The sequence below is a fragment of the Manihot esculenta genome, chromosome 16 (genome assembly GCF_001659605.2).
Source record: "Manihot esculenta cultivar AM560-2 chromosome 16, M.esculenta_v8, whole genome shotgun sequence".
NCBI classification, from domain to species: Eukaryota; Viridiplantae; Streptophyta; class Magnoliopsida; order Malpighiales; family Euphorbiaceae; genus Manihot; species Manihot esculenta.
The window spans coordinates 17,720,213-17,792,301 of NC_035176.2; the positions used below are offsets into that span (position 1 = coordinate 17,720,213).

The 72,089-nt window shown below is 32.9% G+C and overlaps 2 long non-coding RNA genes across 4 annotated transcripts in view; one reads left to right on the plus strand and one right to left on the minus strand.

Annotated features, from left to right (window-relative positions):
- Window positions 1–7,428, plus strand: part of LOC110607505 — a 7,875-nt gene extending 447 nt beyond the window's left edge. The window contains exon 2 of the long non-coding RNA XR_002486728.2: window positions 1,135–7,428. This is a non-coding gene — a long non-coding RNA (uncharacterized LOC110607505). The remainder of the gene's footprint in view (window positions 1–1,134) is intronic.
- A 15,145-nt stretch (window positions 7,429–22,573) lies between these two features.
- Window positions 22,574–45,573, minus strand: LOC110607507. Of its 3 annotated transcripts, none has more exons than XR_002486730.2 (3): window positions 45,274–45,573; window positions 44,700–44,816; window positions 22,574–22,737 (listed from the first exon to the last, which is right to left on the minus strand). It is a non-coding gene; the product is annotated as an uncharacterized LOC110607507 (long non-coding RNA). The 3 variants fall into 3 exon arrangements; XR_002486731.2 differs by lacking the exon at window positions 22,574–22,737 and adding an exon at window positions 23,234–23,293; XR_002486729.2 differs by lacking the exon at window positions 22,574–22,737 and having other exon boundaries at window positions 44,463–44,816.
- Between the last annotated feature and the right edge of the window lie 26,516 nt (window positions 45,574–72,089).

The following is a 72,089-nucleotide window of genomic DNA, read 5'->3' on the forward strand; positions in this document are numbered from 1 at the left end:
ACCATCCAGTCCATATTCAACTTTATCATCCATTTTTCCATGCTGTATTTTTGTGCAATGTTGTTGCTTTCCTAAACATTGGATTTGCTGGTTTCTTTGCTGAAAAAGAGAAATTTGTTGTTTCACTTCATTTTTATGTGGTCTCAGTTTGCACTATTTCATTTAGGTTTTTTTTCATTATGTTGATGACAAGGGAGGCATGATTTACATTGTCATCTACTATATTTTCTTTTTCTTTTTCTTTTTTTTTTTGCTATTTCTCATCTGTGGATAACCTTTGTCCGAAAACTCTCAAAATATGTTGGTACTGTGATTTACAATGTCTTGCTGTTAATAACAAAAATTGCACAGTTGTGGGGATTTAACCTCAATCGTTTGTAGGTACCTTACCGAGTTTTACATTGAATTTGTTGGTGAGGTAAAGTTTCGCTTTGTGAGGAAATTGATGTCTATTTGTCTATTGATATCAATGTTACTTATTGCATTTATCATTTCATTGATATGCAAAACCATTTTGGAGCTTTACAAATAGTTTGAGATGCCAACCGTAGAAAGTAACAAACTCAAGTTTAGACTGTACTTTGATTTATTTTGTGGACCTGACCTTGTTCATATAATAATTCCCCTGTGCTTACTATGAATGTTTTATGTTTTTCTTGTATTTTTTTTCTCAAATGTCTTGTCCATTTATAATTGATTTTCATGGTTAAAATTTTGTCCAACTGAACCAAGTAGTTGGAGTTTTTGGCATTGTCTTCTTCCTTGGACAGCTAGTTATGAAGTTGTGAGTTATCTCGAACACAGACACACACACACATGCACAAATAGCAATAGAAATAGAAAAAGGGTGGAGAAGAACAGGGCTGATTGGTGATATTAGATCATACAGCAACAACCACCACCAAGCCTTACTCCCAAATTAGTTGAGGTTGATTATTTGAATCCTTTTTCGCCATTCACCGCTATTTAGACCAGTTCCTGATTAATTTTCGAATGACGTTAGATTACAACACACACAAATTTATAGGTTTTTTTATCATATATTATGAATTCTTTTTTCACATATATTATGAAGTAGCTATTTAAGTGTGATGCTCGAAGCTGATTATGAAACATGTATCCTCTTATCCACAGAGAATGCAAGACCTTCCCTTTCTGCTAAAAAGGTTGTTAAGGGAAATTATGGATCCTCAAAGGTCACTTCCTCTTGTCATCAGGGCACGTGTCTACATTGCAGTTAAGTAATTGGCAACTTTACTGTAAGAATTATGTTTTCCCTTGCATTGTAGTCTTTTAGATCTCACATAATGTTAAGGGCTATAGAAAGGCTTCATTCCTGAAAGCTTGTAGAAAGCATAAGCAGCTGCAATTTTTCTAAAAAGAATTACATGAGCATAAGTATTGATGTTAAGCATAATGGGTAGGAATTTTTGTTCAAGCTCGTGCTAAGAAAATAAGGATGTCAAGCAGCTCAAGTCTTGATTTCGATCAATTGTAGCCTAGTGATTTTCTATATAGCATGCTGCCATCCTGTTGGATAGCTTACATCTCCCTCTATGAATAAGTAATTAGGGTTGTGGGGCAAGTCCCTGTGGTATGGTGCAATAAAATAGAGCCATTAGGCCAAGTGGAGACAGTGTGGATTTATGTGAACAATTGTCATTAAGGAATATATATATATATCTTACTAATGTAGTATGGTGGGTTGAGTGTGGATTAGTGTGAACAGATGTCATTAAGGAACCTCTATATATATATCTTACCAATGTAGTATGGTGGGTTGATATGTTATGGTGGGTTGAGAGTGGATTAGTGTAAACAGATGTATTAAGGAATGGGTTGATATAGTATGGTGGGTTGAGAGTGGATTAGCGTAAACAGATGTATTAAGGAATCTCTATGTATATATATATCTTACCAATACAGTGGTGGGTTGAGTGTGAATTAGTAAGAACGGATGTCATTATTTTTATATACATATATATCTTATCAATGTAGTATGGTGGGTTGAGTGTGGATTAATGTGAACATATGTCGTTAAGGAATATATATATATATATATATATATATATATTAATGTGAACAGATGACATATATATATATATATCTTACCAATATCTTATGATGAGTTGAGTGTGAATTAGTCTGATTGCAACCCAGAATAGATGTAGTTAAGGAATCTATATATATATATATATATCACCAATGTAGTAAATGAAGCTTCTTCTTTTCTCTTATTCTCTTTTCATTTCCTATTTCATCCTCATATTTTATTCTCCTCAATTCTAATTCAATTGTGGTTTGTATAAAACATTTTCATTTGCTCTGGTACTTTATTTTTTATTTGTGTTACTTCTCTGTATTGATTGTTTACTATTATGTTTGTGCTGATATTTTTTAAAGAGTTTTTCTTATAATTTTTTTTTGTACTAATTTATCTTGGTTGAACTTGCTCTATAGTTGAGTGTATGATTTTCATCATTTGCTTCCATCTTTTCATTAAAATTCTCTTTGCTTATTTTTCTTTTAAAAAAAGCTATTGCATTACCTTTTGATTTACTAAAAGAGATCTCATTTGTTTACTCCAAATTAAGTTTATCAACTTTCTTAATTGGTGAAGTTAATTAATTAAAACTATTGTTAAGCTAAAGATTAATTTATTATGCTAAAAATTTTAACATGACAAGATTTTTTTTTTGGTAAAATCCTTCCATATTTTCTTTTCTGTAAATATTTTTCTTAACAAAACCCAGATTTCATTCACGCTTGCCTTTACATGATTTTACATTGTCATTTCATGAAAAACATAATTCAAGACTAATTTTACAATTATTTTTATAAAATAATGGGTAGTGATTGTGACATTAATTTTTTTACAATAATTGTTTTAAATTAAAAATAAATCATTTAGTTAATGTCGCATCGACGTAAGTATGATAATAATAATAATAACATAGGTTATAGAAAAAATTTTATTTAATGATTAATAAAATATTAATTAATTAATTAATTTTTTTAAACTATACAGATCTCATCAAAACAAAATGGATTTAGAATAATTGTGCTCATAGTACTTGAATTATTTGGTGAGTGATTAAGATGAAGCTTTTGTATTTTATTTATTTAATTATATATGAGTATAATATAATTTTTATTTATTTTTTTATAACAGGAACTATAATATAATATATTAGCATTTTTGCTTTTATACATGTACATCTATTTATTTTTAAATATTCATACTCTAAATATCTACTAATAATTATTTATTATTTACAATTATTTATATTCTAAACTTATACATTAATAAAATCAAAAGAGAGAAGACTATAAGAAACATGGAAGGAACTCAGATATATGACACTTCCCTATAATTTCTTTGTGTATTGAATATTAGCTTATTGTTTGCATGATATGTATTTTTTATTTTTTCACTTTTTAAGAATTATTTTCTTTATTGATGTATTTATATTTTGGAAATTTTTATTCTTTTAATAATTGTTATAATTTTGTTTACATTTTATAGATATGGATTACTTTTTATAATTAAACATAACATATTGATAACGATGACCAGTGGTATTGAAGTATTGATTTATGCCATTTATACTCATATTTTTATTATATTATCAGGCAAATGCAGAAAAGTATAAAGTTTTTGTACTCCTCTTTTTATTACACATTCCATATATTTTCATAGCAATTTGATCTATTCTTGTTAGAGAGAATTAAACAAGAATTTTGTAATTACATTATCTCACCATCATTGCATACAACATTACATTTTCTACTACAGTAAGTATAATTTTCACTATTTTTTCACCTTAGTGTCACTTTTAATTTTATTAAATTCTTGAACTAATTTTAATTAGTATACGAGAGTGTATGTACATGCAAGAATATCATGTTATATGGCATAAATTATTATAATAATATATTTATGTGTTTATATTTAATAATTCAATAGATGGTTCTTCAAATAAAAAATGCACAATCCATTTCACTTGCATAGACTTTAATCAACTTCTTGAGCGTCTGTAGCTGGCTTATTTTTGGTTTGTTATTCTTTGATCTTGATATTACGATAAATTTTTTTTGAATCATTACTTTTTTATTTTAATTTAATAGTGTATATTTGTGGTAATTTTTTTAAAAAAATTATTTACTAAACTTACGGAACAATGTCAGTTTTCTATTTATTATTTTAGTCAATTAAAAAATATATTGTAATCGGATTTTATTTATTTACAGATTCCATACGGTGTTGGAGCAAGTTTTTAGTTAATAAAATTAATATTATATTTTATATATCGTACTTAAAGACAAACAAATAATATTGATGAATTTATTAGAGAGGAAAATCAGTTAGAAACATAAAATAATATTGTCCCTAATTATATCATTGATATCAGTACCATTTACTAAGATATTGAAGATGAATTGGAGGAGAAAGAGGAGAGAGATGTAGCTTGCATTGATGCATCTCTCATCCTCTTCTTCGTTTTCAATATATTGATAAATGATATTAATATCAATGACATAATTAGAGACGATATTGTTTTCTATTTTTGGCTGATTTTCCTAACAAATTCATCAATATTATTTTCTTGTTTTTGAGTATTATATATAAAGTATAATACTAATTTTGCTAATAAAAACATGCTCCAACACTAGATGATGAAATCTGTAAATAAATAAAATTTGATTACAATATATTTTTTTATTGACTAAAATAATAAAGAGAAAAATGACATTATCTCGCAGGTTTGGTAAATAATTAAAAAAAAAAGCTACCACAAATATACACTACTAAATTAAAATAAAAAAACAATAATTCAAAAAAAAAAACTTATCGTAATATATAGATCAGAGTGTAAAAAAATAAAAAATAAGCCAGCTACAAACACTCAAGAAGTTCATTGAAGTCCATACAAGCGAAATGGATTGTGCATTTTTTATTTAAAGAACCACCCACTGAATTATTAAATATAAACATATAAATATATTATTATAATAATTTATGCCATATAACATGATAGTTTTGTATGTACATACACTCTCATATACTATTAATAAAAATTAGTTCAAGAATTTAATAAAATTAAAAGGGACACTAAAGAGAAAAAAATGAAAATTATACTTACGACAATAGAAAAGGTAATGCCGTATGCAATAATGGTGACTGTCGAAATAACGTATTTATAAAATTCTTGTTTAACTCTCTCTAAAAAGATATCAAATTACCATAAAGATATACAGAATGAGTAATAAAAAGAGGAATATAAAGACTTTACGTCTTTTTGCATTTACCGAAGAATATAATAAAAATACGAATATATAAAAAGCATAAATCAATGCTCCAATGCTACTAGTTATCATTGCCAATGTGTTATTTTTAATTATAAAAGGTAATCCATACTAATAAAATTATAATAATTATTAAAAGAGTAAAGATTTCCAAAATATAAATGGATTAATAAAGAAAGTAATTCTTAAAAGTGAAACAGTACTAATAGAAAATACATACCATACAAACAATAAGTTAGTATTCAATGCACAAAGAAATTGTAGGGCAAGTGTCATATATTGAGTTTCTTCCATATTTTTTATAGTATTCTCTCTTCTGATTTTATTAATTTGACATTTATCAATGTATAACTTTAGAGTATAAATAATTGTAAATAATAAATAATTATTAGTAGATATGTATGTGAATATTTAAAAATAAATAGTTGTACATACATAAAAGTAAAAATGCTAACAAATTGTGTTATAGTTCTATTACAAAAGAATAAATAAAAATTATTTATACTCCTATATAATTAAATAAATAAAATCACAAAAATTTTATTTTAATTACTCTCCAAATATCATGGGTATAATTGTCAATTCTAAATCCATCAAAAGATTTGTATAGTTAAAAAAATAAATTAATTAATATTTTATTAATCATTAAAGAAAATTTTTTTATGAGCATAATTTGCATTGATGCGACATTAATTAAATAATTTATTTTTAATTTAAAATAAGTATTGCAAGAAAAATTAATGTCATAACCACTACTATTATTTTATAAAAGTAATAGTAAAATTAGTTTTGTAATAAAATGTTTATGGGAATATATTCTCCATGAAATGATAATATAAAATCATGTAAAGGTAAAGCCTGAATGAAATTTTAGTTTTGTTAAGAAGAATATTTATAGAGAAAAAAATATAAAAGGATTTTACCAAAAAGAAAATAAAAAAAAGAAAAGTCTCATCATGTTAAAGGTTTTGGCATAATAAATTAATTTTTAGCTTAACAATAATTTTAATTAATTAATATTATCAATTAAGAAATTTATAAATTTAAATTGAAGTAAGCAAAGGAGATCCCCTAAGAAATCTCAAAAGATAATGTAATAAAAGCAAAAGAGAATTTTAATGAAAAGATGAAAGCAGGGGATGAAAATCATACACTCAATTATAGAGTAATTCCAACTAAGATAAATCGGTACAAAAAAAGTTATAAGAAAAACTCTTTAAAAAATATCAGCACACAAATAACAATAAACAATCAATACAAAGAAATAACACAAACAAAAAATGAAGCATTAGAGCAAAAGAAAATATTTTATAGTTGAGTTAGAGTTAGAATTGAGTAGAATAAAATATATGGATGAAATAGGGAATGAAAAGAGAATAAGAGAAAGGAGAATGCTTGTTTTACTACATTGGTGAGATATATATATATATATATATATATATAGATTCCTTAATGACATCTGTTCACATTAAGCCACACTCAACCTACTATATTACATTGGTAAGATATATATATATATATATATATATATATATATAGATTCCTCAATGACATCATTCAACCCACCACTATATTTGTAAGATATATATTCCTTAATGACATTTGTTCACACTTAACCCACCATACTATATCAACCCATCATACATACATTAGTAAGATATATATATATATATACACATATATTCCTTAATGACATTTATTCACACTAATCCACATTCAACCCACCATTCCTTAGTGACATCTGTTCACACTAATTCACACTGTCTCCACTTGGCCTGATGGCTCCATCTTATTGAACCATACCACAGGACTTGCCCCACAACCCTTTTTACTTGTTCATGGTGGAAGACGTAAGCCTAGAGAGTCTGTTCAGCTCACCAACTTGCACAACGTTTCTTTTGTAAGGCCTTTAGGTGTAGCGTATCTCCAATATGATTCTCTCTAACTTAGCATTCCATATTGTAATTTATTTAAGTTTTTGTTGTGAAGTGAGCCGATTGGATTGTTAGCTTGTCTATTCGCATGCTTGTTAGTTGGTATTGTAAAACAGACTTGAGATAACACCTGTAATCATTTTTTTTTATTATATTAATTGAATACTTTGAATGTTTTGCTCTTAAAACTAATATAGATAATTTTATTGATTTTGTTCATATTATCAGAACCCAAGAAATCTTGAAGATGTAATTATTGATTATCTTAATTGAAATTTTCATTCTCAAAATCTTTTTTCTAAGTGTAATTGTGTGATGGCTCGTAACATGTTAGAAGGAGATTCAAAAATGGATCATAAAGCTAGTTTTCAATGGAATTCAAGATGTTAGAATTTAGAGTAACTATGGCTATTTGATGATCTTGCAGAGCTTAGATCATCCTGGTATGTTGTTGATATGACTCTCTAATCTCTCACTGGAATCATGGAAAGTGTTATTGATTTATATAATATTTATTTTCTACTTTAAATAATTTATATATTTTTTACTCCATATTTTATATATAATTATTTTTAATTAACATTAATAAATATATAAATATTCATGAGGAAGCAACCTCATTTATAGGTAATCTTATATATAGATATGTATAATTCATTTTTTTAAACTTATTAAGTCTATCCAAAAATATATATATATATATATATATATATATCTTCTTCATAAATAGTCATCTAAATTCCAAACAGAAAATACAAATAGAGCAAGTGATGCAGAATAACAACTATATTTAAGAAGATATGCAGCATATAGTAGAGAAGATATTCAATTAATGAAAAAGAAAAAGAAAACAAAAATAAAAATTTAGATTAAATTATAAAATTAGAATTATTTTTACTATTTTACTACTAATAAAAAAATATATGTTCCACAAATTTTACATTTTAGTAGATTGGTTTTACATGATAAAATCAAACAGCCAAAAAATAAATTGATCAATTATTTAGGGAATGGATTCTCTTAATATATATATATATATATATATATATAGTATGACTTTAGTTTGTGGAGAAACTAATATATTGAAAAAAATGATATTTTCAGTTGATAAGGTAGGTTTTCACACCTTCTACATGATTTACTTGTAAATTTAGAAATAATTGACACATTAAACCATGTCTACATGAAATTCATTATATATATGAGGCCTTGTTAAAGTTGTGGAGAGCAACCACAATCACTCATTTGCTTATGCTTTATTTTTTAATATCCACAACCGAAGAGTTTATAATATTTTACTGTGGTTAGAGATACTGTTATATCAAAATTTCGTTGAATTTATATACTTTCCCTACTATTTATGTTTTATCTTCTCCTTTATATTGGTTGATTTAACTTCTCCTTTATATTGGTTGATTTAATACTTAATATAGATATTTACATGCTCCAGAATTTCTCTTCCACATTGTATATTTGTAATCTTTGACATTAATTTTGTTTGTCCTCCACACCTAATTCTATAATAATTTATATATATATAACTCATTTTTTAAATTAAATATTACAGATTTTATTGAAATATAATTGTATTAATACAAATTGTATACGGTTTCATAAGATATTTGGGTGAGTGCATAAAATTTAAGTTTATGATTTTTATTTTATTTTGCATTAAATTTGATATAATTTTTATTTATTTTTCTTGTGACCGATTATCTTTTATAAGTGATAATTTTATTTAGTTCGTTGTATGTAATACATATTTATTTTTATATTTTTGTCTTTAATTTGTTATTTACTTTTTAATTATTTATTTATTAATATTTTATATTTTAATAAATTATTGATAGATTTTAATTATTTATTTAGCTAAATTATTAATAGATCTCACTGAAAAATATAAAATAAATGGAATAATAGGAGATATATTTGTAGTGCAATATATTACTTGTATATTAAAATACATTGAGAATGTTCTCAACTCTATTTTGTAAGCTTAGTATGTTTCTTTTAATTTTTCATATTTTCTAATTTAACATATATAAAATAATTTACGCTTGAAGTCACCAACTTTGATTTTAACTTTTTTATTCTAATTTATTCGCATATTATAAAATTGTTTAATATAAAAATTAATTAATTTATTAAAGATTTTAAGTCAACAAAAAAGGAAAAATTAATTTATTTTATAAATTTTTAACTTTTTATTATTTTATTTTTTAATTCAATTATACATTAATATAATTTATGTAAAATTTTTATTATGTATTACATGATAAGTTTTGAGTTTTTATTTAACTCCTTTGCAAAGAAAGTAATACAATACACAATCGAGAAGTCATAAATTTATAAAAAAATTTATCTAACCTCCCCATATATATAGAATGTTTCTTTAACTAAGAAAAATAAGATAGAAGGAATTGTCAAAAGAAAATATTTGATTTTACGTCTATATGCTATAGAAGAATAATACATAAATATGCACAATATGTGCCATGTACTATGTACTAGTACTCCTGCAACAGTGGTCATTGATAATGAAAGTTAATCTTTTAATATAAAAGGCAACTTACACTTGTAAAAAGATTAAATACAAATTTTATAATTTTACACGAATGACATTAATGTATATTTGAATTAAGAAGCAAAATGATAAAAAGTTAAAATTTTGTCAAATAAATTATTTTTTTTCATTTTTGCATTGAGTTAAATCTTTAATAAATTAATTAATTTTTATAGAAAATAAGCATTTATAAATATTTCTATACATAGGAATATATTTTTTTCCAATTAGTTTTTTTTTTTTTTTTTTTTTTAAATTTTGAAAGCTTTGCCCCTCTTTTTTATCTGAATAATATTTGTGCTTATTAAAGAAAATGTAAAAAATACAGAGATTGAAAATTTGGGCACCTAACAATTCATAATCCTGATTCTAAATACCGAGAAGAATATACTATGAGAATATTATTTTTTTTCTAAGAAAAAAAATTCTAGCATTTAAGTTAAATTATTCCAAAGATAATATATATTGCTAGGGAATAGTATTAGTTGATGATCGCTGGGTTTCATCACCTTGGTCTGGGACTAGGTCCACGACACCAGCCCATTATCTAGAGGTTCTCAAACCTCATCACATGCATCAAGTCCGGTTCACCCAGTCTGGAGATCGGACTCCCATCAATCTCCCCAACCTTTGGGCCCGATGAATAAAATCCTCTATAGGTTCAGCCCATATCATATCGTCCAGTCCGGCTCAGAATCGGGAAGAAGACCTACCCATTCTTCACTTGGGACCACCCGTACGAGCGTCTGGAAGAATCAGGGGCCGTTACGCATGGGGCAGCGATCTGATTTCCTCGTACGTCCATATCAACGTGACAGGAACAGATGGCCCAATGACACACGTTCTGCTACACGTCACTAGCTGACAAAAGAAAACATATAAAAGAGGAGAAATGTTCTCCTCTAGGCTTAAACTTTTTCCAGTTTTACAGAACCCTTGTAAAATCCTATTTTCTGGATCTCAGCTCATCAATTGGCGCCATCTATGGGAACGAAGGAGATCTTTTCATCTCCGGAGTTCCACTCTGATAATACCCACTGAGATCCACGATGGCTAACCACAACGAAAACAATCTTGTCAATACCCCTAATGACCTGAGCTCCGCTTAGGAGGGACAACAGTTCTCTTTTTCCAGTCCCACAACACCAAACAACCAAACACCAATCCCCTTCAACCCCCCGCCAAGCTTGGCAGGGAACGAGCCTGGAGCTGCTCTATCCAACCAGGACCCTTCAAACCATGGCCCTCCAACTACAAAATACCGCCCACTGGTTGGGGCAGATAATGTAACAAAGAGGCCTTAACACCCTGGTAAATGTGTTGCCAGTGGTAGAAGAACCCAGAACCGATGAACCTCGCCAACCTACCCTCAATCCTCCTCAAGCAACCAGCCGAGAAACGGAAGAGAGAAGTAGGAGAGTGGGCGGAGAAGTAGAATCAGAAGCAAGGGTTCACGGAAGGAGAGCGAGGGAGTTGATTGAGAATGATGAAGTAGACAGTTATTCCGCCGGAACAACTGGGAGAATGGGGAGCGAGGCATGGGAGGAGTACCGACAGGAGAAGAAACCCAGGCAGGAGGAGGAGAGCGTAGACCAAAAGCTGCAAAAGATGAAAGAGCAGCTCTTGGCCGAGCTGGCAGTGAAGGATCAGAACCAAACTCTCTTGCCCACCTCTTCGCCCTTCTCAAAGTGGGTGCAGCAGGAGACCGTTCCCAAGAAGTTCATGATGTCGCCTATGGCCGCGTACGACGAAGCTGGGAGTCCCCGTGAACACGTCTTGAACTATAAGACTTTCATGGAGCTACAAACTCTTTCAAATGCCTTGATGTGCAAGGTATTCCCAACAATGCTCTCAGGGCCAGCACGGGCGTGGTTCAATAGCCTCGAGGTTGGAAGTATCAGCAGCTTTGGAGATCTGGCCACTCGCTTCATCAGCTGGTTTATTGCCGGGGTGCCCGCAGATAGGAAGACGAGTTACCTGGAGACGATCAGGCAGAGGAGAGACGAATCGCTCAGGGAATACGTCGCTCGTTTCAATACGGAGGCCCTGCAAATTCCCGAGCTCGATGAGGGAAGGGCAGTAGAAGCCATGCAGAAGGGGACGGCCTCGGCCGAGTTCTTTGGCTCATTGAGCAAGAAGCCTCCGACCTCACTGGCCCAGCTGATGAAGCGGGCTGAAAAATACATAAGGCAGGATGATGCCTTGGTGACAAGCAGGTTCGCCAGGGGAGCGATAGATAAGGGGAAAGCACCAGAGGAAGGAAGGCCGGAGAGGCACGAGAAAAAGCATGGAAAGAGGCCTGAGCCGCACAGACAACCCTGGGAGCGAAGGGACCAAAGACATCTCCTTCCTCAGGTCTCAGAACAGAGGCCACTCCCTCCGTGGGTTCCAGAGAAGCCGACCCCACTCAGTGCCTCTAGAGCCAAAGTGCTCATGGCCGTCCAGGACAAGGAGTTCCTCCAATGGCCCAGGCCTATGAAAACAGACGCAAACCAGCGAGATCCTGACAAATATTGTCAGTACCATCGCACGCACGGCCACGACACCAATAACTGCTTCCAGTTGATTACAGAGATCGAGGGGCTGATAAAAAGAGGATACCTCAAGAACTTCGTAAAAAAACCGGAGGGACAGAGGCCTCAGCCCAATCTGGCAGTCCAAGTGCCAAGGAGAATGGGAGCTGGACCAGTGAATGATGGGTCCAGTGGGACCATCAACATGATTGTTGAGGGAACGAGAGGTCGGATGAGCCGTAGGGGGAAGAAGAGGAGTTGGGAAGGGGAAAGCAACATCGCCGAGGTCATGCAGGTCGTCGAGCATTCACCGGTGGCCATCACTTTCTCTCTGAAGGATGCTCAAGGCGTTCAGATGCCCCATGATGACGCCCTTGTCATTGAAACCGTCATTCACAATTACCGAGTCAAGAAGATCTTAGTGGATGATGGGAGCAAGGTGAACCTATTGCCATTCCGGGTTTTCCAGCAGATGGGAATCCCCGAGGAACAGCTAGTCCTGGATCAGGCACCGGTCAAGGGGATCGGGGGAGTACCAGTGCCTGTAGAGGGGAAGGTAAAGCTGGCTCTCACTTTAGGCGAAGTGCTAAGAACTCGCATCCACTATACGGTGTTCTTGGTGGTCAAGCTTGCATTGAGTTACAACGCAATCCTGGGGAGACCTGCGCTGTTTGACTTTGAAGCCGTCACCAGTATTAGATATCTGGCGTTGAAGTTCCCAACAGAGGCAGGAGTGGGAGTAGTCCGGGGAAGCCAGGAAGAGGCGAGAGCAGTGTACTTAGCCACAGTGGCAGAGCCGAGTTCGACAGCAGAGAGACTTGACTCAGAAGTGCTAGAGGTCAGGGATGAGGAGAAAGAAACCAGAACAGAGCCGGTGGGGGAACTAGAGACTTTTCCTTTGTCAGAAGCAGAGACAAATAAGATCTTCAGTTTCAATGCCTGCCTCACTGAAGAATAAAAAACTGAAGTCATGGCCCTGATCCGAAGTCACGCATCGAGCTTCGCCTGGAAGCCTTCCGACATGCCCGGGATTGACCCTGAAGTGATAACCCATAAGCTAAACGTCCTCCCCGACGCCAGACCGGTGAAGCAGAAGAAGAGGGTGGTAGGAAGGGAGAAGCAACAGGCCACCAGGGAGGAGGTGCGTAAGTTAGAAGAGGCAGACTTTATTAGGGAAGTCATGTACCCGCAGTGGTTAGCAAATCCTGTATTAGTCAAAAAGGCCAATGGCAAATATAGGATGTGCATAGATTTTACTAACCTGAATCAGGTCTGTCCTAAAGATTGTTATCCCCTCCCTGATATTAATAAAATGGTCAACTCTACGGCCGGTTTCGATTACATGTCTTCTTTGGATGCTATGTCTGGCTATCACCAAATCCCAATGGATAGGTCGGATGAAGAAAAGACCTCGTTCATAACAGAAGATGGGACCTATTGCTATCAAGCCATGCCCTTTGGACTGAAAAACGCTGGGGCAACATACCAAAGACTGATGAACAAGATTTTCAAAGATTAGATCTGCAGAAATGTAGAGGTATATGTAAATGATATGGTGGTCAAAAGCCCAACTTTCCAGCAACATCTCGTAGATCTGAAGGAGGTATTTGAGGTGCTAGAACAGTACCATATGAAGTTAAACCCGGTGAAGTGCGCTTTCTGCATCAGGGGAGGAAAGTTCCTAGGATACATGGTGAATGGAAAACGCATCGAGCCTAATCCGGAGAAAGTAGAAGTTATACTGAATATGCCTGAGCCAACCTGCGTGAGAGACGTCCAGAGACTTACTGGAAGAGTAGTGGCACTCAATCGATTCATGTCAAGATCGGCAGAAAAATGCTTACCGTTCTTTATAAAATTGAGGAAAGTGCCGAACTTCGAATGGACCGAAGATTGCCGAGAGGCTTTCAAAAAGCTCAAAGGCTATCTCAGCTCGTCCCATGTACTCAGTAGCCCCTTGGAAGGAGAAGAACTTCTGATATACTTGGTAGCCTCTGAGCAAGCAATCAGCGCAGTATTGGTAAGGGTAGATGAAGGAGAACAAAAGCCAATGTTTTACGTCAGTAAGGTGCTCAAGGATGCCGAGATCAGATATCTGAACATTGAAAAGATGACGTATGCTCTGTTGCTAGCAGTCCGAAAGTTTAGAGTCTATTTGGAAAGCCATCAGGGTGTAGTGATGACAAACCAACCTCTGAAGAAGATTCTGCACAGACCGGAAACCTCAGGTCGGATGCTTGCTTGGTCCGTTGAGATTAGTCCTTACTGCCTGAAGTATCGACCCCGGACTGCTATAAAATCTCAGGCCCTGGCTGATTTCATAGCAGAGTGCTCATTCAACGAAGAGCGGGGAGAGCCATCTTCCGAAGCGTCGGGGAATGGGAGAGAAGGGGAGCCTTTCCAAGAATTTAACTGGAAGTTGTATGTAGACGGGGCATCAGGCGCTGGGGGCAGTGGCGCCGGAATAATGCTCAAGGGACCTGGAGAATTTAAGGTCTGCTACGCCCTACGCCTGGAGTTCAAGGCCTCCAATAACGTGGCAGAGTATGAAGCCTTAATAAATGGGATGCTGGTGGCAATGGAGGTAGGGGCGACCGACCTCGAAGTGAATAGTGACTCCCAACTGGTGATCAATCAAGTAACTGGGGCGTATCAGGCCAGAGACCCAACCATGCAGAATTACCTAGCAAAGGTAAAAGCCATAGAAGCCGAGCTCAAGGGTCGGGGAGCCATCATCAAATACCAGAGAATACCTCGAGAAGAAAACGAAGAAGCATATCTGCTTAGTCGGTTATCTCAGGAAGAACTAGAGCAGCTCCCTGATGAAGTGTACATACAACATGTCAGCACTCCTGCTTTTAATAAAACAGCATCTGTGTTGCAGGTAGAACAAAGCTAGACCTGGATGACCCCGTACCTGGAATATCTGGAAAAAGGAAAGCTTCCTGAAGACAAGGATGAAGCAAGAAAGATAGCAGCTCGCGCGGCTAATTACCAAGCAGTAAAGGGGACCTTGTACAGAAGGGGGAAGTCTAGCTCATGGCTCTGGTGTGTGAGCCCGGATGAGGCAATAAAGGTGATGGAAGAGATACACATGGGCATATGCGGAGCTCACGAAGGAGCAAGAACACTGGCCAATAAAATATTCAGGCAAGGGTACTACTGGCCCACTGTTAAAAAAGAGGCAGAAGAGTTTGTCCGGAAATGCGATGTATGCCAGAGGTTTGCCAACGCCATCAATATCCCAACCCCTCCTCAGTCCAGCATATCCAGCCCGTGGCCGTTCTCACAATGGGGAATAGACATTCTGGGACCCTTTCCCAAAACCACAGGGCAGAAAAAGTTTGTAGTAGTGGCTGTGGAGTACTTCTCTAAATAGCCAGAGGCGGAGGCAATTCCCACGATCACAGCCCGCCAGATGATAGATTTTGTATGGGGACACATCATCTGTAGATTTGGCATACCCAGGGTGCTCATCTCAGACAATGGCAGACAATTTGACTGCAGCGCCTTCAAAGCGTTCACGGCAAACATGGGCATATGGCACAAGTTCTCCTCAGTGGCCCATCCTCAGACCAACGGTCAAACAGAGGTCACCAACAGAGCTATCCTCCAAGGATTTAAGAAACGGCTGGATGGGGTCAAGGCGAACTGGGCGGAAGAGCTCAACAGCATCCTGTGGGCACTCCGAACTACCCCTAGAACGTCCACTAAAGAAACGCCCTTCTCACTTGCTTTTGGCATAGAGGCCGTAGTCCCAGTCGAGCTACAAATCCCCACTCATCGAGTCTAATTTGCCAACGAGAGCGCTAGCGATGACAAGTTAAGGAGCAACCTGGATGCTCTCGAAGAGGTTAGGGAGGAAGCTCAAGTCCGAACTGCCGCTTATCAACAGCGGGCAGCCCGTTATTACAACCAAAGGGTTAGGGAAAGAAGCCTAAAGGTGGGAGACCTAGCCCTAAGAAACCTCGAGGCTACGGGAAAAAGAGCGGCAGTAGGCAAGTTGGCACCAACCTGGGAGGGCCCCTTCAGAATAGCAAAAGTGGTCAAGTCAGGAGTATACCGAATTGAAGATATGCAGGGAAACCCTGAGCCCCATGCCTGGAATATCCAGCACTTGAAAAGGTACTTCCCCTGAGGTATCGTCAAATGTAAAAGACCTATTGTATCTTAAAGCATGATAATAAAATAGACGGTGATTATCGTCCCTATTCATTATTTGTTTCTACTCACATTGCTTTCATGAAAGAAACAAAAAAAAAAAAAAAAGGAAAGAGGCATAGATGTCCAAGACCTCAGTTAGGTAGGTGGCCGGGCTCCTAAAAGGCCCCCGGCACCACAAAACCGGCTGAGATGATGAAGCGACAGTAAGGCCAATGAGCCCGAACCTTGCGCAAGATCTCAAAATGGCCAGCGGGATCACCAAGGTCTCCCTGGAGCAAAAACGGCCGGCAGAATCACCAAGATCTCCCCGGAGCAAAAACGACCAGGATCCCGTAAGATCTCCTGGAGCAAAAACGGCCGGCGGGATCACCAAGATCTCCTCGGAGCAAAAACGGCCAGGATCTCGTAAGATCTCCTGGAGCAAAAACGGTCGGCAGGACCTCTAAGATCCTCCCCGAACAAAAACGGCCAGGATTCCTGAAACGCAACCCGTATAAGGCTCGTCAAAGAAAGCAAGAAATTAAGTATTGACTTCACAGTGAGGAAGCCGAAATTCTGAACTCCTGAGCTCGACACACATATAGCAAAAAGCTTATGCAAAGAATAAAAATCCGAGCTCCTTAATCCGTTGAATGAACGGACTCACGACAAAAGCAAGAAACCCTGCCCACAGCTCGGATTAACTCACAGTAAACAAACACTTAGCAAAAATGACCCTGGGAGAGAAAAATGATAAAGAAAGCTGGACTCCCCACCCCAGTGGAGCATACATCCCAGACCGCACCGACTGACAAAGGGTCACTTCCAGAGGGACCAGATATCCGAGCTCATAACCAGAAAGAAAGGTAACATCGTCTAAAATGAAGCCGCACAGTTACAAATAAAAGCCTGAGGATTTACCCCCTCACCACTCATGTAATAAATGCTGAGGAGGTAAAGGGGCAATCCGAGGAGAAATCCAATGGCGTGAACAGATGAGACCCCAACTTCAATCTAGCAAATCAGAACTAAAAGCAAAAAGGCCAGCCCTGCTCATCATCTCTAAAGGTACATGATCTAACTTATTGTTATTAAGCAAAGGTCGTATGCCCGAGCTCATAGTAATGAAGTAATAAGAGAAAAATGATGATGTCCTTACAAGAATCATAAAAGCTCATAGGTCGAAAGTTCAGCCTACTGTTAAAAACAGAGCTCACGGGTACGGCTAGTCCAGCTCGGAAAGAGCTTGTGGATAAGAATGCCTTAGCGAAATAGATAAAGTTATAAGCCAAAAGTTCAGTCAATTTATAGAATTTTAGTTCTGGTGAGCTTGAAGGCAAAAAGAGAAAAACAAGCAAAATAAATGAAAATGAAATTTCATTCAAAGAAAAAGAAGATTTGCAGTCTAATCACCCACTCTATTGAAGGAAAAACTGTCCTCAAAGGACTTACATGCCTAGGTACATTATCATCTACATTTACATCACTATCACCTACACTATTTTCTTAGCTTTCAATTCAGGAAGAATCCTTACAGTTCGGAAGATGAGCTTCGCGAGTCTGTTGGATCCCCCCTTTTTGTAGCTCGGCAGACTCCCTATACTCCCTTAGACGCTCCTTACATTCCAGCTGAACTCTATCTCGATATTATAGGAGAACTGAACAAGTTGATACCCATAAGCATCTCTTACTGTTCCATCATATGTTGTGTGTATATCACGCATGAAAAACATAAGTCTTCAAGTTAAAGTCCCGGGAAGGTCAGCATTGTCACTGAAAAAATTATCTCGATTGGCTACTGAATGAACAAAACATTCCACGGGATTCATGCGGGTTAAAAAAGAACCTTCAACGACAGTAGAGGGGATATAACACTTGGCAAGTTCAGTTGCATCATCCCCTTTTTGCTTATTCAAAGCAGCACAAAGAAATTGGCGAGGCATTCTGAAGGGCAATGGAACAACTAAACTCTAGATATCACGAAACACATGTTTGAAAGCATCAATAGAAGCTCGATTGAGTGCAGCAAATCTCTGTTTCTCATAGCACAAGCGCTCTATATCAAAATTCTGACACGAACCCACCATGAGCTGCTTTATGTTACATGTGTGAACTGCATCTTGTATTCCATAATAAATCTCAGAAATTATGTTATTCCGTGAGTTTGAGTCCGGAGTAGACATCAGGGGCACCACGAGAACCTTCTCGTCCCTCCCGAGAGGAAGAAAGGCAGGAACCGATCTTCTAGAAGCCTAAGACTTATTTGGAATGCGAACTAGGACAGGCACTTCGGGGAGAACGGGACGCTTGTCCCCGACTTTCTCCGCTACACCCCATCATCTACAAAAATGAGTTCCCTCTCCTCGGTAGCTGAGCTGACCTCGGGAAAGGCCCCATGAACATTCCCCGCAGAGGCAAGCTCAGTCCTACTTGCAAGGACCCCCTCCTCAGCTATGGAGGCCTCAAGCCTCTCTCCAGAAGTATCGCCAGATGGCGGGGCAGGCTTCGCCCCCATCAACTCGGAGTCCTCGCGCGGCCTTGAAGTTTGAGGAGACCTGAGAGCTTGAACAACTAGAGCGACTGAGACCGACCTGCCGCCGCTTGGCGGCCTTGAAGATTTGGCACCTCGAGAGCTCGACATCGGAGCTTGGGCAAGAGCAAGAGAAGGAGGTCGGCCGGACGACCTGGACAATATGACTTCGGCCACTTGTTAGGTAACCCCCCTCACCGATCGCCCTACTAGGAGGGCGTCCGAGGCAACATTCAGGCTCCCCCTGAGTAGCGTAAGAATCTTAGGGGACTTAAGCTGATCCATCTTCATCTCAGAAACTGCAAAAAATCCAAAATCGGGGCAATTCAGAACGATTCTCAGTAAAAATCACAAAAGCAAGACTAAAACAGACCTCCATGAGAGACAAAGTAATAAAATGTTCGGCTCGCCTTGACCAGTCCGGACATCGAACAAGCGCCCTGTGGACGTAAAACGCCCGCTCAGACAGATAGATTCGAAAGAAAATATGAAAAGAATGAAATTAGGGATCAACACTCGAGAAGCAATCTCGAAATATTAGAAAACCCCGTGAAAGAAAGGAGATAAGGGAAAGGGTATACCATACACTTTCTGTTTAACAGAGAAAACTGAGCGCACGTCTTTCTGAGGATCGATTATACTGGAGGTATGTGGATCGGGAAGGGAGATCCTCTCATTCCGGTGAGGGTCCCGAAGGTGAAAAGGGAGGTGATATCAAGATACACCCTGAGAATGAGGTTTTTATACCGAATGGAGTGATGCTAGACTCTAGGATAGCGGTACCAGGATCCTTAAAAGCTATTCATGGAAAAGGAAGAAAAGCGTACCTTGAAGATAAAAGCAGGGAAATGAAGATGGCAGAGTGCACAAAGAATAGAGGAAAGCCGGAAGTAGAAAAAGACAGAGAGGATTCGAAAGTCAAAACGACAATTAGGTGAAAGGGCGTTATGAGGCAAGCTGTATATCAACAGGCGCGGTCATAATGATTTTCGGTATTTACCCCCTCATCAGTTGGGCAATAACTGACGAGAAGGTAAAGGGGCAATTGATGACCGCTGGGTTTCATCACCCTGGTCTGGGACTAGGCCCACGACACCAGCCCATCATCTAGAGGTCCTCAAGTTTCATCACATGCATCAAGTCCGGTCCACCCAGTCTGGAGATCGGACTCCCATCAATCTCTCCAATCAGGCCGGCCTAGACCTTTGGGCCCGATGAATAAAATCCTCTATAGGTTCAGCCCATATCATATCGTCCGGTCCGGCTCAGAATCGGGAAGAAGACCTACCCATTCTTCACTTGGGACCACCCGTACGCGCGTCTGGAAGAATCAGGGGCCGTTACGCATGGGGCAGCGATTTGATTTCCTCGTACGTCCATATCAACGTGACAGGAACAGATGGCCCACTGACACACGTTCTGTTACACGTCATTAGCTAACAAAAGAAAACATATAAAAGAGGAGAAATGTTCTCCTCCAGGCCTAAGCTTTTTCCAGTTTTATAGAACCCTTGTAAAACCCTATTTTCTGGATCTCAGCTCATCATTAGTAAAAGAAGTAAACTCACAATGTGTCCACAATTTAATAAATGAGAATTAAAAAAACATACCAGGTTTAACAGTTACGATGGAGAACATTATTAATATATTTTAGTCTAGAAATAATATATATATTGGACTAAAGACATGTTTCATGTTATTTTATTTCTTTTAATTTTTCTTACTGAAAATCCATAATGGTTTATTAAAATATAAAATATTAGCAAATAAATAATAAATTACTGTCGGCCAACATAAAAAAAATAAAAAAAATAAATATATGATAAATACAAAAAAGCATACAAATTATCACTAGTAAAAAACAACCAATCACAAGAAAAACAATTAAAAATTATGTCAAAATTTAAATAATAAAACTAAATATTTTCAATTTACACAATTATAATTAAGAGAATTAAATTAAATTTAAAAAATTTAATGATAGATTATAATATAATATTTAAAATATTATATTATTAAAAATAGTCTTTTAATTTAAAAAAAGTAATAGGATAAAAATGTAATAATTTGAAAATATCCTTAAAAATGGCTTTGTAGTGAAAATTATCCTTCAGTGCACAACCATAATTCCATATAGTAAAAAGTAAAATTTTTTATAATAGATTTAAATTACTGGTAAATTATTATTTTATTAGTATTAAAATGATATTTTTCTTTTAACGTGTGACTTATTGACAAAGGAATAATTAGACTCCGTCGGGAGTTTTAACCAATATCGTTTGGTTAAGACGATATAAAAGAAAAGATAGGCCGAAAAACGAAGTCTTATTGAAACTCTTAAAATATTGAAAAATGTGTTTTTAGTAGTAAGGGATGCTATTTATAATAATAAAAAAAATCTTAATATGAAAAATTATGAAAATATTCAAAAAAATAATTAAAATGCAAAATTAATTCCTAAACGATGAAATTTTCATATCGAACTTTGTAATTAGGCCTGCAGCCCTCGTCATACTTTTAAAAGTCGTGCCTCTCGAAATTCTCTTTTTGAAAAGTTATCGTGGGTTTTTATCGGACGTCGGCAGCAAAAGTTAGACTCGATCCAAATCTGTCGTAAAGTCCAAGACTAGTTGTTTCGTGTTATTCCCTTCCACTTGTAAAGAATTCGATCTCGAGTTTTCAAAGGTAGTACTGAAATAGATCCGCCACGTTAAACGTTTTGGAAATTTTCATTTCGTTTGGGAGGTCAAGAGTATAAGCATTGTCATTATTCTTCTGAATGATTCGGAATGGATCAATCTTCTTGGCGTCAAGTTTTTTCTGTCCTCCACTACGTTTTTTGTGTAAATACACCATAATTTAGTTACTGACATTGAAGGACTTGAAACACCTATGTTTATCAGCTGTAGCTGCAATACTGTTGTGAGAACCTGTGGGAAGGACAATAAGATCAACTGTATGCGCTGGGACTTTCCTGCAAACGGTGACATCTTTATGGAGCTATAGACAGCATTGTTGTAAACAAATTCTACTTGGACAAGAGCAAGATCCCAAGCAGTTTTCTTATTACTACAGATGCAGCGCAGAAGATTGCCAAGCGTGTGGTTCACCACTTCAGTTTGTCCATCAGTTTGGGAATGGGCAGCACTACTGTATCGAAGTTCAATTCTAAAACGTTTCCATAAAGTCACCCAGAAGTGAGCTAGAAACTTCACATCTCTGTCAGAAGTAATGATCTTAGGGACACCATGTAAGCGAACAATCTCCTGGAAAAATAGTTTTTGTAACGACCCGGAAATCGGACCGCTACCGGCGCTAGGATTCAGATCGGCTTAAGGCCGCTGGGACCCGTAGCAAGCCTTCTATACCTGCTATACACCTGATGACATCCCATACATGATCATACATTTTCAAAAAAATGTAAAAACTATCCATATTCCAAGCCTGACATGTGCATGCATTAAAATCATAAACATAAAACCTCGACTAGAGCCCTCATCAAATACTCTAGTGGGTTATCATAACATACATCAAGCTTGGACTATCATTTTTCATCATAAAAACATTTCATTAAAAGATCATGTAGAAGAAATTAACATTACTATTCGGGCCAAGCACAATACTACCATAAAATATTCTCTACATTACATTGCATAAAATCATTTTACAATACATGTCCACTCTAACTATTACACTTAACTCGACTTCAACCTTGAAGACTCCCCGGTCTATCCTGAACCTGCAAGCCTGGGGGTTAAGGGAAAGGGGGTGAGCTAAAAAGCCTAGTGAGCAGAACAAAAATAACATATTCATAAATCATGCTTACATGGAATGCATCACAACACATACAATTCACATCACGGATGGATTTGTCACCACTAACCCTCTACATATCCAATGTGTCTGGCCCTCGACGGAGCTCCGCAGGACTTCCTCTTAAACATCACACAATGCCAGGACGCGTGGACATGAGCAGCCCTAGACTTTCGTGAATCATACATAATAAATGCCAGGACGCGTGGACATGGACAGCCTTGGACTTTCATTAATCATCATATCATATTGAGGGCTAATGGATCATCTAACATCCGTCCACATCAACAACATAGAATGCAATGCACCATATTCGTGATACTCTAATGCAACAATATGAAATATATCATGGCATTCATGATGCATGCACATGCTCAAAACTTTATTGTTTTTTAAAACATAGTTCAGTTCTACTTACCTCTGGCCGACTCTGAACAGACTCTGAAGCAGCTATCTCACTGCTGAGGTCCTCGATTCCTCGGGTCCGAACCTACACAAGTGGACTCAAATGAAGGACCAAACATACACCAAAATTACTCTAAACAACTCCCCAAAAACCCCCCAAAACATCCTAAACTAATCATAGAAAACATGCAAAGGAAGACTGAACAGGGCACTTTCGGCGGCAGATTCGGCGGCCGAAAGTCCCTCCAGAGCCGAAACTCAGCCACTTTCGGCGGCACCTTCGGCGGCCGAATGTGGTTCCAGAGCCGAAACTCATGCATGTTCGGCGGCACCTTCGGCGGCCGAAACTCCATTCCAAAGCCGAAAGTCCAACTTTCGGGGGCAGGGTTCGGCAGCCAAAACATGCCACCATAGGCAGGTTCGGCGGCCGGAAGTGCCTTCGGCTGCCGAACCTGAGTTCTTCCAAAGTGGCAGAACTCAGCCTCTTCATGCACATTTTGCCTCCCAAACCTTCTAAACATGCACTTAGCTATTCTACAACATGCATACCCACATACATAAGCATATAGGGGTTTCAAACTAACCTAAACCCCAACACCAACACATATAGCAACTCATACAACATACATTATCGATAAACTCAACATTAACCCTAACAACAATCAACTAACTTAAACATGCATTTCTACCCCATAACCCCTTATAAAACTTGTTTAAAACATAGGATAAGCTAAAGATCTACTCTTTCCTCTTGAAGATCGAGAGGGGAGGCGACCTGAACTTGGAGAAATGGAGGAAGAGAGCTCCGGGGTCTTCAAGCTTCAAATCTTGATCTTAGCTCCAAAAATCTTCAAAACCAAGTTAAATAACTTGTAAAAACATAAGAGACTTGAAGGAAGGACTCAAGATCGAGAAGGGAGGACGGAGACTCACCTTGGCCGGAAATGGGCTCGCCCATTTCGGACAGGGGACCCCTTTATAAGTGGCTGGCCAGGCCACTTTCGGGGGCCTAACGTGCCTCCGCATGCATCCCATGTTCGGCGGCCGAACCTGAGCTCTTCTTTCATTCTCTTTCTTTTCTTTTCTTTTCTTTTCTTTTCTTTAAAACTTTAACTCAAAATTACCCATCAAGAACATGAAAAACATTTTATAAAAACATATTTTACCTTACTAGAGAGTTCCGACATCCGAAGTTCCGCCGCAGAGCAGGAATTCCGATGCCGGAGTCTAGCCGGGTATTACAGTTTTGCCACATGAGAAGTATCATTAGTTTTCTTGCAAGGAATGAAATGCACCATTTTGGAGAACCTGTCAACAACAGTAAAAATGGAATCAGATCCACGTTGAGTACATAGAAGATCAAGAATAAAATTCATAAACAAGTCCTCCTAAGGATGTGCTGGAATAGGCTATAAGCTTATATTATGCAAATGTCCCTTCTGAAATTGACAAATTGGGCACTTTTAGACCATTCGACCTGTATCCATTTTTAATTGTGGCCAGTAAAAACGCTCCTCCAACCTAACAATAGTATTATCACGCCCCAAATGTCCACTCAAACCTCCTTCATAGACCTCTCGAATTAGTTTTTCCTATAAAGAAAATTGAGGAATGCATAACTTGTTCTCCTTAAAAAGAAAGCCATCATATATCAAGAACCCATCAGGCTGGTGAGTCTGGACTCTAACCCATATATTAGCAAAGTCATCATCTGTAGCATACAAATCATTCAGGAATTCAAAACCTACAACCTCCTGATTCACTGTAATTAACAGAGTAGCCCTCCTACTCAAAGCATCTGCCATCTTATTACTATAGCCAACCTTATATTTTATGACATAATGAAAGGCTCCAAAGTAAGCTGCCCATCGAGCATACATCTTATTCACATGTTTTTGAGTTTAAAAATGGATTAAAGATTGATGATCTGTGTGAATAATAAACTCTTGCCCATCAGATACTGCTCTCAAGTTTTAAAAGCCCAGAATATTGCATATAACTCTTGCTCATAAGTGGACCACTTCTTCCTAACTTCATTCAATTTCTCACTAAAGAAAGCAATAGGCCTTTTAGACTGTGACAACACTCCATCAATCCCAATTCTTCAAGCATCACATTCAATCTCAAATAATTTATCAAAATTAGATAGAGCAAGAATAGAACCAGAAATAAGCTTATCTGTAATCTCTTCAAAACTATTGTTGGCAGTGTCAGTCCAAGCAAATTTTTGCACACTCTCTTTCTTCAAGCAATCTATGATAGGAGCACCGATGCTGCTGAAATTTCTGATACAATGTCGATAGAATGTAGCAAGGCCATGAAAGCTGCGAACTTCAAAAATAGTTTTGGGGATGGACCAATTTCATATTGCTTTTACTTTCTTCTCATCAACATGTATCCCTCCTGCACTAACAACAAATTCCAGGAACAGAACGCGCTCTGTCATATAAATGCACTTCTTAAGATTAATAATCACCTCACTTTCTTGCAAGGCTATTATGACTTGACGGAGATGCTGTAAATATTCTTCTTTGCTGCGACTAAAAATTAAGATGTCATCAAAATAAACAACCACAAATTTGCGTAAAAAAGGATGCAAAACCTAGTTTATGAGTAGCATAAAAGTGCTAGGTGCATTCATCAAATCAAAGGGCATAACCAATCACTCATACAAGCCTTCCATAGTCTTGATGGCGGTCTTCCATTCATCTCCCTCCTTGATCCGAACTTGGTGATAGCCGCTTTTGAGGTTGATTTTAGAAAAGACTTTAGACCGGGATAGTTGATCCAGCAGTTACTTTTAAATACATCAATATATCTAATGAGGAAAATGAAATCAATATATCTAATGAGGAAAATGAGGTTGAACATCAAAATGATAATGAAGATATTGATGAGATCCAAGAAAAACTTCATCTCAATGTAGATCAAGGGGTAAATGAACCTTCTGATGAAATGATATTGGAAAACTGTATAATATGATTTTAATGTTAGATAAAGGGTGGAAGAAAACAAATTGGATTTGGGGATGAATCATATTCAAAATCTATGAAACAAATATAACCATCTAAATTATATAGACTATTTATAAGTATGAGATAGGCCTCTCATATTAATAAAAGAAACAAACCACGCTTATAAGTATGAGATAGGCCATCCCATATTACTAAAAGAAACAAAACCATTTCTCTGACGTAAACATCTAATTGCATCCTTATGCAGGTAGACTTGTTCCCCATATATTCTTAAATAATCATTTTTTGCAGTTATTAACTTTAAAATCAATTATCAAATAATACAACAAAGCAAATAGAATAACAAACAGGAAACATAAGTGATCCCTTACTTAGGGTATGAGTCCATCCAAAAGAAGAATGAGATCATCCAAAAGAAGAATGAGATCACCACATATCAATATGCATATTACAAGAATCCTAAAACCATAAACAAGCAAATAAAGAACTACGCAGAAATTTTTTTAAAAAAATACTAAATAGTATGAGTTTAAACCTATGATCCATAAATAAAAACTAGACTAATGAACTCAATAGCTCATTATCATTAAAATCCATTATATATATGAGGCTTTTGTTAAAAAGTTGGATAGTGACCACAAACACTCCTTTGCTTCTTCTTTATTTTTGAAAATCTACAACGAAGAGCTTCCCCAACCAAGAGATACATCAATGTATCAACAATAATTCTCACTAGTTCTCACAGTTGTTGCCACCAATGAACCACTTTCTCACTTCAGCTAGTCAATCCTTGCTGAATTCTGATTAGAGGTATTATTATGTCAATTTCCTCTCAAGCTTAAATTTTGATCCACAAATTAAACACCTGCAGTTACTTTTAAGAGATACATCAACAATAATTCTCACTAGTTCTCACAGTTGTTGCCACCAATGAACCCCTTTCTCACTTCAGCTAGTCAATCCCTGCTGAATTCTGGTTAGGGGTATTATTATGTCAATTTCCTCTCAAGCTTAAATTTTGATTCACAAATTAAACACCAGTAGTAACTTTTAAAAGATACATCAACAGTAATTCTCACTAGTTCTCACTAGTTCTCACAGTTATTGCCACCAATGAACCCCTTACTCACTTCAACTACTCGATCCCTGCTGAATTCTGGTTGCATTGATGTATCTCTTAAAAGTAACTGCTGGTGTTTAATTTGTGGATCAAAATTTCAAGCTTGAGTTTCAATGATGATAATGAGTTATTGAGTTTATTAGTCTAGTTTTTATTTATGGATCATAGGTTTAAACTCATACTATTTAGTATTTTTTAAAAAAAATTTCTGACTAATTCTTTAAGTGCTTGTTTATGGTTTTAGGATTCTTGTAACATGCATATTGATATGTGGTGATCTCATTCTTCTTTTGGATAGACTTATATTTATTGGCTTTTTAATTTGTCATCCTTCTTTAATTCTAATTCTTGGACCTATTAGGCTTCCCTAAGTAAGGGATAACTGATGTTTCATGTTTGCTACTCTATTTGCTTTGTTTTATTATTTGATAATTGATTTTAAAGTTAATAATTGCAAAAAATGATTATTTAAGAATACATGGGGAACAAATCTATCTCCATAAGGTGTTGGATGTGTTTGCCTTCTGCTGAGTCATGGTGAAGATCCGTGCTGGAGCTGACGGACCCTCACCCCTGAAACCCGCTGAAGAAGAGGCTGCCCCTCTTACTCTGCCTCTGCCACTAGCCTGAGTCGCGACTGGAGCTGCTGGCTGAGCCACACTACCAGAAGCTGTCTGCTGAGACTGTGCCATAGAAGCTACTCTAGGACACTCCCGTGCCATGTGTCCCTCCTGCCCACATCTGAAGCAGGCTGTCGTCCCAACTTGACATACTCCCTTGTGCGGCTTCCCACACTTCATACAAGCTATAATACCTGCACCCGAGCTCGAGCCACTTCCTAATCCCAAACTTGACTTGATCTTGCTCCAGAACTTGTTCTTCTTGGACTTCCGGGAGCCTCTGTCCCATTTCTTACTGCCTGAACTCAGAGAAGAAGGGTCTAACCTACCCCCTCCTGGGGTCTTGGAACCAGAAGGCTGTGCCACTGACTGCTTGACTTTCCCTTCGATGATAGCACTAGCCTCCATCCTCCGAGCCATATCCACTATGGTATGGAAACTCTCCCTCTCTACTGACTGAATCAAGGAGGAATACTTGGAATGGAGCCTCATGATATACCTCCTTGACTTCCTCTGATCTGTGTCCAGATTCTGCCCAGCATACGACAACAGCTCCAAGAATCTGTCTGTATATTAGGCCTATCTCATACTTATAAGTAGTCTATATAATTTATATGGTTATATTTTCTTATTGATTTATATTCAAATTATTATTGATATATTTATAGTGTAATTTTATTTTGTTTTATTAAAAATTTGTCTATCACTCATTTATTGAAAAAAATTTTTTTACTAGAAATTTCATTTTCTTTTAAATTTCTTGTTGATTTATTTAAACTAATATTTTTCAAAGCTTTTAAAAAGAATTTATATAAAATTTCTTTAAAAAATATGTTTTAATGTTTCAACTCTGTGCAAGTGGCCTTGCCAATTAATAAAGATATGCATCAGAGTGTATTTTCCTTTTATATGAATATATTAAAATAGTTATATATCAGAGTGCAGTTCCCTTTTATATGAAAATAATTTTATATATATATATATATATATATATATATATATATATATATATAACTATTTTAGTGTACATATATATATAATATTTAGAAATTTAATCACTTAATATTAATATGTAGACATGGAAAGTAGTCTTACTTGCAACATCAATTTCATTTGTTTTAAGTTTATGCAGAAATAAACTTTATTTCATCATTTTTGAAAATGTAAGAATCTCACATATAATGGGAAATATGTAAATAATTAATTAAATTAATAAAAATTGAAGATGCAAACTTTACGGCTAGGCAAGTAATTAATAGTTAGTTTAAATTTCTTTTTGACTATAGAAATTGAAAATAAAGAAATTAAAACAATAAATGTGTGCTGAAAAAGGAAATAATGATGTAAGCGGCTTCGTGACTTGCATGATACAATTAGGACTGAATTATTTTAAAAAATTTGAAAAGCTTCATGCAGAGCTAAACTAAAACGTAAAAAGGGAGAGTGGAGGGAGAAGGAAAAAGATCATAAATTGGAGGTACAACAAAAGAAGGGCACTAGGCTCTTAGAGAGTGAAAGAGGCAAATGGGACTTTCCTCTGGAATTGAACTTTTATGGAAAAATGGGCTCGGTGAGGACTGAATGATTTCAAAAAATTTAAGCGCAGTTTGGTCTTACTGAAATATACTAAAAAGGATCGTATTACTACTGAAATATATTAAAGAGGATCATAAATACGATGTACAACAAAGGAAGGGCATTAACGCTTAGAGAGCCAAAGAGGCAAATGGGACCCTCCTCTGGAATTGAACTTTTTTGGAAAAATGGAAATTTAGTACTTTATTTTATTTTAAATTCTACTTTTCTTAGTAATATATTTTAACTTATTAATTCATTCACTACTTTGTTAAAAACAAAATTATTATAAAGATTTGCAAATGTAATAATTTGCAAATAATTAAACACTTTAATGTTGTTGATTATTTTATAAATTTTCACAAACTATGGGAACACACTTTTAAACTTATCAAAATAAAACCATTCGAGAAATTATGATTTTTTTAAAAAATTAAAAGAGAAAATAATTATTTTTATGTATGATGTCATTTATTTCATTGATATTTTAATTAATATGAATCGACAGTTAATTAAATATTTTTAGGCGTTTCAACCAAGAGTTTTAAGTGCTCAGAGGTATTTTTATTGAACACTCACCTAATTTCTTCAAGAAAATGGAAAGAAGAAGAAGCAGCAGCAAGAGGTAAGAAAATGGAAAGAAGAAGAAGCAGCAGCAAGAGATATTTCTATTTAATAGCAGTAATGATAATAATTATTATAATAATTAAAAATTAATTAACTCTTTTTTTATTAAATGTCACATATTTTATTGAAATATACAACTGTTAATGCCACATAAAAAAGTCAGCACGCAGCACACCATAGGTCAACCACGTACATCTGCATATGGTGTGCTGCGTGCTGACTTTTTTATGTGGCATTAACAGTTGTATATTTCAATAAAATATGTGGCATTTAATAAAAAAAGAGTTAATTAATTTTTAATTATTATAATAATTATTATCATTACTGCTATTAAATAGAAATACCTCTTGATGCTGGTTCTTCTTTCTATTTTCTTACCTATTGCTGCTGCTGCTTCTTCTTCTTTCCATTTTCTTGAAGAAATTAGCTCAGTGTTCAATAAAAATACCTCTTCTTCTTCTTTCCATTTTCTTGAAGAAATTAGCTCAGTGTTCAATAAAAATACCTCTGAGCACTTAAAAGCTCTTGGTTGAAACGCCTAAAAATATTTAATTCACTGTCGATTTATATTAATTAAAATATTAATGAAATAAATGACATCATACATAAAAATAATTATTTTCTCTTTTAATTTAAAAAAAAATCATAATTTCTCGAATGGTTTTATTTTGATAAGTTTAAAAGTGTGTTCCTATAGTTTGTGAAAATTTATAAAATAATCAACAACATTAAAGTGTTTAATTATTTGCAAATTATTACATTAGCAAATTTTTATCATAATTTTGTTTTTAACAAAGTTGTGAATGAATTAATAAGTTAAAATATATTAATGAGAAAAGTAGAATTTAAAATAAAATAAAGTACTAAATGTCCATTTTTCCAAAAAAGTCCAATTCCAGAGGAGGGCTCCATTTGCCTCTTTCGCTCTCTAAGCGTCAATGCCCTTCCTTTGTTGTACATCATATTTATGATCCTCTTTAATATATTTCAGTAGTAATACGATCCTTTTAGTATATTTCAGTAAGACCAAACTGCGCTTAAATTTTTTGAAATCATTCAGTCCTCATTGAGCCCATTTTTCCATAAAACTCCAATTCCAGAGGAAAGTCCCATTTGCCTCTTTCACTCTCTAAGAGCCCAGTGCCCTTCTTTTGTTGTACCTCCAATTTACAATCCTTTTCCTTCTCCCTCCACTCTCCCTTTTTACGATTCAGTTTAGCTCTGCATAAAGCTTTTCAATTTTTTTGAAATAATTCAGTCCTAATTGTATCATGCAAGTCACGAAGCCGCTTACATCATCATCTCCTTTTTCCGCACACATTTATTGTTTTAATTTCTTTATTTTCAATTTCTATAGTCAAAAAGAGATTTAAACTAACTATTAATTACTTGCCTAGCTGTCTTCAATTTTTAGCAATTTAATTAATTATTTACATCTTTGCACCAATTAAATTGTATAATATTTTCCATTATATGTGAGATTCTTACATTTTAAAAAATGATAGAAATAAAGTTTATCTCTGCATAAACTTAAAACAAATGAAATTGATGTTGCCTGTAAGATTACTTTCCATGTCTATATATTAATATTAAGTTATTAAATTTCTAAATATTATATATATATATATAATTATTTTTATATAAAAAGAAAATGCACTCTGATATATAACTATTTTAATATATTTATATATAAAAGGAAAATGCACTCTGATGCATACCTTTATTAATTGACAAGGGCACTTGCATAGAGTTGAAACATTAAAATATTTTTTTTAAGAAATTTTATATAAATTCTTTTTAAAAGCTTTGAAAAATATTAGTTTAAATAAATCAACAAGAAATTTAAAAGAAAATGAAATTTCTAGTAAAAAAAATTTTTTGAATAAATGAGTGATAGACAAATTTTTAATAAAATAAAATTACATTATAAATATATCAATAATAATTTGAATATAAATCAATAAGAAAATATAATCATCTAAATTATATAGACTACTTATAAGTATGAGATAGGCCTCTCATATTAATAAAAGAAATAAACTATGCTTATAAGTATGAGATAGGCCATCTCATATTACTAAAAGAAACAAACCATTTCTCTGACGTAAACATTCAATTGCATCCTTATAGAGGTAGATTTATTCCCCATATATTCTTAAATAATCATTTTTTGCAGAGTTGAAACATTAAAACATATTTTTTAAAAGAAATTTTATATAAATTCTTTTTAAAAGCTTTGAAAAATATTAGTTTAAATAAATCAACAAGAAATTTAAAAAAAAATAAAAATTCTAGTAAAAAAAATTTTTTAAATAAAAGAGTGATAGACAAATTTTTAATAAAACAAAATAAAATTACACTATAAATATATCAATAATAATTTGAATATAAATCAATCAAAAGAATATAACCATATAAATTATATAGACTACTTATAAGTATGAGATAGGCCTCTCATATTAATAAAAGAAACAAACCATGCTTATAAGTATGAGATAGGCCACCCCATATTACTAAAAGAAACAAACCATTTCTCTAACGTAAACATTCAATTGCATCCTTATGGAGGTAGACTTGTTCCCCATATATTCTTAAATAATCATTTTTTGCAGTTATTAACATTAAAATTAATTATCAAATAATGCAACAAAGCAAATAGAGTAGCAAACAGGAAACATAAGTTATCCCTTACTTAGGGAAGCCTAATAAGTCCAATAATTAGAATTAAAGAAGGACGACAAATTAAAAGGCCAATAAATATGAGTCCATCCAAAAGAATGAGATCACCACATATCAATATGCATATTACAAGAATCCTAAAACCATAAACAAGCAATTAAAGAACTAGTCAGAAATTTTTTTAAAAAAATACTAAATAGTATGAGTTTAAACCTATGATCCATAAATAAAAACTAGACTAATGAACTCAATAACTCATTATCATCATTGAAATCCATTATATATATGAGGATTTTGTTAAAAAGTTGGATAGCAACCACAAACACTCCTTTGCTTCTGCTTTATTTTTGAAAATCTACAACAAAGAGCTTTCCCAACCAAGAGATACTGTAGGGAAATCTCGAGATTATTGCAACCCAAAGGCGCAGCGGAAAAATAAAATTTCTTTGATTTCCTTTGCCAAAATCCGAGTGCATCGTTTAATTCACAAGAAGGATATGAAACTAACCTGTTAATCTCGTCGAGAAGATACAATGTTGGACTGATGGTGCTGCTTTTTCAAACGAACACCCTCTATGATATCCACACGAACGTCTTCTATTCTTCTAGAGTGCTAGCTCTCTCAAAGATAGATAGATTATGTGCTCCACAATCTCCAGCCTTTTAGACTGAGTTTTCTCAAAAATATCATCTCCTAAATTCATAGAAGGAGTATTTATATGTTTCAGTCTTTTGTTTTCCCACAACTCCTTTTCCTAAAAGGAGTTGTGTTCATCCCACAACTCCTTTTCCTAAAAAGAGTTGTGTTCATCCCACAACTCCTTTTCCTAAAAAGAGTTGTGTTCATCCCACTATCACAATCTATCTGTAACAGTTACAGATAGACTGCAGATCTTTCAAATATTATTATCTCATAATAATAAATTAATAATAATAATAATAACACTTATTATTATTAATTATATTAATAATAACACTTATTATTATTAATTATATTAATGATTAATAATAATAACACTTTATTATTATTAATTATATTAATGGGCTTTGGGCTTTTAGACCATTAATATGACATAACACATCAACAACATTTTTTTGTGTGTGACCCAATAGGCTCATATTAATTGGCAATAGGCACAGTCCTACAAGGCCCATAAGTCATAAGTGGCCTCTAGCAAGACATTATGACTACCCAACTAATATGAGGATCAATAGTCCAATAAATAGAACATGTATTAATTCCTTTGTCACACGATATCTAGTTTGAACATAAGTCATGGTCAATGTCAAACTTATAATGTTCAAACTTATGATTTCTCGATCTCTAAGTAGACTGATAAATTCAAATGATATTGATTACACTATCAATTAATTTGAGCACGGCCATATATTTCTTAGTCTCACTTATCGAGGGGCCCATAAGATATATCTCTCAAAGAGAGGGACAAATCCTATCTTAATTGTTCATTATCCTCTACATAATTTCTATTATGCTCAATCATAACCTTTATGATTGTCCCATTAAAGACAATGTTTGGTTATGTCAAAACATAATAGTCCTCATGTTGGAAACTATGACAATCTCAAGTCAAAGGATTAAGACATAACTACTTTGAGATTCACTTATGACAATAACCCATGTAGTGATTTCAATGCGGGTCTATCCAATACTTTATTCTCTAACAAGTATCTATGATTATTGAATTATATCAATATATACATAATCATCTCATGATTATTAATCAATAATCATACTAGTTATATTTTATTATTATCAACATAATAATAAACAACCAGGGATGATAATCATTATTATGTAACATGCAAACTAATAATAATGATAAAAACCTCTTTTATTAATAACCAAACGACATACCAAAAAGGCCCAAGATAATGACCTAGGGCATATACACTAAGAGATACATCAATACATCAACAATAGTTCCCACAGTTGTTGCCACCAAAGAACCCCTTTCTCACTCCAACTAGTCTATCTCTGCTGAATTCTGGTTAGAGGTATTGTTATGTCAATTTCCTCTCAAGCTTGAAATTTTGATCCACAAATTAAACACCAGCAGTTACTTTTAAGAGATACATCAATGCATCAACAGTAATTCTCACAGTTGTTGCATTGATGTATCTCTTAAAAGTAACTGCTGGTTTTTAATTTGTGGATCAAAATTTCAAGCTTGAGAGGAAATTGACATAACAATACCTCTAACTAGAATTCAGCAGAGATAGACTAGTTGGAGTGAGAAAGGGGTTATTTGGTGGCAACAACTGTGGAAACTACTGTTGATGCATTGATGTATCTCTTAAAAGTAACTGCTGGTGTTTAATTTGTGGATAAAAATTTCAAGCTTGAGATGAAATTGACATAACAATACCTCTAACCAGAATTCAGCAGAGATAGACTAGTTAAAGTGAGAAAGGGATTCTTTGGTGGCAACAACTGTGAGAATTACTGTTGATGCATGATGTATCTCTTAGTTGGGGAAGCTCTTCGTTGTAGATTTTCAAAAATAAAGCAGAAGCAAAGGAGTGTTTGTGGTTGCTATTCAACTTTTTAACAAAAGCCTCATATATATATATGATAGATTTCAATGATGATAATGAGCTATTGAGTTCATTAGTCTAGTTTTTATTTATGGATCATAGGTTTAAACTCATACTATTTAGTATTTTTTTTAAAAAATTTCTAACTAGTTCTTTAATTGCTTGTTTATGGTTTTAGCATTCTTGTAACATACATATTGATATATGGTGATCTCATTCTTCTTTTGGATGATCTCATTCTTCTTTTGGATGGACTCATACCCTAAGTAAGCGATCACTTATGTTTCCTGCTTGCTACTCTATTTCCTTTGTTGTATTATTTGATAATTGAATTTAAAGTTAATAACTGCAAAAAATGATTATTTAAGAATATATGGGGAACAAGCTAGTCTATCTGCATAAGGATGCAATTGGATGTTTACGTCAGAGAAGTTGTTTGTTTCTTTTAGCAATATGGGATGTCCTATCTCATACTTATAAGCATGGTTTGTTTCTTTTATTAATATGAGAGGCCTATCTCATATTTATAAATAGTCTATATAATTTAGATTGTTATATTTGTTTCATAGATTTTAGTTTCATAGATTTTGAATATGATTCATCCCCAAAACCAATTTGGTTTCTTCCACCCTTTATCTAACATTAAAATCATATTATACAGTTTTCCAATATCATTTCATCAGAAAGTTCATTTTCCCCTTGATCTACATTGAGATGAAGTTCTTCTTGGATCTCATCAATATCTTCATTATCATTTTGATATTCAACCTCATTTTCCTCATTAGATATATTGATGTATTTAAAACTAACTGTTGGTGTTTAATTTGTGGATCAAAATTTCAAGCTTGAGAGGAAATTGACATAACAATACCTCTAACCAGAATTCAGCAGAGATAGACTAGTTGAAGTGAGAAAGTGGTTCATTGGTGGCAACAACTGTGAGAACTAGTGAGAATTACTATTGATGCATTGGTGTATCTCTTAAAAGTAACTGCTGGTGTTTAATTTGCGGATCAAAATTTCAAGCTTGAGAGGAAATTGACATAATAATACCTCTCACCAGAATTCAGCAGAGATAGACTAGTTGAAGTGAGAAAGGGGTTCTTTGGTACCAACAACTGTGAGAACTTGAGAGGAAATTGACATAACAATACCTCTAACCAGAATTCAGCAGAGATAGACTAGTTGAAGTGAGAAAGGGGTTCATTGGTGGCAACAACTGTGAGAATTAGTGAGAATTACTGTTGATGCATTGGTGTATCTCTTAAAAGTAACTGCTGGTGTTTAATTTGCGGATCAAAATTTCAAGCTTGAGAGGAAATTGACATAACAATACCTCTAACCAGAATTCAGCAGAGATAGACTAGTTGAAGTGAGAAAGGGGTTCTTTGGTGACAACAACTGTGAGAACTAGTGAGAATTACTGTTGATGCATTGATATATCTCTTGGTTGGGAAAGCTCTTCGTTGTAGATTTTCAAAAATAAAGCAGAAGCAAAGGAGTGTTTGTGGTTGCTATCCAACTTTTTAACAAAAGCCTCATATATATAATGGATTTCAATGATGATAATGAGCTATTGAGTTCATTAGTCTAGTTTTTATTTATGGATCATTGGTTTAAACTCATACTATTTAGTATTTTTTTAAAAAAATTTCTGACTAGTTCTTTAATTGCTTGTTTATGGTTTTAGGATTCTTGTAACATGCATATTGATATGTGGTGATCTCATTCTTCTTTTGGATGGACTCATACTCTAAGTAAGGGATCACTTATGTTTCCTGTTTGCTACTCTATTTGCTTTGTTGTATTTTTTGATAATTGATTTTAAAGTTAATAACTGCAAAAAATGATTATTTAAGAATATATGGGGAACAAGTCTACCTGCATAAGGATGCAATTGGATGTTTACGTCAGAGAAATTGTTTGTTTCTTTTAGTAATATGGGATGGCCTATCTCATACTTATAAGCATGGTTTATTTCTTTTATTAATATGAGAGGTCTATCTCATACTTATAAATAGTCTATATAATTTAGATGGTTATATTTGTTTAATAGATTTTAGTTTCATAGATTTTGAATATGATTCATCCCCAAAACCAATATTTTTTTTTCCACACTTTATCTAACATTAAAATCATATTATACTGTTTTCCAATATCATTTCATCAGAAGGTTCATTTTCCCCTTGATCTACATTGAGATGAAGTTCTTCTTGGATCTCATCAATATCTTCATTATCATTTTGATGTTCAACCTCATTTTCCTCATTATCATTTTGATGTTCAATCTTATTTTTCTTATTAGATATATTGATCCCATTTTCCTCATTAGATATATTGATATATTTAAAACTAATTGCTGGTGTTTAATTTGTGGATCAAAATTTCAAGTTTGAGAGGAAATTGACATAACAATACCTCTAACCAGAATTCAGCAGAGATAGACTAGTTGAAGTGAGAAAGGGGTTCATTGGTAGCAACAACTGTGAGAACTAGTGAGAATTACTGTTGATGCATTGGTGTATTTCTTAAAAATAATTGCTGGTGTTTAATTTGCGGATCAAAATTTCAAGCTTGAGAGGAAATTGACATAACAATACCTCTAACCAGAATTCAGCAAAGATAGACTAGTTGGAGTGAGAAAGGGATTCTTTGGTGGCAACAACTGTGGGAACTACTATTGATGCATTGATGTATCTCTTAAAAGTAATTGCTGGTGTTTAATTTGTGGATAAAAATTTCAAGCTTGAGAGGAAATTGACATAACAATATCTATAACCAGAATTCAGCAGAGATAGACTAGTTGAAGTGAGAAAGGGGTTCTTTGGTGGCAAGAACTGTGAGAACTAGTGAGAATTATTGTTGATGCATTGATTGTATCTCTTGGTTGGGAAAGCTCTTCGATGTAGATTTTCAAAAATAAAGCAGAAGCAAAAGAGTGTTTGTGGTTGCTATCCAACTTTTTAACAAAAGCCTCATATATATAATGGATTTCAATGATGATAATGAGTTATTGAGTTCATTAGTCTAGTTTTTATTTATGGATCATAAGTTTAAACTCATACTATTTAGTATTTTTTAAAAAAATTTCTGACTAGTTCTTTAATTGCTTGTTTATGGTTTTAGGATTCTTGTAACATGCAAATTGATATGTGGTGATCTCATTCTTCTTTTGGATGGACTCATATTTATTAGCTTTTTAATTTGTCATCCTTCTTTAATTCTAATTCTTGGACCCATTAGGCTTCCCTAAATAAGGGATAACTTATGTTTCCTGTTTGCTACTCTATTTGCTTTGTTGTATTATTTGATAATTAATTTTAAAGTTAATAACTGCAAAAAATGATTATTTAAGAATATATGGGGAATAAATCTACCTCTATAAGGATGCAATTGAATGTTTACGTCAGAGAAATGATTTGTTTCTTTTAGTAATATGGGATGGTCTATCTCATACTTATAAGCATAGTTTATTTCTTTTATTAATATGAGAGGCCTATCTCATACTTATAAGTAGTCTATATAATTTAGATGGTTATATTTTCTTATTGATTTATATTCAAATTATTATTGATATATTTATAATGTAATTTTATTTTGTTTTATTAAAAATTTGTCTATCACTCATTTATTCAAAAATTTTTTTTTACTAGAAATTTCATTTTCTTTTAAATTTCTTGTTGATTTATTTAAACTAATATTTTTCAAAGCTTTTAAAAAGAATTTATATAAATTTTCTTTAAAAAAATATTTTAATGTTTCAACTCTATGCAAGTGCCCTTGTCAATTAATAAAGGTATGCATCAGAGTGCATTTTCTTTTTATATATAAATATATTAAAATAGTTATATATCAGAGTGCAATTTCTTTTTATATGAAATTAATTATATATATATATATATATATATATATATATATAATATTTAGAAATTTAATAACTTAATATTAATATATAGACATGGAAAGTAATCTTACAGGCAACATCAATTTCATTTGTTTTAAGTTTATGCAGAGATAAACTTTATTTCATCATTTTTTAAAATGTAAGAATCTCACATATAATGGAAAATATTATACAATTTAATTGGTGCAAAGATGTAAATAATTAATTAAATTGCTAAAAATTGAAGACAGCTAGGCAAGTAATTAATAGTTAGTTCAAATCTCTTTTTGACTATAGAAATTGAAAATAAAGAAATTAAAACAATAAATGTGTGCGGAAAAAGGAGATGATGATGTAAGCGGCTTCGTGACTTGCATGATACAATTAGGACTGAATTATTTCAAAAAATTTGAAAAGCTTTATGCAGGAAAAGGATCGTAAATTGAAGGTACAACAAAAGAAGAGCACTGGGCTCTTAGAGAGTGAAAGAGGCAAATGGGACTTTCCTCTGGAATTGGACTTTTATGGTTCGCTGAAAACTGAATGATTTCAAAAAATTTAAGCGCAGTTTGGTCTTATTGAAATATACTAAAAGGATCGTATTACTACTGAAATATATTAAAAATGATCATAAATACGATGTATAACAAAGGAAGGGCATTGACGCTTAGAGAGCGAAAGAGGCAAATGGAGCCCTCCTCTGGAATTGAACTTTTTTGGAAAAATGGACATTTAGTACTTTATTTTATTTTAAATTCTACTTTTCTCAGTAATATATTTTAACTTATTAAGTCATTCACTACTTTGTTAAAAACAAAATTATGATAAAGATTTGCTAATGTAATAATTTGCAAATAATTAAACACTTTAATGTTATTGATTATTTTATAAATTTTCACAAACTATGGGAACACACTTTTAAACTTATCAAAATAAAACCATTCGAGAAATTATGATTTTTTAAAAAAATTAAAAGAGAAAATAATTATTTTTATGTATGATGTCATTTATTTCATTGATATTTTAATTAATATGAATCGACAGTGGATTAAATGCACAGAGGTATTTTTATTGAACACTGAGCTAATTTCTTAAAGAAAATGGAAAGAAGAAGAAGAGGTAAGAAAATGGAAAGAAGAAGAAGAGGTAAGCAAGAGGTATTTCTATTTAATAGCAGTAATGATAATAATTATTATAATAATTAAAAATTAACTCTTTTTTTTATTGCATGCTACATATTTTATTGAAATATAAAACTGTTAATGCAAATTGCCCATGACTATATAGAATATGAGTATGTAAAATATAACTTAATATTCATGGCATTTATAAAAATATAATTAAAGTAGCTTATTTTTAAATAAAAATATAATTTAAAGCGTTGAAAGGAATATTGAACACAAAATCAATTTAATTCTGATATGCATTATCTGTATTTCAGCTAAACATTGCCAAGAAATCAATGGACTAGTATGTATTACTAAACTTGAAATAAAAGTTGAAAAATATGCATTGCTAGCTAGTCAGGAAATTAACATTGAAAAATATTGTTTTAAATAAATAAATTAAATTTTATTTGAAAGAATTTAAAATGAAATTATTTTTTAATATACTAACTATGTAATAGGTACATAACTAGCTCAATACAAGATGTTTCTTCTCTTAGTCTGTTAAGGGAAGACGTTGGTTAAAGATCAATGATGCGTTTCTTGTGTTTGTTTAGAAAAATGCAAATCAGTATGCTCATGCATTTTTTAGACAACTATTTCTTTATCAATTTTGGATGCTGAGAATTTCACTTTTCCGGCTATACTTTTGAATGTTGTAACTCATGATTTAGTAATATAGGCTCTACTTTTATTATTAAAAAGAAAAAAAACTAATTACAAGGTATCAATTCTGTTTACATTATTTTTATAAGAAAAAGGTTGGAAGAATTAGTATATGGACTGATGAGAAAAAGAAAATGTAAAGTCTAAAGCTGAAGATATGGACATTATAGAGCTACAACTATATATGATTTTGGGCAAAAACAAATTTTATGATTCAATGCAATACCAATCCAAAAGTAATTTTGATTTGGAAGCACATATGATTTAAAACAATTTTAATTTAATTATAGTTTTATCCGGCCTGATTTGAATTTTTTTAACTACAATATTACACTATAAAAAAATTATGAAATAATGATTAAAATTTTAGTCGCTAAATGGTAAAAATTGGTCATAAATAATGACCGATTGGCGACCACAAAAGAGTGGTCGGTGTTTGACCTATCGCTAATTATTTAGTACTCAAAATCATTTTGATCTCTATTTAATGAGTAATTAGCGATCAAATATTGGTCATTTCCCCACGCGACATTCCTCTTTCCATTCATCGTCCTCCGTTCTCCTGGTTGTTCTAGCAGTGTAACTATCTGCCTCGTCATTTTCTATCAACTCCCTCACCCTTCTTCCATGAACTCTAGCTTCCGGTTCTTCTTCTTCACCGGCTCTTCTGCCTCTTTCTCCGATTTCTTTGCTGTTTGTTTGAGGATGGTTAAAGGTAGGCTGGGGTTCATTGGTTCGAGGCTCTTCTACCACCGGCAACACGTTTACTGGGGTACTGAGGCCCCTCTGTTGCATCATCTGCCCCAGCCAGTGGGCGGTGTTTTGTAAATGGATGGCCATGGCTTATAGGTCCTGGTTAGATAAAGTAGCTCTGGGCACATTCTCCGCCAAGCTCGGCGAGGGATTAAAAGGGGTTGGTGGTTGGCTGTTGGGGTTGTGGGGCTGGAGAAAGAGAACTGTTGCCCCTCCTGGGTAGAGCTCTGGTCGTTGGGGGTATTAGGAATGTTGTTTTCGTTATGATTGGCCATTGTGGATCTCAGTGGGTGTTTTTGAGAATGGAACTCCGGCGATGAAAAGATCTCCTTCGTTTCCCACAGACGACGCCAATTGATAATCCAGAGAAAATAGAGTTTATAATGGTTGGATAAGCTTGGTCTGAGAGGAGGGAGCTCCTCTCCTTTTATTATTTTCTTTTGCCGGCTAGTGAAGTCTAGCGGCCTTGCCACTATTGGACCACTATTGGACCACCTATCTCTGTCATGCGGATACGTACGTACTGAAATATCAGCTACTCCATGCTAAACGGCCATTTAATTCCCTCCTGGCACGCGTGTAACACATCTGCCTGACGTATGGGCCGACTGCCCCTTATCACATTGGAATTCAGAGCCGAGCTAGGTGTGAGAAGACTGAGGCCCACAAGAGGCCCGACCTTGAGGCTAGGTGGTCCAAGCCGGCTCGTTGATGAGGTCCTTTGACCCTTGGATCAGAGTCGCCGTCATGGGCTAGGCCTTATATCGGAACGGTGAAGCCCAGCGATCATCAAAAGCAAATTATTTTTATACAAACTTCATAAATTTGGTAAAAATTTATATTAAAGTAAGAATTATTTCAAAACAAAATATAAACATTTATATAGTTAAAATGTAACTAAATAGGTGCATATATAGAAATCTTATATAGTTATTTAATGAAATATTTATGGTGTGTTCATAAAAATGCAGCAGATGATAATAAAAATAAATAATACTAGATCTATTTCGCTGGTTCGATGGTCATCAATAGATGCACTATGCAGATGCACGTGGTTGACCTATGGTGTGCTGCGTGCTGACTTTTTTATTATAGTAAGTTTCTTGGTCATTATTTATTTTAAACAATTTTTTTGTTAAAAAGTTAATATTGTATTATATTTTATAAATATCATCTTATAAAAGCTACTATATAAATTCTTAAAACATTAAAATAAAACTTTATTATTTTGTTTGCAATTTGAAGAAAATATATTTTATGCTTTTTCCTAATTTGACATTATTATTATTTATAAAGAATATATCTATTTCATCTCATTTCTTTTTAATTTTTATATAAAATACTTACTTTTAGTTTTAAATGCTAAATATATTAAGTGATAATGTTTCTTTTATAATTTATGTTAATGATTAGTAAAAAAATAAAAGTGTAATTTTATTTAATTTATTTATTTACATATTTCAAATGGTATTGGAGCTACTACAATGTTAGTGCAAATAATACTATATTTTATTTATCCAGTACGAACACCAAAAAATGATCCAACCCATGAGCCCTCTGTTGAGATCAATATATCTAATGAGGAAAATGAGGTTGAACATCAAAATGATAATGAGGAAAATGAGGTTGAACATCAAAATGATAATGAGGAAAATGAGGTTGAACATCAAAATGATAATGAAGATATTGATGAGATCCAAGAAGAAATTCATCTCAATGTAGATCAAGGGGAAAATGAACCTTCTGATGAGATGATATTGGAAGAACTGTATAATATGATTTTCATGTACAAATACACAAAGAATGAGAGAGAAACTAAATGTGTATAGTGATGCACTCCCCAAAACCAATTTGTTTTCTTCCACCCTTTATCTAACATCTATGATCCTTATCTAAGGATAGCTCGCTCTTTTTATTTTTATTTTTATTTTTATTTGATGTGAATGAGAATACGTTAAAACTCAAATACGTAGTCAAATAAACAGAAGAGATGTCTAACGCAACAACATTTACTAAAAGAAAGGGTAAAAAAAAAACAAAAAGAAACATGAAAAGTTATTGAGGCAAGACGCAGCCTTAAGTTTGTGGATTGAGATCTAAACTGTTCTGTAATTCCTAGCATATAAGATACACATTTTGAAGAATGATTTAGAAGAAAAAGAACAATAATTTAATGGGGCTGATATTGCTCTCAAAGAAAAATATAACTTAAGTCCTTCAGTTCAGAAAGGACATATTTCTTTGCAAGTTTAAAAAGACACTAAAATTAAGTATGGTCAGGAAATATTTTTGGCATGAAAGGATCAATTTCAATATAGAACCTCCAATCGGTTTAACTTACTTACAACTGAAGAAAGCTCAACTAATTGTGGTTACAAGACTAATCTGTACCTTCACTAGCTAGGATATACCAAATTTGTATTTGTAAATTAACAAAGATGATGATGAGGGGTAAACCACTAAGCAAGCCAAATAGATTTCCTTTTCAAAGCAGTTTCCATTGGTAGAAGAGACTATTGTAAAATTTATAATATAATGAACTAGTAATGCAACAATAAATTGTGCATCTCTGTTCGTATCAACAAAGACTAAGAAAATCTGCTACTATAATGGAACATAGATTTTGAATCTTAATAGCAACTAAAATCATATTTGAGCAACAACAACATAAACTTTCATGTCAATATATCAACAGACTACTTATCAAAATAGGGTAAAAACACAATTTAAAGCAACAAGTAGAACAAAGCCACAATACATAGAAAGCATAGCATGTGTAGAGAAAGCATAAAGGTTAAGAAGGAGACAGGCTTACAACAGGAACAAATAATTAAAATAAGGCAGCAGTCTTGCTTGCCCTCTGTGACTGACCTGTAGCGCCATGAACAGTCTGAACAGTGGTGGGTGAAATTATCTCATCAGGGTAGGTGTGTTTTTCCTGCCTTTCTCATCTTCTGGTCCGGGGAGATTTAGAAGATCACGGCAGGGCTGGTATTTGTGGAAAAGCAACACAGTTATCAACATCCATTGAATTTCAGCTATCCCTACTGACAAAATCACTAACAACTTTAATCTTTGTAGAGATTTTAGCGAATTTTTAGTGTTCACTAATAAAAACTTAAAAAGAAACTCGTATAGGCAATTTTTATATGAAAGCTTGAGTTGGTTATCATGTCAAAAACCTTTACTGAAATTCTACTAGAAATTAAGCAAAAGGGACTGTATTTAAACAAAATCAAAGTGACAGTTTCTACAGTTTCCAAGTTTTCACCATAAAGTCACATAACTTACACCACAGCATGAATTACAAATAGATTTTCTCTACTTGTATATGCCTCATCAAGAACCCTAATATAAAATAAACATATATTGCTAAGAGTACTTTTATGATGCCAGCCCACATTTGTCATTAAGGCAACGAGAATATACTTGCAGAAAGGTATACCTTAAGTGGAATTGAAGCCTGTCCAGAGAGAATAATGCATAAATAATAATCAGAGCTTCAAAATAAAATCGAGATCGCAAAGCACCATCTCCTTGTTTGGCTCTAGCACGCCAGCCATTCGAGATGAGGCACAGCAATTCCTTGCTCCTATCTAGCACAGCAACTCCAAAACTGTCTAATACCGAGGAGCCGTCGACTAAAAATCAACGCGCAAGACCCATGGATTCTGAAAATTACCACCCAAGATCACTTTGACTTTAATTTCGATAAGGTCAGCACGCATTGGTTTCGTGGGGCTTTCTGAGCACTACTGGTCCAGATCTGGAGATGATGAGATACGGTTTAGGGCTGTGCCTGTCGGCAGAGATGGAGACTCCTTGGCGGTGTTGGGAGTCTGAGTTTCCATAGATCGTGAAAGTAAGGGTCCCATGAGCTGGGTTGGACCGGTTTAGGCTTGAAAGAGCTTTCTGAATTAGGCTTATTTATGTGTACTGGGCTCCGGATACTGCCTTACAATAATATATTTACTTGTATTAAAAAATTATTATTCAGACTCTTTTTATTTTACCAAAAATATTTTTTATAGTTGATTTATATTTTTTAATTTTTTAATTTTTTTAATATTTTTATATTTTTACTGTTTAAAACATTAAAAAATTTAATTAATAAAAAATATTATTTTAATTAAAGAGAAAATTAAATTATTTTAAAGAAAATGACTTTTTTTCTTAAATAAAAAAAATTAATTTTTATATTTTGAAATTCTTACTAAAATCATAATAAATTTAATTTATTAAAAGTTAATAGTATAAAGAATTTATACTTTTTATTTTATTGCAAAATTTTATTGTAATTAAACTTTATATTTTTTTAATTAAATTTTTTTAATCAATTTTAATTAAAATTTAACATTTTAAAATTATTTTAATTACACTCAACTATTATTTATACTGTTAAAAAATTAACTGAATTATTACATCACTTAATTATATCAACATCATGTCATTATATAGCAAGAATTAATTGATAAAAAAATTATGTATTTTACTTATATAATCAAATTCATCCTACTGTTAATTATATAATTTGAGACTTATAAAATTATTAAATAATTTTTTTATTATTAAATATATTTAAAAATTAATATTTATATTATTATTCAATATTTCAAGAATTCACCACTTTTCTTCACCAATTTATTAACTTTCCAAGGGATTTCTTCAAATTGACAATACCTAATGGTGCTCTATTTTGTAATTAAATCATATATAATATCTTTGTATTAAATCTTTAATTACTTTTATAATAAAATTAATAATAATATCTCTATACATGCAATTGATGCTATTAATATGTTAATTTCTTTACTTTCATGTACTTTAAGAATATTTAAAGAATGTTCTAATTAAATATTAAAATATCTTTAAAAATAATTGAAATTAATTGAAATATAATATTCCTTAACAAGAAATAATATTTTATACTTGCACATTAATTTTCTTATATATTTCTTAATAAATATCAATAATTGCATTTTTTTTTATGTAAGAACATGTTTTCGGTGGAAAAAAAATTGTTAAATTCTCTAAGTTAATTTGTATTAATTAAATTTTAAGTGTTTAATATTAAATCAATATACCAAAAAGTATTTTTAAAAAAATTAACCACAGAAACCATAATATATAAACCTTTTATTTAGCCAATTTTTTAAGGAAATAAGTGAAATATTTATTTTTAAATTTTTTTATAGAAAAAAAGGCACAAAAATCTATTACATATGAGGTCGGTGGAAAAATTAAAACGTAAAATCTCACTCACTTCCTATCTTTATTTTAAAGGTAAAACTAACCACGTCACCCGTAATTGTTATTTATTTCTTATTTTTAATAAATCGTTATATTTAATTTTTTTTAAAAAAATTAAAGCAAAACTATTTATTATATTAATAAAATTTTATCAAAGAGATATATCATTTCAAATAGAAATTATTATACTTAATAGATTCTTTTGTTAAAATATGAACAGTTAGAATAGTATTACGATAAACCCATCTAATAGAAATATCAGTTAAGTTATAAGATCTAACAAAAATTTACAATTATTCAAAATCAAACCCTGTATAAGATAATTTGATAAAAATATTTTTCAAGTGCCTGTTTAAAACCCTACATAAAATAATTTTGTAAAAATATTTCTCATTATTTAATATATGAGAAACATTCCCACCATACAGAAATTATAAGTAACGATCGGAATATTTCTGGAGTTTTTAACAGAAATAACAATAGTTTTTTTTTCATCGATAATCAATTGACGCAGATCGTCTTTCATAGATAGGGGAAAGAAAAAGTTAGGTTTAAAGAATAGGAAAAGACGAGAGTATCGAGTTACAAAAAAATCATGGAGAAAAATTTTAATTTTTCAAAAAATTAAAATTTTAGAAATGATTTTCTAAATTTTCTAAACCTTAAAACAAGAAAATAAAATCATTTCTTCACTATTCTTCCTCTCTTTTTTTTTTAAAAAAAAAAATCATACTGTATTTACGAGGATTTCCTTTTTAGAGAATTAAATTGTCTTTTGATTATTTTTAGTGTCTTTGCCCCTAAATTTATTTTTATGAAATAAATATCTTTGTCTTTAATAATAATTTTGAGACCTAATTTTATCGTTAACCTTAATTTAGCTACAATCATTTTTGTAAAAGCTAAAGTTAGCTAATTATAAATTAGGGTAATGCTGCTTTCAAAAAAAAAATGAGGGTAATGCAAAAACAAAATGTAAATTAAACATAAAAAGACTTATTTTTAATCGGATTGAAATTCGGAGGAAAAAAACTGTTGGATTGAATGAAAGTAGTCACATAATTTTAGTTTTATAATAGTAATTTCCTGGAAATATTTTTTAAAAATTAACATTAAAAAATAAAATTATAATAATTTAAAATTAGTTACATAATCAAACTTAAATTTATTATAAATTTAATATTAAATTAATAACTTTTCATGTATTTAGATTTTAATTTTAATTGAGTTTATTAATCGTTGAAAAATTATGATAAAATAATAAAATTTGGATCGTATCTAACACTGTTTTAAAAATTTATTTTATAATCTTCAGAATTAATTTAAACTTAATTTTTAGAATCAGAACAATAAAAATTTATTTTTAATTTATAACTCAGCAAAAAATATAAATGAAAGAAAGAATAAACTAAAATAATATAAATAAATTTCTTTGTATATGCCAATGAAAAAATTAGTTATGATAATATGTTATAAAAATTTTAAAATAATATAATAAAATTATAATTTCATATTTAATATTAAATTTAAATATCAAATTTGCAACTATTTCAAAATTTCATAAATAAAATTTTTAAATAATTCTAATTAAAAAAAATTTTAAATGATTATAAAATTTTTTAAATTTAAATTATTTTACAACATTGATTTGGCTGCATGACGAGATTATTTTTTGTATATAATGATATTAGCTGGTCTGTTTATTTTGTTTAGTGATATAGTGTCTTGTATGAGCATTGCATGAAATAATTTTTTGAAACAACTTTTCTATTTAAGTATTTTTTATTTTTTAATAGAAAAAATAATTATATAGTCAATAGTAAATAGAAAAACTTATTACTCAGTTATTAATTTTAAAAAATATGTTAAAATATTTTAAAATTTTTAAAAATTTTATTAATTAATTTCTCTAATAATTTTAACTATTAAAAATTGAAGAAAAATGTAAAATACTCTCTTGATTATTTTGGTTCAGAGAATGAAAATTTTGAAAGAAAAATTTAATCTCTCCCCTTTTATTATTAAAGATAAGGGCATTAATTTAAAATTTTAATAGTAAAAACTAACCAATAGACTTTTTAAAATTGTAGAGTTATTTTTAATATATTTTTTCAAAACAAAAAAAAATCATATAATAATTCTATATCAACTAAATAATTTTCCTTTTTATTCTAAAGTAAATGGTTTTAGGTCTAAAAAATCTTCAAGACTAAACTGAAATCATCTTAAATAAACATATATATATATATATAACAATAATCACATTGCTGATTTAGAAAATGAAAATTATATATATTTACACAGGAAAAAAAAATTAAAAAATCATATAAATTAATCTTCAACTACATAAACAGAAGTAAACTTCTCTGGCATCTCTGGATCCTTTTAAAGGAATGAAGTTATTGTATTATATTTGAGAGATGGTATATATAGAGTACATACAGGTATCCACTAATCACCTAGTTTTTTCATTTTATTTATCTGACGGTTACTTGATGCATGAGAGACATCCTTAAGGGAGAAGGTGATTAGTGACTTGCATGAAGGCAGATTAGCAGGTCACCTTGGAAGAGACGAGACCCTGGCTGCTGTTAAGGAAAGGTTTTATTAGCCACACCTACGAAGGGATGTCTCCAGATTTATGGAGAAGTGTTACACTTGTCAGAGATCTAAGGGTCAGTCCAAAAATACTGGGTTATACCTGCACCTGCTAGTTCTAGAAAATATTTGGAAAGATCTGTCTATGGCCTTTATGTTGGGACTGCCTCGCACACAAAAAGGCATTGATTCTATTTTTATTGTGGTTGACAAGTTTTTTAAAATATCACACTTTATTCTTTGCAAGAAAACTTCAAATGCAGTCGTTATTGCTAGTCTGTTCTTCAAAGAGGTTGTCCGTCTTTTTGGGAGTCTTAAAAGGTGAGACCTAAAGTGTTCAAATCTTTTTTTTTCTGAGTGAGGCCGAGCATCCTCTTATCAGACTCTTACCACATGTCTCTATTTTTGAATGTCACCACATGGTCATTGAACGATTATTATGTTATATCATTTTATAATATAAATATATTAATTTTATATTTTTAATAATAATTTTAAAATATTTATTACAACTAAATATTATTAATAATAATTTAAATTGTATATTTTAATTTCTAATTAAATAAAATAATTATAAATAATTAAATTAATGACGTAATAATACTAAATACAATTTAATTTAATTAAAAAATCTCTATATTTCACTTGTCAATCTCTTAAAAATAAAAAAAATTCATATGTCATTTTTCAATTAATTAAAATAAAAAATTAATTAATATAATATGTTATTTTAAATTAAACAAAAATAGTTTTGTTGATGAAAATTAATTATATATATATATATATATATATATATATATATATATATATATATATATAATTAGCCCCAATTAAAACTTTAATTTGAAATTTCACCCGATTAATGATGGATACAACTTAACATTTAAGAGGATTAAAGTATATATTCAACAAGTAAAATAAAAATTTCAGATGATGGTTTTCGAGATAACATTTCGATTATGTATAATAGACACGTGGGGTTATATAGGACTAAGAGATTTGGTTAAAATCATTATGATTTTAATTTGTACTTTAATCTTGACTGGACCTGATTATGTGTGTATTTGAGTTGTCATAACTGAAAGTAGACAAGTGTTTGAAATGTTTAAAATTCTACATTAATGGTAGATAATTAAAAATTGAAAAATATTCAAAATTTACTCTTAAATTTTGATCAAAATATATTTAATTTAATTTTTTTAACTAAATAAATCTCTAATTTTTATAAAAAAAATTATGATCTAATATAATATTATTTTTTATAATTTAAAATATCAAAATTTTAATTTATAAAAAGTTGATAAATATATAGAAGTAAATACTTTTTAAAATTATAAATTATATTTTATTATTAAAAATGTATTTCATTAAATTAAAACTTAATTAAGTTTAAATGTAAAATTTAAGGATTCATTGAAACATTTTTTTAAATTTGATTTTCATTCAAAATTTTAGGAGTGATAGCAGCTATTAATCCATTTAATTCCGTTCTGTACCGATACCAATACCATTGGTAATTATTATTATTATTATTATTATTATTGGCCAATTGAACTAAAGAATTCAATTTTTTTTAGTTTTAGTTTATTGAGTTAACCTTTATATTTTGGTGCAATTTTAATCAATTTTTAAATTTTTAAATTTAATAGTCTAACTGATATAACATAGATTTTTTTTAATTAGCCAATTGACTAAAAAATCTAACTTTTTATTATTTTTAATCTAAATATTTCAATTTTAGATAAATTAATTTCAGTAATTTTAATCAATTTTAAAATTTAAAATTAAAATAAGTAATTTAATTGTTAAATATGCACTTCACATGTTTAACGGTGATGACGGTTGGACTCCAAGCATTCGGACCTTGGTGAAGTTCAAACTAAAAGGGTTGGGTCTAAGTTCCAGGAGGGTTTAATACGCGGCTCTAAATCTCGTATGTGATCAGAGCCAGTTTGGACAATCAAGTTGGACATGAATCTATTCTTAGGATCCTGACTCCAAATACTCATTCCTCCTCATGGTAAAACAGACCCTGTAATGCTCGAGATCGTATCCAGGTGGTACAGAGGGAATTAAATAACCGCCTGTGAAAAGAGAAAAGGACGTTGTACATCCGTACGTACTGCCAGTATGACTGTGGCAGAAGGTACAAGTACGGAATGGCGGTTACACGTGACTAAAAGACAAAAGAGAAAGGAAATAAAGGGATACACAAGAAAAATAGAAGCCAAACTTACCAAAATATACTCTAAGTCCAAAACCATTCTTCGATTTCAAACATTAATTGACGCAGTCTATGGAGAACGAATGAGATATTTTCATTACTAGAGTTCTCATTTTCATTCACCACTAGAGATGTAAACGGGTAGGGTACCGGTGAAATTGAGGGTATCCAAATCCGAACCCGATTATATATAAAATTTCCGAACCCGTCCCAAATCCGTTTAGTATTTTAATTTTATTACCCGTACCCGTTCCAAATCCGTTTAACAATACCCGCATAATACCCGAACCCGACAGAATCCGATTTTTTTTAATTCAATTCAATGATAAAAAATTTAAAGATCTGGATACTCATCTTCCTTTTCTTATGCACCACATGAATTTAATTCCACAATCATCATTATACATATTAAAAAAGAATGAAGCAAAAACTGTTATCAGCAATATCCAAAACCCACAACTGACATTCAAGAGAAATTTAAAAATTCAAAGTAACGAAGAATATAGCAATTCATACTAAAAATTAAGAAAAAAAAAAAAGAAAGAAAGAAAAAGAAAAACAACCAGAATATAAAAAAAAACATATGAATGCTTATTATTATTATTATTATTTTCAATGTTCATGTGGTTACCGGAGGAAAGGAAGCAAAGAAGAGACGACGGATCAGAGGACGGACACAGGGGAGCAGGGTAGAAAATAATAAGACCCACTCTTTTTTTCTTTTCTCTTTCTTTTTGAGAATACTGTGGAAGATGTCAGATGTGTGGGAGATGTGGTTACCCGTGGAAAGTGGGACTGTGGGAGATGTCACCAACCGGAGAGAGAAGATATCGCTGACTGGAGAGAAAGGAGACGTCACCGGTGCCGATGCCGATTGGGGTGCCGGCAGTCAGTGAAGTGGGGAGAGAGGGACCCGTGGAAAGTGCGCCTGTGGGTGTAACAGCCCGGCCCTTTCACTGGCACTGTTACCGTTCACGGCCCAGGGCTATCCCTCGCCTGGCCTGTGCCACCTCGAGCTTTCCACTGGCGTCGTGAACAGCTCTTAACATCCATTCACCCTCACGGGTTCCTGGCAGGATTTGTCCCCTTGGGTTCTCGCATCGCATCCTTCCCCAAGTGGATTTGGCCCAAATTTCCCTTTGGAAATTAGGTCGCCTCCCCCACTACTCGAACCCTTGACCTCCCACTTTAAGGGAATAGTCTGGTGAGAGTGAGTACCAATTGTTCCAACTCCAGATATTCCTCCTTAATCCAGTCAGCAGATAGGGAGAGCTTCCATGCCATAGTGGATATGGCCCCGAAAATGGAGGCCAGTGCCATTGTTCAGGGAACAGTCAGATAATCAGTGGCACATCCCTCTGGTTCCAAGACCCCAGGCTCTTCTTCTCTGAGTGCAGCAGCTTCAGGTAGCAAAAAGTGGAATAATACCACTAGGAAGCCCAAGAAAAACAAGTTTTGGAACAAGGTCAAATCCAGTCTGGGACTAGGGAGTGGCTCGAGCTCTGGTGCGGATAATGCAGTTTGTGCAAAGTGTAGTAGGCCACACAGGGGAGTTTGCCGGGCTGGGACAGCAGCCTGCTTCAGATGCGGGCAAGAGGGACACATGGCTCGGGAGTGTCCTAGGGCAGCTTTTGGAGCACAGTCTCAGCAGACGGCTTCTGGCAGTGTGGCTCAACCAGCAGCTCCAGCCATGACTCAGGCCAGTGGCAGAGGCAGAGGAAGAGGGGCAGCCTCTTCGTCAGCGGGTTACAGAGGTGAAGGTCCATCAGCTCCAGCACGGATCTTCACCATGACTCAGCAGGAGGCAGATGCATCTAACACCGTGGTGGCAGGTAATTTAGTCATGGTTGTTCAGATGTGTATGCCTTGATGGACCCTGGTGCATCTCATTCTTTTATTGCTCCGAGAGCCGTTGAGAGGTTGGGTCTGATGATCTCTGGGTTAGAGTGTCCTCTCTGGGTCAGTGGACCCAAGTGTGATCCATCAGTGGCAGAGTCAGTCTGCTAGTGCAGTCCAGTCTTTGTTGAGGGAAGATGCATTTCCGCCGACCTTGTGGTTCTAGACTTGACAGATTTTGACGTCATTCTAGGGATGGACTGGTTATCTACCCATGGTGCTACCTTGGACTGCAGGGACAAGGTAGTCAGGTTCAGAGGTCAGGATGGGTCAGAGGTTGTCTTCAGAGGAGACAAGAGGGGTACACCTAGAGGTCTGATATCAGCTCTTCAGGCTCGTAGGTTGCTTAGGAAGGGATGTCAGGGGTATTTGGCTCATGTGAGAGAGCTTAACAGTCAGGTTAGAGAGCCCGCCTCGGTGCCAGTGGTTAGAGAGTTTCTAGACGTCTTCCCAGACGAGCTGTCAGGTTTACCACCTGCTAGGGAGATAGAGTTCGAGATAGAACTGATGCCTGGAACCTAACCGATCTCTATCCCTCCCTACAGGATGGCTCCAGCTGAGTTGAAAGAATTGAAGGATCAGTTGCAAGAGCTGGTAGAAAAGGGCTTCATCCGACCGAGCACCTCACCTTGGGGTGCACCAGTCTTGTTTGTCAGAAAGAAGGATGGATCCCTTAGACTTTGTATCGACTACAGGCAGTTGAACAAAGTCACTACCAAGAATAAGTACCCGTTGCCTAGGATCGACGATCTATTTGACCAGCTAGCCGGAGCAGGTTGTTTCTCCAAAATAGATCTGAGATCGGGGTACCATCAGCTAAGGATAAGGGAAGAAGATGTGCCAAAGACAGCTTTCAGGACCAGATATGGGCATTTTGAGTTCCTTGTAATGCCGTTCGGGTTAACCAATGCCCCTGCAGCATTCATGGATCTCATGAACAGAGTGTTTAACCAGTACCTGGATCACTTCGTTATTGTCTTCATAGATGATATCTTGGGGTATTCCAGGAATGCAGAGGAGCATGCCCATCATCTGAGGGTGGTTCTACAGACCTTGAGGGAGCATGGCTTGTATGCCAAGTTCTCCAAGTGTGAGTTCTGGCTGAGGAACATTTCATTCTTGGGGCATGTTGTGACAGAAAATGGGATAGAGGTGGACCCCAAGAAGGTAGAAGCTGTGGCTAACTGGCCTAGTCCCACTTCAGTGTCAGAGATCAGAAGTTTCTTGGGTTTGGCAGGTTACTACAAGAGGTTCGTTCAGGACTTCTCAAAAATTGCAGCTCCTCTGACCAGACTAACCAGGAAGAATCAAAGGTTTGTGTGGACCGACCAGTGCGAAGAGAGTTTTGAAGAGCTTAAGAAGAGGTTGACTTCAGCATCAGTGTTAGCTCTACCATCTAGTGATGAGGACTTTACAGTCTTTTGTGATGCGTCCCGTGTGGGACTGGGTTGTGTACTAATGCAGAATGAGAGGGTGATTGCTTATGCTTCTAGGCAGCTGAAGAAGCACGAGTTAAATTACCCCACGCATGACCTAGAGATGGCAGCAGTAATCTTTGCACTCAAGATGTAGAGGCACTACCTCTATGGGGTAAAATGTGAGATCTTTACAGATCATAAGAGCCTGCAGTACATCCTGAGTCAAAGAGATTTGAATTTGAGACAGAGGAGATGGGTAGAGCTGCTGAGTGACTATGATTGCAAGATTCAGTATCATCCGGGTAAGGCGAATGTTGTGGCAAACACCCTAAGCCGGAAGTCACTAGGCAGGCTATCCCACATCACGGCAGAGAGGAGACTAGTGGTGAAGGAGTTTTACAAGCTCATTGATGAAGGTCTACAGTTGGAGTTGTCTGGTACAGGTGCTTTAGTGGCCCAGATGAGAGTGACACCTGTGTTTCTGGAGCAAGTGGCTCAGAAACAGCATGAGGACCCAGAGTTAGTGAAGATTACCAGGACTGTTCAGTCAGGCAAGGACAGTGAGTTCAGATTTGACAATAAGGGGATCCTCCGCTATGGGAGCGGACTTTGTGTACCAGATGACATAGGGCTAAAAGGAGACATTATGAGGGAGGCTCATAATGCAAGATACAACGTTCACCCCGGAGCCACCAAAATGTATCAAGATCTGAGGAAAGTTTATTAGTGGCCAGCGATGAAGAAAGAAGTGGCACAGTTTGTGTCAGCCTGCGAAGTGTGTCAGAGGGTGAAGCTGAAACATCAGAAGCCGGCTGGAATGCTTAACCCGCTACCTATTCCAGAGTGGAAATGGAAAAATATAGCTATGGACTTCGTAGTGGGGTTACCGGCGACGTCCAACAGATTGGACTCCATATGGGTGATTGTGGACAGACTCACCAAATCTGCTCACTTCATCCCTGTTAGGAGTGGCTATTCTGTGGACAAGTTGGCGCAGGTGTATGTAGATGAGATCGTCAGGCTGCATGGGGTTCCTGTTTCAATAGTGTCTGATAGAGGGCCCCAGTTCGCCTTCAGGTTTTGGCGGAGTCTGCAGAATGCCATGGGTACCAGGTTGGATTTCAGTACTGCCTTCCATCCCTAGACGGACGGACAGTTCGAAAGGACCATCCAGACTATCGAGGATATGCTTAGAATGTGTGTGCTAAACTTTGGCGGTTCTTGGAGGCAGCATCTACCTTTGGTGGAGTTTGCCTACAATAACAGCCATCATGCTAGCATCGGGATGGCTCCTTATGAAGCTTTATATGGAAGGAAGTGCAGGTCACCTGTTTGCTGGGAGAAAGTTGGAGAGAAGGCCTTGGCAGGGCCTGAGCTAGTAGAGATTACCAGCAGGGTGGTACCCATAATCAGAGAAAGGATCAAGACTGCTGCAAGCAGACAGAAGAGTTATGCAGACATCCGCAGACAGCAAGTAGAGTTTCAGGAGGGAGATCTGGTATTGCTCAAGGTGTCTCCAATGAAAGGAGTGGTTCGCTTTAGGAAGAAAGGTAAACTAGCCCCACGATACATCGGACCCTTTGAAATCTTGCAAAAGGTTGGGAATGTGTCGTACAAGCTGGATTTACCAGCTTCAATGGAAAGAATCCATCCGGTTTTCCATGTTTCCATGTTGAGGAAGTTCGTGTCAGATCCGGGCAAGGTTCTTAGTGAGCCTGATGTGGAGATCCAAGAAGATCACACCTATGTTGAGCAGCCAGTACAGATCCTAGACACCCAGATCAGGAAGCTGAGAAACAAGGAAATCCCGATGGTGAAAGTCCTGTGGAACCACCACAATATGGAAGAATGCACTTGGGAGACACGGGAGTCCATGCTCCAGCAATACCCTTACCTTTTCTGAGGTTAGTTTCTTGTGAGTTTTATGTGCTTTGTATGTATGATAAGTGTATGCCATGCTATGTGCTAGTTGAGGAACATTCGGGGACGAATGTTCTTAAGGGGGAGAGAATGTAATACCCGGCTAGACTCTGGTATCGGAATTCCTACCGTCCGGTGGAATCTCGAATGTCGGAGACCTCTAGAAGGGTAAAACCATGTTTTCATAAAATGTTTTAATGTATTTGATGCTTTTAAGTAAAAAGGAAATGAGTTTTATTTGAAAATAACCTTGGAGGAAAACCCAGGTTCGGCTGCCGAACCTCAAGTTCGGCCGCTGAACATGCAGGCATTTCGGGTGTGCCTTAGGCCCCCGAAAGCATAAGTGAGGAAAGTCCAGGTTCGGCCGCCGAACCTCAAGTTCGGCCGCCGAACATGGCATGCATGCGGAGGCACGTTCGGCCCCCGAACGTGGCCTGGCCAGCCACTATAAAAGGGTCCCTTAGCCGAAAACGGGCGAGTTTTTCTCCCCATTGTCGGCCAAAGTGAGCTCTCCGCCGTCCCTCACCAATCTTTGAGTTCTTCCTTCAAATCTTTCATGATTTTCACAAGTTTTCATCTTGTTTTGAAGATTTTCAAGTTTTGAGCAAGTTTTGAGCTTGGAGACCCAAGGAAGTTGAAAATCTCCCATCTCCAAGTTTTGGTCGTCCCTCTCTCGATCTTCAAGAGGTAAGGGCCGATCTTGAACTCATTCCATGTTTTAAGTAAGTTTTATGAAGATCTATGGGGTAGAATGCATGTTTAGCTTATGGGTAGGTTTATGAGCTTATGTTGTGTTTTTGAGCAATGTGGCTTGCCAATGCATGTTTGATGTGTTGTAGATGGGGCTTAGGATGGTTTGAAGCCCCTAGGAGCTTGTATGCTTGTGTATGTGTGTTGTAGAATAGGTTTATGCATGTTTGAAAAGTTTTGGAGGCAAATGTGCTTAGAAGAGCTGAGTTTCTGCCACTAGGGGAGAAACCAGGTTCGGCAGCCGAAGGAACTTTCGGCCGCCGAACATGCTTGTGGAAGCAGCCTTCGGCTGCCGAAGCTTGCCCCCGAAAGGAGACTTTCGTCTCTGTCTGGGAGTTTCGGCCGCCGAAAGTGGCGCCGAACATGCATGAGTTTCGCCTCTGTCTGGGAGTTTCGGCCGCCGAAGGTGCCTGACTTTCGGCTCTAGAGGGACTTTCGGCCGCCGAACCTGCCGCCGAAAGTGCCCTGTTCAGCCTTCCTTTGCATGTTTTTGCATGATTGTTTTGAAGTGTTTTAGGGGGTTTTTGGGGGATGTTTTTAGAGTTATGTTCTAGTTGTTTGGTCCCTCATTTGAGTCCACCTGTGTAGGTTCGGACCCGAGGAACCAAGGACCCCAGCAGTGAGTTAGTTGCATCAGTCTTTGTCAGAGCTAGCTGAGGTGAGTAGAATAAACCTTTACTATTTCAAGCAAATAAATTATAAATTTTTTAGCATGTTCATGCATCATGAATGCCATGGGATGAATTAGGTTGTTTGCATTAGAATTCACGAATATGTTGCATTGCATTTATGATGTTGATGTGGATTGGTTATTGGATGATCCTTTAGTCCTCATATGATATGATGATGTATGGCATGATACGGTATGGAAGTCCAGGTTGTACCCATTCTACGTCCCTGGCACGATGTAAGAGAAAGTCCAGGTTGTACCCATTCTACGTCCCTGGCACATTGGAATGCTATGTTATGTTATGTTAAGAGAAAGACCGGTTGACCCATTCTACGTCCCGGCACTTTGGAATGCAGAGGACTATTGGTGACAATACCATCCGAGATGTGATTTATTGTGATGTGTTGCATTACATGATGGCATGTGATTTTAAATGTTGTTTTTCATTATTCTGCTCACTGGGCTCTAGTAGCTCACCCCTTTTCCCTAATCCCCCAGGATTGCAGGTACGGGCTAGGCAGAGAAGTCAAGGAGAGTAAAATCATGTATTTGTAATAGATAGAATGTGGACATGACGAATTTGTAGAATGATGTAATGTAACAGTACAATATAGATATGTAATGTAATGATGTTTAAGGATGTTAGGAGTGTGCTTGACCATAGTATGTTGTAATCCCTTTTTGATACATGATCTTAATGTTTATTGATGATTATGTTTAACCAACTCAACACATGTTATGCCACCCTTTGGGGGCATTGTTGAGGTCCCACAGAGGGATCAATGTTTATAGTTATGTTTATGTTCAGTGCATGTACAGGTTGAGTTGGTGTATGAGAAATGATGAAAGAAAAGTTTTAATTTTTATGTATATTGTTGATCATGTATGGGATTAAACAGGTTCACAGGATGTATGTTAGGCTTGCTACGGGTCCCGGCGGCCTTAAGCAGACCTGGATCCTAGCACCGGTAGCGGTCCGATTTTCGAGTCGTTACAATCCTATTCACCACTGAGATTCACATGGCCAATCATGGCAAAAAGCATACAAGAATCACCCCAAATGACCTGAGTTCGACTCAGGAAGGTCCATAGTTCTCATTTTCTAGCCCAACAGCCCCGGTAAATCAACCACCCATGTTGCTTGATCCTTCGCCAAGCTCAACCGACACCTTGCCTCAAACTTCCTTGTTTGACCAAGAACTGCAAAGCATGGCTCTTCAGTTATAGAACATTGTCCACTGACTAAGCCATATGTTACAGCAGATAGGGCTCAGTACCCGTTGAGCAGACTACCAGTAGAAGAAGGATTCAATCTCAATGAGCCACAACCCACAATGAACTATCAAATCCCCTAACAAAATAGAAGAAGGAAAGAAGGGAGACGGAAAGTAAGTCAGAGAAACGAGCCAACAACCCGAGCAAGGGGAAGGGTAGCGAGGGAACTTATTGAAAATGATGGGGCCGAGAATTACTCTTCTGAGCCCACAAAAAGGCCGGAGAGTAAAGAGTTAGAAAGAAACTACCGCCTAGAGAAGAGGCCTAGAAAGGAAGACGCTGACGTAGATTAGAAGTTAGAAAGATTGAAGGAGCAATTGTTGATGGAGCTAGAGGCCCGAGATAACAACAGTCCCTTGCTGCCAACCTCATCATTATTTGTACAACATATTCAGTAGGAGACAATACCAAAGAAGTTCATGATGCCAACCTTGGCAGCCTATGATGGGACGGAAAACCCCTGAGAGCATGTTTTGAACTATAAACATTTATGGAGTTGCAGACTCACTCAGCTTTCTTGATGTGCAAGGTCTTTCCGACCACCCTAATAGGGCCAACTCGAGCGTGGTTCAATAGCCTGGAGTCGGGGAGTATCAAGAATTTTATAAACTTGGCCAACATATTTATCAGTAGATTTATTGCTGGGGTTCCTACGGAGAGAAAGACGAGCTACTTAGAGACTGTCTGACAAAGAAAGAATGAATCCCTGAGAAAATATGTTGACAGGTTCAACTCGGAAGCTTTGTAGACACCCGTGCTGGATGAAGGAAGAGCTGTCGAGGCCATGCAAAAAGGCACGATCTCTCTGAAATTCTTTGGGTTGCTATGCAGAAAGCCATCCACCATCTTATCAGAGTTAATGAAAAGAGCTAAAAAGTACATAAGGCAGGATGGGGCCTTAACAACCAGCCAGTTTGCCCAGTATGACAGAGACAAAGGAAGAGCAGGGGATGATAGAAGGTAAGATAAGCCAAAGAGAAGGCAAGACCGAGGCCTAGAGGCACTGAACAAACATCGATGGAAAAGAAAGGAGTAGAGACCTTATCAGCCACGAGTCCCTGCCGAAGTCACTCCTTTGAATGTGTCTAGAGATGGGGTGCTCTTAGCAGCCCAGGATAAAGATTTCATGCAATGTCCCAAGCCCATGAGAGCGGAGGCAAGTAAAAGGGATCCGGACAAATATTGTCAGTATCACAGGACACATGGCCATAACACGAACGATTGTTATCAACTAATAAGTGAGATAAAGAGGCTGATTAAGAGAGGCCATCTTAGAAATTTTATGAAGAAGCCTGAAGGGCAAAGGCAGCAGCAAGGAGCGACTGAGGAAAGACCCCGGAGGTAGATCGGAGCACCAGTAAATGACAATTTCAATGGAATAACTAATATGATTATAGGAGGGACTGGAGGCCGTATGAGCCGGAGGGGAAGAAGAAATGTAGAAATGAAAATGAAAGTGGCATAGAGGTGATGCAAATTGCTGAGTACACCCCTATAACTATCTCCTTCTCCCCTAAAGATGAATAGGCTATTGTGGGCCTCCAATGGACGTCGTAAACAGAAGTTAAGTCCGGTTCAAGTTTTCTACGAAATTTAAGACTAATTGCTCCGCATCATTTTGTTCACGAAAAACATGGGTGAAAAGCACAGTGAACCCCTATCCAACCAAGCTTTTATAACTCTAACGATAACATCAATAATATAGTTACAAGGTGATTTCCATTGAGCAAGTCTACCACCCGAATATTATCAGGTTCTACAATAATTTGGTTGTAACCCATGAGCTTCACCATCTTAAGACCATGTGGCATGCTTCTTGCTCAACATTGAGCATAGACTTCCAAGTGTAGGACACAAGTGGTCCAAAATCTATATATGATTATGCGAGACTTCCACTTATGACTTTTCATTCAAAGGAATCCTTTAATATGAGAAAGAAAAAAAAAATAGTGCTTAATTGATTATACATTCTGCCAAGTTTAAGACGTTAGTGGTCCAAAATCTATATATGATTATGCAATACTTTCACCTGTGACTTTTCATTCCTTAAAGAATCCTTTAATATGAGAAAGAAAAAAAAAGTGCTTAATTAATTATACATTCTGCCAAGTGTAGAACATGAGTAGTCCAAAGTCTATATATGATTTTGCGAGACTTCCACTTGTAACTTTTTTCATTGAACATGATAAAAGCAAAGAACTAAATTATTTGATTTTGTTATTTTTCATATAATAAATGATTTGTAAAGGTGAAATCAAATATAACAAAAAGTCAACGGAGGTCATTTCATGATTGTCCATGTGAAAATAATCTTACAATGCAGAGCATAGATAAAAATAATATTTTATTCCAAAGCAAGACATCGCCAGAATCTCAAGTTTTTTCATCCTTTATCCAGAGGTTTCATAATATCTTTTGCATAAAGTAGTTGACATCGATGTATCTACGAAAAATATTGAGAATATTACTACTTAATTATGTGATATATAAAAATTTATTTATTTATTTTTTTAATTTTAAAAAATATATTAAACTATTTTTAAAATTTTTAAAATTTTTATTAATTAATATTTTCATTAATTTTAAAAATTAAATATTTTATAAAAATTTAAAATAATCGTAAATATAGAGAAATTAATCAATAAATATTTTATAAAATTAAAACACAATTAATGAATTTTTTTATATTATATGATAATTATTATATATAATAATAATAAGTATTTAATCTGTATAATTTAGTAAAAATAATTATTTAATTAATTTATTTTTAAAAATACACTATAGAGTCTCTATAATTGACAGCAATTCAGCTTACTAAACATGGGTCATCTCTAGATCCTGTTTAACTTTAAGGTAAACTATAAACTACAATTTAGGCCTTTCAGTTTATAAAATTTACATATTGCTATTTTTTATATTTTTTAAAAATAGATTATTTAATTTTTATAATTTTAAAATTTCAATAAATTAGTCTCTTTTATGTTGTTTTAAATTTTAAATATTTGAATGTAATACACTTTAATAGTGGTATAAACATTTAATTTCTTAAACAAATACCAATTAGATATAGATATATGTATAATAATTAAATACTTTAAATATAACTGAAACTTAAAGCAAAAGTTAAAATCTCAATAAAAACAAAAGCATCTTATCTTTAATGTGACAAAAGAAAAAGGATTTAGCCTGTGACTTATCTTTCATTTTCTTGCTTCTGCGACCTATTTTTCAAGAAAATTCTGAATAAAAAAATAATCAGAAAAAAATAAATAAATTTTTAATGATGACTATTATTGAAAAGAATAGCTAACAATATTATAGATTAACTACTTGACAAGTTTACTGTTTATTGTCATTTTAAATTGATTAATTTGAAAAGGATTAATAAATGAAATGACTACTTGATTTACTATTATGCTACTATAGATTTAGTCTATTAATAATTATAATTTAACTCTGCTCTCTTAATTTATAATAAAAAATACTATTTAAAAACTTTTATATTATAATTAAAATTTTAAATTAATTTCATTATAAAATATATAGTATGATAAATAAAATTGATCCATTTTATTATTTTAAAAAAATTACTAATAACATTTATTTAGTTTTTATTTGTTCCAAACCTCTACAATTCTGCATTTGTTTACAAGGATAATTTCATCAGCTCTCCCTCATATTTATATTAATCTTGATTTTATTTTTGAATAGGATTAACTTTGATAGACATTACAAGAATTTTGTATAACTAAACATTATTAGAAAATATTATTTTTTAATTTCTTATAATCTTTTACCGTAAAACTAAATAATATAATATAAATTTATTGCATATATTTATGTATTTTAATTTATATAATATCAATAATATTGTAGTTTAAAAAACATTTAAATTGGCTGAATAAAACTATAATTAAATTAAACTCGTTTTAAACCTAACTGCTTTCAAATTAAAATTATTTTTAAATTGGTATTGCTTTGAATCAAAATCGATTTAATCATAAAATCCATTTTAGCCCAAAATTGATAGATTTATTTGTTGGTCGCTGAAAAGAATCACAAATATGCATTACTAACCGTAAAAATATAATCTATTTTAAGGGAGGAGAAGAAACAACTTGCACTGTGCTAATTATGTACCTATTATATAATTAATATATTAAAAAAATACTACTTTTTTTATTGGCGGAATCAATTATTTTTAGTTTTCACTTCTAAAATAATCTATTTTAAGTTTAAAATTACAGAATTATTATAAATTAATCTTTTTAAAATTAGTTAAAAATAATTTTATTAAATTTGATTTGAAATTATTTCAAATAAAAAATATTTAATTTATTTAAAATAATATTTTTCAAAGTTAATTTCTGAATTTAATACAAGATTTATTTGAAAAAATACGGTTTAATGCCTCAACTTTTATGCAAATTGATACAAGATATAGCTTGGTGTTAGTGAATTTCTTGACTAACTATAGCTAGTAATGCATATTTTTCAACTTTTATACCATCTTTAGTAATGGATAGTTGTCATCCATTGATTTCTTGGCTGTATTTAGCTAAAGTATAAATAACACTTATCAGAATTAACTTGATTTTTCTGTTGAATGTTCCTTTCAAAACTTTAAATTTAAAAATAGACTACTTTAATTATATTTAATAAGCGCTCTGAATATTAAATTATATTTTATGTATTCAAGTAATCGTGAATAATTTGCATTAATAATTTTATATTTTAATAAAATATGTGATATTTAATAAAAAATTATTATTATACAAAGATACACAAAATAGAAAACATTAAAGACATACAACCCGTTAAATAAAATGCATCAGATATTTTTTTTTGTCAAAATAATATAAGAAAAATTAGAACTAAAACACAAATATATAAAAATTTCTCAAAGTATTTGAAGCTCTCGGTTAAAATATATTAGTAAGAAAAGTAGAATTTAAAATAAAATAAATAATTATAAAAGATATATTATTAACTTATATTATAATTTATAGATACTTAATAATTTAATTATAAATTATAAAATAATTAAATAGTTTTCAATTGGCCGATTGCAACTACTACAAGAGTAATTTTTAAAAAATTATATTAAAATTATCTAAAAGAAAAAGAAATTGAATATAACACTCAATAAAGTCAAATAGATACTCTAAATATCTTGAACCATAATGGTTACTCATTACAAATCTTTCCCAGAACAGATAAAATTGATATTCATTAATTTTATATTTATTTTTTAAAATATTTCATATATTATCAATTAGACAATTTTTTTGTCATTTTCAACTAAAAATTCTAAAAATTTTTTATTTTAATTTATTTCATTTTTAATAATTATTATATTTAAATTTAAGTCTAATCAATAATTTTAATTATTAGATTTATTTAACGATTATAGTCTGCCAATCTCATCTCAAATTTTTTATTACTCAAATAATATTTAAATTTATTTAAATTTATTTTTTTAATTAATAATTTATAAAAAAATATATCATTATCAATAATTTATAATTATATAAAATATTTAAATTTTATTTTTAATTATAGTAATATTTTAAATGAATAAAATTTATTACACGTCTTTCTAAAAATGAATAAAACGCGTTTGTATGCATATATTTTTTTAACTGCATTTACAAGGGCTTATCTTCGTACTGGTCTGGAACTTACTGCAATCGAAAGGAACTAGCCTGAAAGAGATTAGGAAAAGCATTAATTAAGAATGCTTTAGAAATAATAGTACTTTTTTCCGTTTTCACTTTTAAAATAATCTATTTTAAATTTAAAATAACAATAAATTAATTTTTATTAAAATTAGTTTAAAATAATTATATTAAATTTAATTTGAAATTATTTCAAATAAAAATTTATTTAATTTATTTAAAATAATATTTTTTAAAGTTAATTTCTGAATTTGATGCAAGATTTATTTGAAAAAAACATGGTTTAATGCCTCAACTTTTATGATATAGTTTGTTATTAGGAAATTTCTTGACTAGCTATAGCTAGTAATGCATATTTTTCAATTTTTATACCATTTCTAATAATAAATAGGAGTCATCTATTGAATTCATTGATTTTTTTTAGCTGTATTTAGCTAAAGTATAGATAAAATTTATCAAAATTAATTTTATTTTTCTGTTCAATGTTACTTTCAAAACTTTAAATTTAACAATTTTATATTTTAATAAGTGCTCTAAATATTAAATTATATTTTATATACTCACATAAATATTACAAGTAATCGTGAATAATTTGCATTAACAATTTTATATTTTAATAAAATACATGATATTTAATAAAAAAATTATTATTATTATTATTATTATTATTACACAAAATAAGAAATATTAAAGACATACAACACATTAAATAAAATGCATCAGATATTTTTTTTTAACAAAGCAATATAAGAAAAATTAAAACTAAAACACAAATATATAAAAATTTCTCTGAGCATTTGAAGCTCTCGGTTAAAATATATTAGTGAAAAAATTAGAATTTAAAATAAAATAAAATAAAAAATCATAAAAGACATATTTTTAGCTTATGTTATAATTTATAAATACTTAATAATTTAATTATAAATTATAAAATAATTAAATAGTTTTCCATTGGCCGTTAGCTACTACTAAAATTGTAATTGTTTAAAAAATTATATTAAAATTATCTAAAAGAAAAAAAAAATTGAATATAACACTCAATAAAGTCAAATAGATACTCTAAATATCTTGAACCATAATTTAAAGTATTTAATTATTATACATATATCTATATCTAATTGGTATTTGTTTAAGAAATTAAATGTTTATACCACTATTAAAGTGTATTACATTCAAATATTTAAAATTTAAAACAACATAAAAGAGACTAATTTATTAAAATTTTAAAATTATAAAAATTAAATAATTTATTTTGAAACAATAAGTTTTTAACTATTACTGTTAACTATATAAAATAATAATTTAATACGGCTACTTTACATATGTTTTTTAAGTAGTGATTTACTAGACTTCAATATAAAATAAAGATCAAAGACACAATCCTTCTTAACACAATGTCCTATAATTGGCAAGCAAATCAATGGAAGATTCTCAATTCTTCTCTTAGTATATTTTGAAAATATCATAGTCAACAAGTTAAAAAAGAATTGTTATCTACGAATAAAAGTTAAGTGATTCTCTAATTAATGATATAAAAAAATAAAACACTATTATAATGTGACTTAGAATCATGCTCAGTTTCTCATTATATTAAAAGATTCTTTAAACAATAAAAAGGTCTAAAAAATTTCTCTTCTTTTTGAGGTGCATTAATCTAGGGATATGAAAGTGCCCAAAGATTTAGGGGTATCCCATGGCAGTTGATCTCATTTCTTTTTAATTTTTATATCAAATACTTACTTTTAGTTTTAAATGCTAAATATATTAAGTGATAATGTTTCTTTTATAATTTATGTTAATGATTAGTAAAAGAATAAAAGTGTAATTTTATTAATTTATTTATTTATCCAGTACAAACTCCAGCAAATGATCCAACTCATGAGCCCTCTGTTGAGATCAATATATCTAATGAGGAAAATGACATTGAACATCAAAATGATAAAGAGGAAAATGAGGTTGAACATCAAAATGATAATGAAGATATTGATGAGATCCAAAAAGAACTTCATCTCAATGAAGAGCAAGGGGAAAATGAACCTTCTGATGAAATGATATTGGAAAACTGTATAATATGATTTTAATGTTAGATAAAGGGTGGAAGAAAACAAATTGGTTTTGGGGATGAATCATTTTCAAAATCTATGAAACAAATATAACTATTTAAATTATATATACTATTTATAAGTATGAAATAGGCCTCTCATACTAATAAAAGAAACAAACTATCCTTATAAGTATGAGATAGGTCATCCCATATTATTAACAGAAACAAACCATTTCTCTGACGTAAACATCCAATTGCATCCTTATGCAGGTAGACTTGTTCCCCATATATTCTTAAATAATCATTTTTTATAGTTATTAACTTTAAAATCAATTATCAAATAATACAACAAAGCAAATAGAATAGCAAACATGAAACATAAGTTATCCCTTACTTAGGGAAGCCTAATAGGTCCAAGAATTAGAATTAAAGAAGGATGACAAATTAAAAAGCCAATAAATATGAGTCCATCCAAAAGAAGAATGAAATCACCACATATCAATATGCATGTTACAAGAATCCTAAAACCATAAACAAGCAATTAAAGAACTAATCAGAAATTTTTTTAAAAAAATACTAAATAGTATGAGTTTAAACCTATGATCCATAAATAAAAACTAGACTAATGAACTCAATAGCTCATCATCATCATTGAAATCCATTATATATAAATGAGGTTTTTGTTAAGAAGTTGGATAGCCACCACGAACACTCCTTTGCTTCTGCTTTATTTTTGAAAATCTACAACGAAGAGCTTCCCCAACCAAGAGATACATCAATGCATCAACAGTAGTTCTCACGGTTGTTGCCACCAATGAACCCCTTTCTCACTTCAACTAGTCTATCTCTGCTGAATTCTGATTAGAGGTATTGTTATGTCAATTTCCTCTCAAGCTTGAAATTTTGATCCACAAATTAAACACCAGTAGTTACTTTTAAGAGATACATCAATGCATCAACAGTAATTCTCACTAGTTCTCACAGTTGTTGCCACCAATGAACTCCTTTCTCACTTCAACTAGTCAAGCTGAATTCTGGTTGCATTGATGTATCTCTTAAAAGTAACTGCTGGTGTTTCATTTGTGGTTCAAAATTTCAAGCTTGAGAGGAAATTGACATAACAATACCTCTAACTAGAATTCAGCAAAGATAGACTAGTTGGAGTGAGAAAGGGGTTCTTTGGTGGCAACAACTGTAGAAACTACTGTTGATGCATTGATGTATCTCTTAAAAGTAAGTGCTGGTGTTTAATTTGTGAATAAAAATTTCAAGGTTGAGAGGAAATTGACATAACAATACCTCTAACCAGAATTTAGCAGAGATAGACTAGTTGAAGTGAGAAAGGGGTTCTTTGGTGGCAACAACTGTGAGAACTAGTGAGAATTATTGTTGATGCATTGATGTATCTCTTGGTTGGGGAAGCTCTTCGTTGTAGATTTTCAAAAATAAAGCAGAAGCAAAGGAGTGTTTATGGTTGCTATCCAACTTTTTAACAAAAGCCTCATATATAATGGATTTCAATGATGATAATGAGCTATTGAGTTCATTAGTCTAGTTTTTATTTATGGATCATAGGTTTAAACTCATACTATTTAGTATTTTTTTTAAAAAATTTCTGACTAGTTCTTTAATTGCTTGTTTATGGTTTTAGGATTCTTGTAACATGCATATTGATATGTGGTGATCCCATTCTTCTTTTGAATGATCTCATTCTTCTTTTGGATGGACTCATACCCTAAGTAAGGGATCACTTATGTTTCCCGTTTGCTACTCTATTTGCTTTGTTGTATTATTTGATAATTGATTTTAAAGTTAATAACTGCAAAAAATGATTATTTAAGAATATATGGGGAACAAGTCTACCTGCATAAGGATGCAATTGGATGGTTTGTTTCTTTTATTAATATGAGAGGCCTATCTCATACTTATAAGTAGTCTATATAATTTAGATGGTTATATTTTCTTATTGATTTATATTCAAATTATTATTGATATATTTATAGTGTAATTTTATTTTGTTTTATTAAAAATTTGTCTATCACTCATTTATTCAAAAAATTTCTTTTACTAGAAATTTCATTTTCTTTTAAAAAGAATTTATATAAAATTTCTTTTAAAAATATGTTTTAATGTTTGAACTCTGAGCAAGTGCCCTTGCCAATTAATAAAGGTATGCATTAGAGCGCATTTTCCTTTTATATGAATATATTAAAATAGTTATGCAGTTCCCTTTTATATGAAAATAATTATATATATATATAATTATTTTAGTATATATATATATATATATATATATATATATATATATATATATATATTATATTTAGAAATTTAATCACTTAATATTAATATGTAGACATGGAAAGTAGTCCTACGTGCAACATCAATTTCATTTGTTTTAAATTTATGCAAAGATAAACTTTATTTCATCATTTTTGAAAATGTAAGAATCTCACATATAATGAGAAATATTATACAATTTAATTGGCGTAAAGATGTAAATAATTAATTAAATTATTAAAAATTGATAGATGTAAATAATTAATAGATAGTTTAAATCTCTTTTTGACTATAGAAATTGAAAATAAAGAAATTAAAACAATAAATGTGTGCCGAAAAAGGAGATGATGATGTAAGCTTGACTTGCATGATATAATTAGGACTGAATTATTTCAAAAAATTTGAAAAGCTTCATGCAGAGCTAAACTGAAACGTAAAAAGGGAGAGTGGAGGGAGAAGGAAAAGGATCATAAATTGGAGGTACAACAAAAGAAGGGCACTGGGCTCTTAGAGAGTGAAAGAGGCAAATGGGACTTTCCTCTGGAATTGGACTTTTATGGAAAAATGGGCTCAATGAGGACTGAATGATTTCAAAAAATTTAAGTGCAGTTTGATCTTACTGAAATATACTAAAAAGAATCGTATTATTACTGAAATATATTAAAGAGGATCATAAATACGATGTACAACAAAGGAAGGGCATTGATGCTTAGAGAGCGAAAGGGGCAAATGGGGCCCTCCTCTGGAATTGGATTTTTTTTGGAAAAATAGACATAGTTAGGGGCCCTCCTCTGGAATTGGATTTTTTTGGAAAAATGGACATAGTTAGGATTGAATGATTTCAGAAAATTTATAATTAAATTAATAAGTACTTTATTTTCTCAGTAATATATTTTAACTTATTAATTCATTCACTACTTTGTTAAAAACAAAATTATGATAAAGATTTATTAATGTAATAATTTGCAAATAATTAAATACTTTAATGTTGTTGATTATTTTATAAATTTTCACAAACTATGGGAACACACTTTTAAACTTATCAAAATAAAATCATTCGAGAAATTATGATTTTTTTAAAAAATTAAAAAAAATAATTATTTTTATATATGATGTAATTTATTTCATTGATATTTTAATTAATATGAATCGACAGTGAATTAAATATTTTTAGGCGTTTCAACCAAGAGCTTTAAGTGCTCAGATATATTTTTATTGAATACTGAGCTAATTTCTTCAAGACAATGGAAAGAAGAAGAAGCAGCAGCAGCAGCAAGAGGTAAGAAAATGAAAAGAAGAAGAAGCAGCAGCAAGAACTATTTCTATTTAATAGCAGTAATGATAATAAAACTGTTAATGCAAATTGCCCATGACTATATAATTTAATTTTCAGGGCATTTATAAAAATATAATTAAAGTAGCTTATTTTTAAATAAAAATATAATTTAAAGCGTGGAAAGGAATATTGAACATAAAATTAATTTAATTCTAATTCGCATTATCTGTATTTCAGCTAAACATTGCCAAGAAATCAATGGACTAGTATGCATTACTAAACTTGAAATAAAAGTTGAAAAATATGCATTGCTAGCTAGTCAGGAAATTAACATTGAAAAATATTATTTTAAATAAATAAATTAAATTTTATTTGAAAGAATTTAAAATGAAATTATTTTTTAATATACTAACTATGTAATAGGTACATAACTAGCTCAATACAAGATGTTTCTTCTCTTAGTCTGTTAAGGGAAGACGTTGGTTAAAGATCAATGAAGCGTTTCATGTGTTTGTTTAGAAAAATGCAAATCAGTATGCTCATGCATTTGTTAGGCAACTATTTCTTTATCAATTTTGGATGCTGAGAATTTCACTTTTCCGGCTATACTTTTGAATGTTTTAACTCATGATTTAGTAATATAGACTCTACTTTTATTATTAAAAAGAAAAAACTAATTACAAGATATCAATTCTGTTTACATGATTTTTATAAGAAAAAGGTTGGAAGAACTAGTATAGGGACTGATGAGGCAACTAAATGCATTTCTACATGGCAATAAGGCATTGTTTGATGGTTAAATGATAGCTAAAATGAGAGAAATAATGGCATTATAAAAAATGCCTTTAAATTTCTTAATTATTTTCAATTACATTTAAATTTGAAATTAGATGATTTTTTATTATTTAAGCTGATTTTAAGATTAGTTAAGAAAATCTTAAAATATATAATTTTATAAATAGATAGATGTTGATTTGAA